Source organism: Onychomys torridus, chromosome 19 (assembly GCF_903995425.1).
Source record: "Onychomys torridus chromosome 19, mOncTor1.1, whole genome shotgun sequence".
NCBI lineage: Eukaryota > Metazoa > Chordata > Mammalia > Rodentia > Cricetidae > Onychomys > Onychomys torridus.
The window spans coordinates 31,260,215-31,332,303 of NC_050461.1; the positions used below are offsets into that span (position 1 = coordinate 31,260,215).

General features: G+C 41.5%; 3 protein-coding genes across 5 annotated transcripts in view; all 3 read right to left on the reverse strand.

Moving 5' to 3' along the window:
- Window positions 1–7,748: 7,748 nt before the first annotated feature.
- On the reverse strand, window positions 7,749–8,744 carry Taar1 (trace amine associated receptor 1). Its single transcript, XM_036168574.1, has one exon. It carries the CDS (start codon window positions 8,742–8,744, stop codon window positions 7,749–7,751), a length of 996 nt encoding a protein of 331 aa, XP_036024467.1.
- A 56-nt stretch (window positions 8,745–8,800) lies between these two features.
- LOC118570441 (pantetheinase) lies at window positions 8,801–42,880 on the reverse strand. 3 transcript variants are annotated; one of them, XR_004943191.1, is made up of 8 exons: window positions 42,212–42,880; window positions 40,156–40,286; window positions 34,436–34,628; window positions 33,651–33,942; window positions 32,065–32,423; window positions 29,098–29,268; window positions 27,920–28,160; window positions 8,801–8,861 (listed from the first exon to the last, which is right to left on the reverse strand). XR_004943191.1 is itself a non-coding variant. In XM_036168933.1 (7 exons), the coding sequence occupies exons 1-7, from the start codon at window positions 42,422–42,424 to the stop codon at window positions 27,981–27,983; spliced, it is 1,539 nt and encodes a 512-aa protein (XP_036024826.1). In that variant the 5' UTR covers window positions 42,425–42,880; the 3' UTR covers window positions 27,888–27,980. The 3 variants fall into 3 exon arrangements, 1 of the variants encoding a protein (XP_036024826.1); XR_004943190.1 differs by lacking the exon at window positions 8,801–8,861 and adding an exon at window positions 23,602–23,668; XM_036168933.1 differs by lacking the exon at window positions 8,801–8,861 and having other exon boundaries at window positions 27,888–28,160.
- A 19,258-nt stretch (window positions 42,881–62,138) lies between these two features.
- Window positions 62,139–72,089, reverse strand: part of LOC118570291 (vascular non-inflammatory molecule 3-like) — a 17,272-nt gene continuing 7,321 nt past the window's right edge. The window contains 5 exon segments of the mRNA XM_036168685.1: window positions 62,139–62,297; window positions 63,974–64,147; window positions 65,357–65,727; window positions 66,766–67,057; window positions 69,023–69,215. Coding sequence (XP_036024578.1) covers window positions 62,139–62,297; window positions 63,974–64,147; window positions 65,357–65,727; window positions 66,766–67,057; window positions 69,023–69,215 — 1,189 coding nt within the window.

Genomic DNA, 72,089 nt, shown 5'->3' on the forward strand with positions numbered 1-72,089 from the left:
AGAAATGTACTTGATGTCAACCCCTGGCTTGCACACATGTACACACACACACACACACACACACACACACACACGAGTACCTGCACACACGTGAGTACCTGCATACACATGCACACACACACACACACACATATGAGTACCTGCACACACGTGAGTACCTGCATACACATGCACACACACACATATGAGTACCTGCACACACGTGAGTAGCTGCATACACATGTGCACACACACACACACACACACACACACACACACACACACACACAAAGTGATAAGAGAGATACTATTGCGGTGTTTTGTTTCAGTTTTGCACTGTTTACTGTTCCTAGTCATATGAACCATGGAAGAAAACCCAGTTTACAATCTACATGTTTTTCCTCACTCACCAAACTTTCCACGATTTTCTGTACTCAGGAGAATAAACAGACAATTAAAAAAAAAAAACTTATGCAATTTAAAAAATGAAGCTATCATCACCTTTCAAGCTTATGATGTCATTATCTGGAAAACCTCCTGCTTGTTTAAACTCATCTAGAGAATTGCTAATAAGAATAATTAAATGTGTTGGTTGTCTATTTACCAATGCCCACTGCACTCTATTTGCAGGTTCACACTCTAAAGCTGCAGTTTAGCCCAAAGAGACGAGTCTAAGTGGCACTTCCTTCTCATTTGATAAACTTTCGAGTAAATAGAGACCAGAGGGTGTCATTAACAGTTCTGTTTGGTGGCATCTTCACGGAAAACATTCTCATCATCTAAGTCCCTGGGAGAGCAGTTGCCCTTAATGGAGATGGGAAAACATTTATTACAGAACTTCATTTGAGGAACTAAAGGCTTAGGGGAATTCTCAAGCTCCTAAGTGAAGTCCAGGTGTAAAAGTGAGAAAGAAAACTTTAGCTGATGCAAAGCCGTTACTGCCCCTGCTTGCCTTTTCTGATGCAAAGGTGCTCGCAGAGCTAGCATTGTGAAAAAAGTTAGGGTCACCCTTGTGGGTAATTTTAGAAGTCCGGAAAAACCACTCAGCTGACATCACTCACGCCTCAGTCCCAGTTAGCTGCCATAAGAAAACCCTCAACTAAATATTCACTTTGTTTGCTCATAAATAATTTCCATTTTAAAATGTATTATTAAATTGCACGCACTAAATGAAGTAAACTTTCCTTTCAAAAAGAGCATTGGTATGATACAGACAAGTTGTAGGAAAACTTTTGATTGTGTTTAGCTGTTGTCTTGGTCATATTCTTCTCGGGGAAGTCCCTAAGAATTTTTTTTTTTTAACCATTCTTTGTGACTTTATCTGTAAATTACATTGCTTCCAGGTATTTTTGTATTCACTTTTCATTCTATTAGGTAATTAACAGGCTAAACTAATAGACTGAGAGAATTCATAAAGTTTTTAATTGAAAGACAAACGGATCTGCCAAGTAAGATTATTTCATAAAAACCTTTCTTCTGGGGCTGGAGAGATGTGACCTTGGTTAAGAATACATATTGCTCTTCAGAGGATCTGAATTTGAACCACATCAAGTAGCTTACCACCATCTATAGTTCCAGCATCAGGGAGATTTGACCCTCTGGCTTCTGCAGGCAACTGTACTCAGATAAACACACATACATATAATTAAAAATGATGAAAATTTAAAAATTGAAAAGCTTTTTGCTTATTATCATGTTTTCATAAAAGAGAAGAACATTGTAATCCTGAAATTTAGTGGGACTACAATCTTAGACAAAGATTTATTTCACTGAATAATTTTCACAACATGGAAACGTCACTACATTATTTTAATTGTGTTATTCTATAATGAACTACAAAATGATTTTCACAGTCAACACAATCCTCAGTCTGGACCGAACAGGGAGTCCTGAGATAGACTGCCAAGGGACCATAGACTTCAGAAATTTTTGATATTTCAATAAATAACTTCAGAAATAATTTTTTTCTCATGCTAGTTTAGAGACATTACATTCTATTAAACTGTCATTCCCCTTTCCCTGGCTTGAGCAAATGTTCATGAGAAACTACTCAGAAGACTTTGCAGCAAGGGCCTTCCCACAGAGGGTCACAACCAAGTCTCTCAAGTTCATTTCCGAGTACATTGCAGACTTTACTATCTCATTGATATTTCACAATGCTACATACACTGAGTATTTTAGAATTCTTTCTCTTTCTCCCTCTGTCTTCCTCATCCCCACCCCAAATCTCACTAGGTAGTCCATCTAATGGTTCCAAACTGGCTTCATAGTTCAGGCTGACTGACAAGTTACAACCTTTCTGTTTTTACCTGTGGAGGATGGGAGTAAAATTCCTTCTGCTCAAATAAGCATGCCTGGCCTGTATGGTTCCTAGAAGAGATGTGTGCACATGCCCAAGGACTTTCATCCCTGGTTAAAACTGCAGATTTCTGAGCATCAACCCAATTATTCTAAATAATTTCACCACAAGTACAGCTTCAGACACAGACCTAGACAGCAGGCCACAGGCTAAAGCTAGTGAAGCTTCAGAATGCACGGGGGCTTTTTATGGTGCTGTGTATTAAATCCAGGGAGTCATACACGTTAAGTGGATGCTCTACCACTGAGCTGCATCCATAGCCCCAGAACATATGTTTTAATAACTTAACCTTTAAAGTTAAAAAAAAAATTCACATTATTACAAAAATCAAGCTCACATGGACACACCTTGCTAGGAATAAAGCTATGTGTTCCCTTTGATTTACCCCACTTTCTGAAAAAGGAAAGAGGGTGGGGTTCATAGCCTGGCACACTTGACCTCCTCTCTTGTTTCTAATGTTTATTAGCTGTGTCCCCTTCCACATCCTGTTACTCTCTACTTGTTCGTTACCTGAACAATGGGAGTCTAGTGACTTCTCTCTCAAGGCGAGGCAGGAAAATTGAGGAGGCAGTGAGGTCCAGAAGGCCAGAGGCAAAGCCTCAGAAAATGTACATGTAGGGAAAAGCAAGTTGGCAGAGAAGAAAGCTGGGACATGCCCCCAACACCCCTTGCTGAGGCAGACAAAAACTGGCTTCCACCAACGGAGCAGGTTCAGTCATGCCCTAGAGTTACTACTAGTAACTCTAGGGCTCATTACAATAGAAACTCCGCATTCCTGGGTAGAGACCGCAAGAGCCTCATGATGCACCTAGCTGCATGCAAAGCAGCATGTAACCGACAGCACACTCAGAATGCCAGCTATGCAAACAAGCCCACCCACAAGGTCTTGTGAAAGCCTTGACCTTTGAGCCACTGTGCCTTGGAACTGCTAAACTCTCTTTGCTCTGGTCCCCTTTCTCTCCTCACTTCAAAGTGTATCTTTTCGTGATGTACTCTCTTGTTCCTGCTGCAGCTGTGTGGTCCTGGTTGTGGTGGTTTAAATAAAAATTCCCTCTATAGGCTAGTATATTTCAGGGTCTGTTTGAGGGGCCCCTGGCAGTGTGGTCAGGATCTATCCCTTGTGGTGATATATTGTGTACCCTAATAAAATTTGCCTGAAGATCAGAGAACAGAACAAGCCACTAGATTAAATATAGAGATGAGGCAGTGGTGGCACACACCTTTAAGTCTAGCACTTGGGAGGTAGAGATTTGTCTGGATCTCTGTGAGTTCAAAGCCACCCTAGACTACATGAGATTGATGCAGTCTAGGAGAGAAACAGAGCCAGGCAGTGGTAGCACACACCTTTAGCCCCAGTATTTGGGAAGCACACACATCATTAATCCCAGCACTAGGAAGGAAGTGATGGCTGGGCAGAGAAAGGTATATAAGGCGTGAGGAGACAGGAACTGAGGCTCTTTCAGGCTGAGGAGTCCTAAAGGTAAGATGTGGCAGTGGCTTGTCCTTTGTCTCTCTGATCTTTCAACATTTACCTCAATATCTGGTTCTGGATTTTTTTATTAAAAGACCATTTTAAAATTTGTGTTACAATCCCTAGTGCACCAACTGGCTTCCTGAACCTCATTACCTATGGTCAGACACCTTACTCACCCTTGATGCAGCAGGGAGGGCGGCCTTGGTCCTGTGCTGTCCCCCCATGGGAGAACCTACCCTGTTGGAGGAGTGGATGAGGGGTGATTTGGAGAAGGGAGAGGTGGGGGGATGGGAGGAGGGATGAAGGGGGGAATCTGTGGTTGGTATGTGAAATGAAAAAAAAAATTGTTTTAAAAAAGAGAGAGAAGCCGGGCAGTGGTGGCACATGCCTGTAATCCCAGCACTCGGGAGGCAGAGGCAAGTCGATCTCTGTGAGTTCGAGGCCAGCCTGGTCTACAGAGCTAGTCCAGGACAGGCTCCAAAGCTACAAAGAAACCCTGTCTCAAAAAACCAAAGAGAGAGAGAAAGAGAGAGAGAGAGAGAGAGAGAGAGAGAGAGAGAGAGAGAGAGAGAAGCCCTGAAGTTCTCTATCCTCCACCTGTGCATCTGAGTGCCTCATGCATGAACACAGGCACCACACATCATGACACACACACATACACACAAAAATATTTTCAAAATACTTCTATAGACTCAACTATTTGTGATGGAGAGAGAGCTCAGTGCTTCAGAAAATGCAGCTCTTGCAGAGGACCCAGATTAAGTTCCTAGTCATCATTTTGGGCAACTCAAATCTGCCTGTAATTCTAGCTTCAGGGGATGGAAATCCATCTTCTGGCACCTGTAACTATGTGCACATGCACACACATACACACACACAGAGAGAGAGAGAGAGAGAGAGAGAGAGAGAGAGAGAGAGAGAGAGAGTTAGTTTTGATTTTTAAAATAAATTATAAAAACCACTGTTTGGGAAAAAAACAAATCATTCTTGACGCATCTTTTATATTTAGTATCCAAGCTCTTGGCTGATGACATACGCACAGTTAAACAGAACGTGTGACTTGTCAAAGCCCTCAGTGGGTCAGTTTGCCCAGTTTGTTCTACTTTCTGGCAAATATGTATGACTTTGCAAAGACTAGATGGTTGACTTCCAAATATGGTTTAAAATCATGATGGAACCTCCTACCTCACTCACCTCTTAAAACAGAGCCATTATTAGTGATCCATTTCCAACAAATGTTCTTGCTAACACATTGCTACCTGACCTGGAATGAAAATTTATATGAAGATTTTAGTGGAACATGGAAAATGAAATTTTTTTAATCAGAAATTGACTTAGAAAGAAATATCCATGCTGTTGTAATTGTTTTCTTGGAACAGTTATATTCTTCTACAATAAGCTTCTTCACCGCTGTATATAACTAAAAGTTTTTCATGGAAGCCTCTTGGGACTCACCGGTCCGAGAAAGGCTGCACAACTCATTTTGGAAACAGACAGATCAGGAAAAGTCTAACTATGACCTTACCACTTGCATGAACTGAAACTCCACATCGCTTTGGCTCTTTGCTGCTAATGATGATATGAAGGATCACTGCCTGCTCACATTTATAGAGATTCAAATTCTGGAGAAAACTCTTCTGAAAATTTTAACTGAGGCCATGCACTCATCTGTTTAGTTAAAAAGAGAAACCAGAGGCCAGGAGACCCAGAGCCCCATGGCAGTTAGAACAGATTCTGCCAGGTGAAATGGAAAATCTCCTGTAAGCTCACTGGTCTCCAGCTGGGGAGTGGACAACCAAAACACAAAAATGCCTTCTGCATGGAAAGATATGGGCTCAATAAAGCTGGGAATGTGGAAAGGCCAAAGCAGCCCTTTCCTCCTGTTTGCCTATCTCTTATGATTATTAAACTAGAGCCTACAAAGAAAGAGATGTGTTAATGGGATTGGTACTAAGTAAAAGTGTAGAATTATGTGAGTCGTGAACTTATTTGAAGAAAAACGAAGATTGATATAGATTTAATAAAAACCTGAGTAGTAATGATCCATCATTTTTCTATTCAATATTGTTCTAGAAATTCTGACTAAGAGCACAATAAGGAATATGTACTTAAAAACCTTAATAGCTGTATGCAGTGTATATAAAAATCTTAGGGTTGGGGATTTAGCTCAGTGGTAGAGCACTTGCCTAACAAGCGCAAGGCCCTGCGTTCGGTCCTCATGCTAAAAAAAAGAAAGAAAAAACCTTAATGGTTGGATGTAGTGGCATATACTTTAAATCCTAGCACTTACCAGGCAGAGGCAGACAGATCTTTGTGAGTTTGAGGCCAGCCTGGTCTACAAAGCAAGTTCTAGGCTAGTCAAACTATACAGTGAGACCATCTCAACAACAACAACAAAAATAGTAATTATTAAAAGTTAAAACAATATTAATGAAAATATGCTTGTCTACTATGAAAACTCAAACAAATCAAATGAAAATATATAAAAACTTTATTGTATACCAACAACAATGTCACAATAAAATGTATTTCTTCAATTTCATCCAGTTTATTACTATTAGATTATATCTTATTGTCTTCTAGTCACATGTCTACATGACTGCACATAAAGATTTATTCAATATCTAGAAATAATATTTGAGAAACATCTTGGAATAAATAAAGAAAACAATGGAAATTCACCATAAAGTGTACAGAATTCTTCAAAAATATTTGTTTCCTTTTTGAAATTTAATGAACTGGTCTCATAGGAAAGGGAATTCAAAGTAGTGTTTCAGACTGAAGAGAGGCAACTTGTATTATAATGTACTACCTTCAAAGGCCAGCCATACTGTTGTTAAAAGTGTGTTAGAGCTAAATCAATAAGACAAAATAATCCTAGAGTGCAGTGTAACAACAGATGGAAGGATTTTGTAGTTTGCAACTGGTTTGTTTGTTTTGAGACAGGGTCTTACTCTGTAACCCTGGAATTTGCTGTGTGTGCCAGCCAGGCTGGCCTTTAATATAAGGCAATCCTTCTGCCTCTTCCTCTCCGGTGCTGAGATTACAGATGTACGCCACTATGTCTGGACATAGAAGGATTTAATACATCCTTATGAGATCTTCAGAGTTATGAACAGACAGTGGAATGTACATGTTAGTTATTTTTTTAATTGGCTACCTTTCTTTAATTTGGTCATGAAAATGTCACTATTATTAAATAAATACAAATTTCTAGTGATGCCTAACTTGACACTAATTCCATAAAATCTATTTGAGAAATGCCTTAATTTCAAATCAATGTGTATAATTTATAATATTTTCTGACTTCCTATTAGATTATCTATGGGAAACCACTATTACTTTCCCTGTTTTCATATATATGTATGTATTTATGTGTGTATATCTGTGTGTGTATGTATATGGAAAATTCCTTCTAATTTGTAGCCTCCATTCAGTCTTGTGATTCAATTGCTGAATAAATAAATTACTACTGTCAATTCACAGAAAGTCTTCTAATGGCAAGGACAATTCTTTTACATGTAAGTTTTTAATACTGCATTTACCACAGTCAAGCCTGCATAACAAAAATGTCAAAGACCACATCTATTCTGTGCCAAATATCAGATCATATACAAACATCAAAGTTTAATTCATCATATACATTTTAACTCAAATAACTGATTTTAAAAGTCCATGAAGTTGCTGGGTAGCAGTGGCGCACGCCTTTAATCCCAGCACTTGGGAGGCAGAGCCAGACGGATCTCTGTGAGTTCGAGGCCAGCCTAGGCTACAGAGTGAGTTCCAGGATAGCCACCAAAACTACACAGAGTATCCCTGTCTGGAAAAAAAAAAATAGTTCATGAAGTTAATGCCTATGGCTGGTTCACTATTTGCATAAATATAACCACCAACTGTTTTACAAAACAGTAAAATATAATGGTTTCACAGACTGCACTACAAAAATAACTTAGACCTAGATGAATCTTTCCGGAAAATTTTGCCAAAGATAATCATCTTCAATGCTCTTCTGAACCAGGGATAGAAAAAGGCATAAACCATTGGGTTTAAGGCAGAATTCAGGTACCCAAGCCAACTCAGTGCATCATTCAAAGTAGGTGGGATAGGATAGCCCAGGAAAGGGTCCAGGACCATGCAGAAAAAGAATGGGCACCAGCATATGAGGAAAACACCCATCATAATCCCTAAGGTCTTGGCAGCTTTTGTTTCTTTGTTTTGTGGCATTCTGTGTTTCTCTTCCAATCCAATTTGAAGACTTGTGCCATTAATTGACCTTGCTTGTCCTTTAGCTATGAAATATATTCTATAGTAAACAATTAGCATGACAGATCCAGGTATATAGAAAGAAGTCATGAAGGCCAGCACCCCAGGTACTTTGCTAAAGAAGGCAGAACAGCCACCCAGGCAGTCAACCTGTTTGTGGTACAGTTCTTCAGCTCCCTTGAAGTTCAGCTCCAGGAAGATCATTCCAAAGGCAAAAACAGCAGAAACACTCCAACTAATGAGGATCATCACAAAAACAGTCAAGGTATTGATCTTGGCTTTGTATCTCAAGGGGTCGCACACAGCATAGTATCGGTCAATGGAAATGAAGGATAAGTGGAAAATGGATGCTGAGCTCAGCATAATATCGGTGCTGGTGTGAACTTTACAGAAAATTTCTCCAAAATACCAACAGTGCTCAACTGTTCTCACCATGCTGTAAGGCATCACCAGGCAGCCCAGCAGAAGGTCCACAGTGGCCATGGAATGAAGGAGCCAATTTGTGGGTGTATGAAGTTGCTTGAAATGGGATATAGAAATTATTACTATCAAATTGCCAACCAGAGTGGCCAGAATTATGAGTGACATTAAGCTATACAGGGAAGCACGGACATCCCTGGACCAGTTGCTGTTCATTTGGGAAATATTAATATCGTGGCAAAGATGCATCACTGTAAATAACTACACATAGGCTGGTTTTTCCCTTAGACTGCTGAGCAATCTTTCTCCAGAATCCATAGTTGGGTTAGAGTTCCATCTCTTTTCATTTTCTATGGGCATATATACCTGGGAGGAGTAAAAAGAAAAAAAGAAACAATTAAGTGATCAGTAACTAACTAATTCCTTTTATACCATATTTCCATGTTCTTGGTGAAGAATATCTGCTTTTGAAGTTTTATTTCCAAGGTTAGTTTAATACTTCAAAGTATATTTAATACCTGGTTGGAGCTGGACATTGTGCTAAAGTATAAAATTTGCAATGAAATAAAATCAGCACATCAAACCTCCATGTTTAAAAACCAGAGAAAATCAAATGATGATATTTGGAAACAGTCTTGGTCTGAAGAAAGACAGCGTTGGAAGGCCTATACTCTATGGGTCAGATTTAAGTTGGCTGAAGATAGATTCAAAATAGCTTTTGAGTATGCCCTGATAAGACATTTTCCATTGAGACTCCATCAAAGTTGTTCTTAGCCAACTTACTACTAGATTGCCGAACTTAGCGGTAGGTCTTTGGACCACATTTTGCCTGGTATCTTCATCACTCCTTCAACTAGATCCTTTCTGTGGTTCCCGGGTCACCAGCCCTTTCAAGTTTTGCAACCTGACAAGCTGCTCCTTTCTGTCACAGTTGCTTGTCCATCTCCTCTCACATGCCCCCTGTTCCCTTCAACAACTTCGTCCCAGTTTCTCATGATCTTGTGATTTTAAACTAATCTACAAGCCAACCAGTCTCAACACATACATCTACCCCAGTCTTCCCTCCTCAATTCTGGCTTAGGATTTCCTGCCTGCTGGAAGATATCATCTCTTGACATGTGCAGATCGAGCTCTCCGTCTCTTTTACATCATGTGCCTGAATCTTACTCGTTCTCTGCCCTGTATGTCTTGGAAACATGAGGTCTACTCTGAGAGTACTTGATCCAGGATAAATGGGTGAAGTGCTTGCCATGCCGGCCTGGTGACTGGAGTTTGATTCCATGTGGTAAAAGGAGAGAAAGACTTCCAAACATATCTTCTTAATTGTACATACTTGCCATCACACACATACAATTAATGATAATAATAATAATAATAATAATAATAATAATAATAACATTCCTGAATTCCAAAATCTTGATGTAATTCTTTTTTCTCAGGCTAAGCATACCTACCTGACAAAAAAATTTATCTTGGCTCTCCATGGAAAATATGACCCATACCACTTACTGGTAGCCATTTTAGTCTAAGCCATTATCTGCCAGACTATGCTAATGACAATTTCCCAAATGGTTTCCATGCTATTTCTTTCTGGTGTTCTTACAAGAGTAATTCTCAACCATGAAAACAACATTAATATGGAAGAACATGTATTTCAATGTATCTTTTCCTAGAATATTAATGTAATATAGAATAGTAATAACACAAAATATGGTCTCAGTGCCAATCCTATGACCCAAGCAGACATGGGATCCACTCAGGGATTAGAGGTTGAGGGAAGTTGTACCGTGATGTCCCATGCCTGCCCCTGTCTTGTATTAAGACCATGTTTCTGGTGAAATGAATCCCAGGAATTGATCTCATCTGTATGCACGTGTGTGCTGCATCCTACTGATTGGCAGCCCTTTGATAGAGTCACTGAGCCTCTCATTCTTCCAATTCTGAGTCCTATTTTCATGTGGCTGGGCTATCACATCTGTCCTGTCCTTGGAGAGAGGGTTACAAACAGACTTCTGTGATTTATACAAACTAGGTGACTTTTTCATCACTGGTCAAGGCATAGGTTTTGTGAAAATTAGGGAAGTTTTACAGCTTTCTGGGTGAAAACTAAGAAGCAGTCATAGATTTGTGGGATTTTTTTTTCACTAATCAAGGTATAAATAAAACTTTCAAAATCCAGGTGTCATCATTTTGGAAAAAACAACCCTGCTTGTCCTTGACACATCAAAGGCTAAAAGGGAAGCTTTCTCCAAAGCTGTATATTTTTCAAATAGAACTTGCTTTTGGTTTATTCTGGAGTCCTGACATGAGTGTTAGCATCTAAGCTAAGAAAGAAAGACTGGTTCCCTGTTCACTGTCCTTCATAAAAGGTAAAGTTTAGGAAGGAACTCTATAGAAGGCTTATGTGTGTTTAATAAATGATATGGAGCAGAGGAGAATGTTGCTGTTTTTGTTTTCAGGTGGAAAAATTCTTTATAAACTGCACCTGGGAGATAGCTCCATCCTTAAAGCACTGTCTGAAGTTGAGATCTCTGGAATGAACATAAATACCAGTGAGAAAGGTCTAGACAGGAGACCCCCAAAATAGGCTGCCTAGAAAGACTCGTCATATCATTGAGCTCTGTGTTTGACTGAGAGATTCTGCCTCATTGAACAAGGTGGAAGAGCTATTGAGGATGATTTCGAACATCAATCTTGGGCCTCTACAAGCATGTCTCAAATGTATCTCACACATCCATGAAAAATAGGAAATTAAAACCAGGCGGTAGTGGCGCACGCCTTTAATCCCAGCACTCGGGAGGCAGAGCCAGACGGATTCAAGGCTAGCCTGGTCTACCAAGTGAGTTCCAGGAAAGGTGCAAAGCTACACAGAGAAACCCTGTCTCGAAAAACAAAAAAAAAAAAAAAAAAAGAAAGAAAGAAAGAAAGAAAAATAGGAAATTAAATAATAAGAAGAATCTATCATAAGGCGAAAGGAAAGGGGCCCCAAGCTTCCCCAGAAAGAAACAATCATTGAGTCAAAGTCATGGGTGAAGTGTGTGGGGGGGGGGTGGTCAAAGATCAAATGCAGCTAGTGGTGTGCCCATTAGAACTAAGAACTACTGACAGTCAATTGAGTCTGATGAGCTTGTTGAGGACAACAAATCTGCGATATTCAAAGGAGACAAAAAAAGACAGATGAGAAAGTCATACACAGCTGATGTATTATATTCAAATATATTATATTATGTTATATTATATTATATTATAAATATATTATATTCAAATATATTATATTCAAATATATTATATTCAGATGTCAAATATTCCCAAATCATGCAAAATATTCATTCACAGATACCTGCTCCATAACGGTGGAACTTTGAGATGTTGTAAGATCACCTACAGGAGAGTGCTGCCAGCTGCGATGTGAACCCACCACATTCCAGGAGAAACACAGCAGCTGGACTCTCCTGAACTCTCCTTCTCTGTGTCTCTCTCACTTTCTCCCTTAAAGACATGTGCTGGACAGTTTAATGTCAACATGACACAAGCTAAAGTTCCCTCATCTGAGAGGAGGGAACCTCAGTCAAGTAAAAGCCTCCATCAGAACCAGCTGTAGGCAAGCCAGTAAAGCATTTTCTTAATTAGTAATTGATGGGGAAGGGCTCAGACCATCGTGGGTGGGGCCGTCCCTGGGCTGGTGGTCCTGGGATCTCTAAGAAAGCAGACTGAGCAAGCCATGATGAACAAGCCGCTGGATGTGATATGGGGTGGCTTTGAGTCAGCACAAAATGACTGACACCAGATATCTAGGAAACCCAAAAGAAAACAGTAGTATATCTGCTATGGAACTATCTCTTAGAGAATGCCACAAATGTGTAGGCTTTATCTGAACATGGCCTTGTAACAGGTCCCTAGACCTTAACAGGTCTCCACGCTCCATGATGAAAGTACCATTCAGGCTGCAAAACTCATCATGTAGGCAGTACCACCTGCCAAAATGAAAACAAAGACCATATGCATCAAAGTCTGGGAAAGTCTCTAAATGTACTGACCTTGATTCTTGGCTTCTGTGGTTCTGCTTCTGGCTAACTGTTCTTGTTAACTGAAGTGTGTCAACCCTGCACATGGGTTTTGTCCTTTAAAAACGGCTCAAAGAAAGGCTCCCGACTTCACTGGTGTCCCGAACATCCAGTGTAGCTGCTGGTGCACTAATAAAGACTTTCTCTCGGCTTAAACCTGTGTGTGAGCAGTCTTCTCTGCTGCATACCCCACAAGTCTTGAAGTCAGAGGTCCTAGCCTTTGTCTGCCCCTTTCCCCAGCCTACCTGGCAGCCTGTGTGCCTGGAAATGAAATGTCTTTATCTCCCTCCTAATGTGCACTTTCCAACCACCCAGCCTCCTGTGTCCTTCTCCTTTCCTAGTACTAGAGCTCAGGCCTCCCTTGAGTGACAGAGCCATCCACACTTGGGCCTTGGGAGGGAGGGTGCAGAAGGCAGGCAGGGAAGGGAAGTGGAGGATGGGGGAAACGAGAATGAGACTATCAAGCTGTGGCTAACACATCTACTCTTCTATCGTTTGGGAAGCCAAAGGTCAGGGAATCATTTTAAACTCTTAGAAAATGAAATGACAATTCAGCAGACCCATATTCAGCCATAATAATGTCTGGATGGATGGGGGGGGGAAACAATCACCTCCTAAAAATGTCTAGGAAAACGCAATATTTAAAAAAAAAACAAAGCATGGGTTGGGGATTTAGCTCAGTGGTAAAGCACTTGTCTAGCAAGCTCAAGGCCCTGGGTTCGGTTCTCAGCTCCCGGAAAAAAAAAAAAAAAAAAAAGCATTTCTATAGAAAACAAATTTTACAAAAGCATTTAAGTGTGAAGTCATGAAGCAACAGCCAAGAGTAATATTTTCTCAAACAGGTTTGATTTCAAATAAATAAGAGTTACTGTGTGGTTGCATACCTTCAATCAGAAAGTAGAGGCAGGTGAATCTCTGTGAGTTCAAGGCCAGACTGATCTATATCGCAAGCTCCAGGCCAGCCAAGACTACATAGTAAGACCATGTCTCAACAACAACAATAATAAAAATAAAAAGAATCACAAGACTGAAGAGAAGGCTCGGTGAGTAAAGTTCTTACCATGTTGACCTGAGTTCAACCTCTAGACCCACTTGAAGGTCTTGAAGGCCAAAGGAGAGAACAGATTCCACAGAACTGACCTCTGATCTCTGACCTCCACACTAGTACCATGCCACATACACACACAGACTACACTTTTTTTTTAATTGAAAAAGAATTATGTGTGCATAGCATAAGGATTTTTAAATGAAAATATTAACTTTGAAGCTATTGGTGTATTTCAGTGTTAGAGCACTTGCCTAGCATTTGAGAACTTCTGATTTCAATTCTGAACACCAAAAACTTAAAATTTAGCTACTTCTGTTAGTCTAGGGATGCTTGTGATTGAAGAGCTCAGGAAGTAAAAGCCAAAGGTTGGAGGTTAGCCTACATAGGGAATTTGAAGCCAACCTAGGCTACATGATACTTTTTCTCAATGAATGAAAGGATGAATAAGTCAATTAATTCAAGGAAACCTTAATATTTACCTGGCACTCACTTTTTGAACTACCTTGATACCTCCCGGAGAGGAAGAGGGGTAAGTGGGAGTAAAGAAAATAAAAGTGGGGTGCCACAAAGAGGGGGCCATGCACATGTTACCAGATTCAAGAACTCACAATTAAATTTTTCCACGATGGCATGTGAGATGCTATTTGTGACAGGTTTCACTGTGTCTAGTCTGGTCTTGAGTCTGCCGTTTTCCTGCTTTGACCTCCTAAGAATGTGGGCTGCAGGAACGCACCCAAACACCCGGTTTCAATTAGCATTCTGTTAAAGTTTAAAATGTTCAGATTGTAGACTCAGTAGATGTTCAGTGAAGTAGCTTTTTTAAAAAAGATTTATTTTATTTACTATGTATATAGAAGAGGCAGCCAGATCTCATTGCAGATGGTTGTGAGCCACCATGTGGTTGCTGGGAATTGAACTCAGGACCTCTGGAAGAACAATCAGTGCTCTTAACCTCTGAGCCATCTCTCCAGCCCCACAGTGTGATAGTTTTTATAAGAGTGAAAATAACTGAAATAGTCTGACTTCATTTCAGGTATGTATCATTAGATATATGATGTATATTCAATAAAGTATTAAGCATACTGGGCTGGCATAAAGGCATAGGAAGATGGAATATTATCTTTTAAGGTAAACAAAAAGCATTGCAACATGATTTTTCTCAGTGTTTGGTATTAGGGTATTTTAAAATCCCATATGCCAAGTTCATTTATAGTATTTTATATTTATATTTAATGTTTAATATTTAATAATATAATAAATATAAAGTATTCATATTTAACATATGTAACATATAAAATGTATTTGATATGCAATTACATAAGCATGAAAATAATTATTGAGTATTCCATACTGTTTTCCCAGGGATGGGGAAATTGAAATTGAACAAATAAATACATAATAAAAACAGAAACAATCACACCCAATTTAGCAATCAATTTCCCTAGGCAATCAGTTACTCTTTCTTCTTTGCCTATTCCATGATTCCTTCTATGACTGCCTTACTATCATACCCAGTGAAATATATCTAGTAATATAAATGTATTATCTATGGCTTGGTGAATAATTATTAACAAACTTAAGTCATTTGTTTCTTTTGCATCTATACTTCTTTTTGTGAAATGTTTATCCCTTTACCTTTATATTTAAATCACACTTTTGCTAAGTTTCTGATTTAAACTCAGGTCTTGTTTTCTACCATCCAAATTTGGAAATGAAATTCCTTATAAATTTAATAATAATTCTACTTTAAAATATTTTACAGCTCTGTGTCTCATCCTGTATCCTTTATTCAAATGCTGAAAGTATTTTTGACAAATTCTTATTTTTAAAGGAGGAAAGAGGTGTGGGGCTGGGGATGAAACCTTTCCAAATGCTGAAATCATCATGCTTGAGAAGGAACGTGACCAGAAGCCAATCATTCCCCTAATACAGGGCAGGACGAGTGGCAAAACCCACTAGTTTTGTTTGTTTGTTTGGGTTTTTTTTGACACATCAACACAGACAAACAAACAAAAATTAAAATGATCCCCCATAGGTTGTGATAAACAGGTTTCTGCTACTCTAGCCGGCGTGAGGTACATGAATGGAGTTTGCCTGATACTTTAGTGGGGAAAAGATTCTCAAGTTAGTCGACCTAATAAAGAGCATATATGCACACAGACACACACACACACACACACACACACACACACACACACACACACACACACTTACATGTGCATGCATGCATGCTCGAAGTAATTTGGAATATGCCAACATTTTCTCACAAAATAATATGAATATTATAAATACCTCAATTCATACTTTAATAATTTAGTATAGGGTGACAATAAGATACACTTTAATTTCAAAACTTCTGAAATAATCTATGACATTATCCTAATCAAGTCAAGCTAGTAACGCCTGTAACATGGAGCATATTGATTTCCAGAAGCTGCAAAACCAAGGGTTTCAATCTTCAGCTTTCCTAGCTTCCTGTAGATGAAATGTCGTGTGTGAAGCATATTGTCAAAAAATAATTTTTAAAGCATATTTCTTTTACTAAAGCAGCTGCTATGCAACTAAATTATAGAAACCTTGTTTATTGATACACTAGATAATTCTAAATTTTAGTTTCTGAGTAAGCACCAAGCAATTGATGGATCTCATTACCTTTGGCTTTCCCTCCAAATAAAAGACTGCTCCGCACCTCAAGAGGGTGGGTCTCTAGGGTCCGCTCCAGATGATGAGTGTCCACAGATCTATCTTCTCTGGAAAAAAGGAACAGAACCCATTCTGGAGCCCACAGCAGAAATCCTGCCTTTGGGGCCAGGCTGCTCTCAGCTGCCTCTTGTCCATCTGCTACTGCAGAGAGCCCACTACTGGTTTATGACGATGGATAGCCAGCACACACAGAATGGCACAAATATTAAAATATGAAACTGATAAGCTGATAATAAATCTTTCTGAAACAAGCTACCTGTGAGCTATCAATACAGCAGGAAGGTGCTTGAATGCCAAGCCGCCACCCGGAAGCTCGCTGTGAGCAAGCCAAATAGCCAGGGTAAATATTACCATGACTTTAAAAATAAACCCAGGGATGGGCCACCCATAATCACAGCCATCAGCATTAACAGAATATAAATGAAATCACATATCCATTTTACCTGCCATAATTGTTGATTGATCTGAAAGCAAAAGACTCCTCTATTAGACACACAACACAAAGGAAACAACTAGTACTTAAAAACTTATTCACTACAGAAGCAGATGTTAGATACCCACCAGGTGGATTTTTTTTTTTTTTTAGTTTGAATGTACTGAAACCTAAAATACTTTACAGTTAGAAAATGCTTTGCCTCAAAAAGTACGATTCTGATATAATAATTATAAATTAATAATAATAATAATAATAATAATAATAATAATAATAATTTGAATGGCTTTAAAGCTAAAAAGGAACTGTTTTATATTCTGACCCAGTACAGGTGAAGGTAAAAAGCAAAAAGCAAGGGGCAAAGACTTCCACTAGAGAAACATCCCTACCTTGTTTAATCCTCTCTGATATTTGCTATTTTATTCTCTCTTTTTAAGTAATGTTATAAGCCATATCTAGACAATAATCTATATATATACAATATAGTCACAAATATTTACCTATCACTTTATTTCCATTCCTACATATAAAATTTCTAAATCGATCCTTTTCTCACACAGAGAGCTCCTTGCCCGTAGCTAAATGAAGCGAGGCTTCCCATCCATTTGAGACCGTAACCTTACAATGGAATGCTGGGACGGACTGATTTTTACTCCCAGTTCTGTAGGCTCTTAACTGTCTCGACTTCATTGTGAGCAAAAGGTACATCCCTATCATTTAATTTAATTTTATTGTTTTATATATAAGGGAGGTTGTGTGCATGTATGTTTGTGTGCATGTATGTTTGTGCACCACATGCTTGCAGGGCCTGAGGAAGCCAGAAGAGGGCATTGGATCCCCTGACACTGAAGCTGCAAATAGCTGTGAGCCACTATGTGGGTGCTAGGAATCAAATGCAGTTTTCCCGGAAGAGCACAGATCTCTTAACTTCTGACTCCAGTGCTCTGAACCACTGAGCCAACTCTCCATTCCCCACGCCACCCTTTGAAATTGAGCTTTGCTGTTTTACTTGTTCTGGCCAAATGAATGTAAACAGAAATAAAGATTTTTTTTTTTCCATTTGAAACCTAGCCCGTAGGGATGCTCATGTGTTTCTGAATGTCTTCTGTGCCATCACCCCAGCTAACCCACTGTCCAAAGGGGATGGAGACCTGAAGAGATACAGTACACAGCGGAGCCTCCCTAGGAGCCCGCATGGATACATGTGTGTAAGTTGCTGCTTCTGGCGGTTTAAATGAGAATGGTCCCCATAGAACTATGTATTTGATTACTTGGTTCCCAGTTGATGGGACTATTTGGAAAGAATTAGGAGTTACGGCCTTCTTGGAGGAGGTGTGTCACTGGGAGGGGCTTTGTGGTTTCAAAAGCCTGTGCCATGTCCAGTTAACTCTCTCTCTGCCTCCTATTTCCCAATAAGGATGTAAGCTCTCAGCTACTTCTCCAGAATCATGTCCACCTACCTGCTGCCATGCTTCCCCTGCCATGACAGTCATGGAGTCCAATCTTCTGGAACTGTGAACCCCAAATGGAAGTGCTTTCTTTTACAAGTTGCCTTGGTTATGGTGTTTTGTCACAGCAATAGGAAAATAGCTAAGACACTGTTGTTTTGAGTTACTGGTTTTTGTGATAATTTATTAATAAGTATCATGGCAATAACTACTGGATTAATTATATTTCTGAAAGAGCATAATTTAAATGTGCTTAGAATACATCTGTGGAGAAAAAGGATGTAGGAATAAGAACAGAATTTGAAGACACTATTGCTACTTATAATGGATTTTAATTGTTCAGTATAAGTAGGAAGTTTTGAATGTATTTCTTTGTCATTGTTCCTAATGTACAAATTATAAGAAGTACTGGGAAACGTAAATGGCTTTTCCAATGTTGTATACCCATCCAATTATGAACTTAATCAAGAATCAAGCTACTGTTTGTTCAATGTCCAAACTTACATTGTTAAAGATAATTCTCTAGTTTCAGTGGACAACTTTTAAGGATGTTTAGTAGCAGAGAATTAGATAGACACTGTGGTATTTGTAGATGTAATTCAGAGGTAGAGTACCTGTCTGGCATGCAGGAATCTCTGAGCTCTAGAACCTCATAAAGGTCTCCATGGTTGTTCATATCTGTAGCCCATCACTTGGGAGGCAGAGGCGGGAAGATCAGAAATTCAAGTTCATTCTTGGCTACAAAGAGAATTTGAGGTTAGTCTAAGGCTCCATGAGTTCTCTGACTTCCAAACAAGTGGGGGAACAGTTATTTTAAAAAGAAGAAGAAAAGAAAGGTTATTGTGGTCTCATACACCCTCTTAAATAGTAGAAAACTTCAGTAAAATTGACTGAATAGGAGAGACAGTTAAATGAAGATGGCTATCCTCGGTAGCTTTATTTCATTTCATTCCGATTTTCTTCTATAAATGATCTTTAAGGAGAGTAAGAATGAGAATCTCTACTGCATGAGGTTGGACTGAGGTGCCTGATTTGTCAGAGGAATATGGAAAGCATTTAGTAATGTCAGGAGGTTTGTTTGGATGTCACCAAAGTGAAGTGCTGTGGCTGCCTAAGGGCCATGGCTGAAGGTTTCCGCTTCTCCTACCCTGTGTCCAATGGGATTGGAGAGGGGGAAAAAAGTAGTCAGGGTAAATAAAAATGTTTGGGCTCACGGCGGGAAAGGAAGGTGAGAAAGCAAGGATGAGAAGTCCAGGGTATAGAAAGAACAAAAGCAAGTCAAGAGAGAGAGACTCTTCAGGAAAATGCAAATTAGAACTACCTTGAGATTCCATCTTACCACAGTGAGGATGGTCAAGAGTAATAAAATGAATGACAGCACCTAGCTAGTCATCAAACAGGATTACGTTGAGGTGGTGCTCAACCCTACTAACTAGTGTTCATGGTGCTAGAAGATCCTTGGTATTGGAGGAGAAAGGTGGTAATCAATATAACCCAGCTACAAACCCTAGGATTTATAGCAGCAACCCACCTGCAGGATATCCTGGTGCAATAGTGGCACAAAGGTTATGGGAGTAACCAACCACTCTTTGATTGCCTTTTAGGCCCTCTCCCTAGCATGGGACACATACCTGCCACTGCAAATGTGACCAAGAACCTGAGATTAGACATTAGGGTCTGATGCACTATATGTGAAAATGCTAACTCCACACAAGAATGTGCAAATGCTATAAGCTATTTTAAAGGTGGTGAAAGCAAATGTACAGACCAGAGTGAACCTAGTACAGATAACTGCTATTTTCAGTGCAAGGGAAGGAAGTGCCATCCCCAGTCATCACTGCAAGCAAAATAAAATTCTTATGATAATGACAAAATGGACAACACATGAACACTGCAGTGTATGTGTGTGTTTACACTCACAGAGTTCTCGCCATAAACATTATGAGTTGGCAAATTGCTTCTATGAAGTTAAAATCTTAAGAATTTTGGCCCATAGGACTATGGCAACTACTCAACTTTGTCATTATAACACAAGGCAAGTCATAATCAATAGGAAATGAATAGATGTAGCAGAGCACCAATAAAACTTTATTTATAAAAAAAATAGTGTTTCCCTGTTGAAGTAGAGAATAGAATAAATACTGTGAGATAGTCTACCACCAATCAAAAGAAGAAGACTGGAACTCACAGCTAGTTTTTGCTGTAATTTCCTTTCCTCCAGTCTGCTAAGAATGTCAAAAATAAGTAGAGAGGAAACATCACTTGCAATGAGACAAAACACTAATTGATTGAAGCAAAAATAAAGAAATAGATACCAATCTCCACAACTGCACTTGACATTTACAAATGGGCTTAGCTGTTCTGCTGGCATAAAAAGCAAACAATTCATCTCCACAGAAACTGCATCCAAACCTCTTTGCAAGCTTGTCATGGGCAGCGTGATTAATTATTTCTTGGAAACTGTGCCGACATGTCTCAGGCTTCTGCAGAATTCCCCGTGTCAGAGACTCTTTTTTTGTTACTCATGTCCTAGCTTTGCCCAGTGCTGGATCTCTCCACCTGTCTTTCTCTATGGACTAAAGAAAGACACTTTAAGAGCTCTTCTTTTCCCACAAGGAGAACTCTACAGACTCTATGCTTTCACCAGCTTTCAAAAAAGGCTCTACACTTTCAACAGATAGATGAAGTTAACTATGCTCATAGGTATTTGCCATTAAAGAACATAAAGAAACCATCAGGTGTTCAATATATGAAGAAATGTCCCAGTGAGTATAGTTTGGGGCTGATGGGAAAAGGGTTTTGGTTAATGGATGTGATTTCAACTCTGTGATATTGCAGAGTGGAGCCTGCACTGTCCACAGCTGAATGCCTCCTCAAACAGGATATGCACATGTGGTTATTTCTAAACCTACTGTCAAGAAGGCCATTGTGGCCTTGGGGGGGGGGGATCCCATAAAAAGACAAAACTCTCTTTAATTTTTAAATTAGCTTAGCAAGTGGTAGATATGTTTTTATTAGGTTTTCAAGTAGCTTAATATCATGAAACTATCGCTGTCCAGAAATAGTATTCAGTTAGCATGGCAGTAAAATTGTTTATGGGTTTGCCTAGTGTGTGCCAAAACTTACCTATTGTAGAGTCACCTTTATCTTTATGCCAGTCCTGAGGTTCTGGAGACATTATTCACATTTTATGAGACTGGCGCTCACAGCAACTTAGAAATTGACTTCACCATCAAGTAGGTTAGGAATCAAAGGCAAACTCACTCTAAACTGCACATTTTTGTTGTCATTTTATTTCTCCCACTTGTAGAAATGACTAGAATCGTCTGGGTAGGTATCAGTCATCTCTGGTGAGTTCGGTGGAAAGAGCTCAGTCCCCAAACAGTGGAGGGACGAGAGAGAAATGGACTTTTCCACTTGGGTCATAGACTAAAAGAAACAGACCTCCTACTTAAGGCAATGCTGCAGCCTATCTGCTTCTTGACCAATCACAATAAACTGTATGTTTCCTTAAAGACTGAGCTATCGTGCAGTTCAACATAACTAACCATTTTGATTACTAGAATATTTAGGTATAGAACCTGACAGCCATGCTCTTTGCATTTGGGCCTAACCTTAAAAAAATATGTGGAGCCCTTGAGTCCATTCACTTTTTAGATATTTTATGTGGCTTCCTCACAGGGAGCAAAAATATTACATTATATGCAATTATATCTAATTGCCTGTCAAGAGTGTTTATGTCTAAATATCTTAGTATGTGTGTAATCTTTATATGTACAGAGCCTAACATAGCTCCTGGAATTTGTTAATGTCTTAGTAATATCTATGGGATATTAATAACAACATGGAGGCTGAAATACATGAAGATAATGTGTGTGTGTGTGTGTGTGTGTGTGTGTGTGTGTGTGTGTGTGTGTATTCAATTCAGAGCCCCAGAGATGTAACAAATGTTGACAGATCTTATAAATCTCCTAAAACTCTTTTCAGGAAATAGATTAGCTGACTAAAGTCATCATGATACTACTGAATCAGAGACTTTCCATGAACAATCCAGGGTGGGGCTTTAGAGTATTATCTGTCGATTCTTTGGTCATCATAAATAGGATAGCATGTCAAAGAGATGGTCCAGCAATTAAGAGCATGTACTGCTCTTGCAGAAGACCACCATTTGGTTCCCAGCATCTACCTGGCAGCTCACAATAATCTGTAACTTCTTCTGGCTTCCATAGACACCAAGCATGCATGCAGTACACATACATACATGCAGGCAAAACAAATAGATAAAAGTAAAACTAAATAACTCTAAAAAGAACAGCCAGACAGTGGTGGAATGCACCTTTAATCTGAGCACACAGGAGGCAGAGGCAGGTGGGTGTCTGTAAGTTCGAGGCTAGCTTGGTTGACAAAGCAAGTTCCAAGACAGCCAAAGCTATTACACCGAGAAACCCTGTCTCAAGAAGAAGGAGAAGAAATGTCTTAACATGCACTCTGCTTGCCTGTTTATTTTAGATGATGTGTTACCTCTTTCTGCACCACCCCAAAGAAATTACACCTTGAGGCTGTGTATGGTAGTGTACACCTGTTACCTCAGCACTTGAGCTCAAGATAGGAGGATGTTGAGTTCAAAGCTGGCCTGAGCTGCAAAGTAAGACTGTCTCAAAAAAAAAAAAAAAAAAGAAACTGCACCTTGGCCATTAATCTCTTTTTGTTGTCATTTTGTTGTTTATTATCTGTCTGCTTGAGACAGTGTCTCATATAGCCCAGGCTGGCCTTGAATTCATTAGCCAAGGATGACCCTAAAGCCTTCTTCCTCCCTCCACTTCCTGGATTCTGGAATTGCAGGCATGAACACCCACATTCAGCTGGAAGGTGGATTTACCCTAGCAGACTCTAATACAGTTATTCAGTTCATGCAGAGGGCAGCCTTCCACAGATTTTGGAAGCCTGGGGTTTTAAGTTGGGTTTCTTGACTCCAAAAGCCCAAAATGAAGTGACTCGGTAGGAACAGAGCTAGCCATTTTGCATTTTTTTTTCTCTGTGGGATGGAAAAGGATGAAAGAAATTAACAAGTAGGGTAAGTTTCCCACAGTGTGTCATCCTCATCTCTTTCTTGCATCTTAGAAACTCCTGAACGCTGAGCATGGGCAGACTGCCTGTGGCAGCAACAGCCTGGGCAGCTGCAGCCATTAACAATGCAGAGAAGGAGCTGGAAGGAGGAGGAAACAATCAAGAGAGGAGGAGGAATTGTGGGAAACCAGAGACACAGAGAAGAGAACCATGAAGCCACTTTTGTTGACCCTCTACTCATTCCTGAGCCAAGAACACGAAGTCCCAGGTGTATTCCCAAAACTTTAAATAATCTCACCATTTATTTACAAAGCAAAGAACCATGTATCTGATAAATTATTACAATGGGTGAGTAAAGGAATTTTTTTCTGGATTTTTCTGATTTCCAATTTCCAGCTCCTAGCCACCATCTAGAATTTGGAAAAAAAAAAATGTCAAATAAAAGATTCAACCTTTTCTATAGTTTTTTTTTCCTCCCAGATCCTCCAAACACCTGAATAAAGAAACAAATATTACTGCATTCACAAGAACTTGACTCCACAGCCATCTATTGATAGGTGAGTAGGAGAATCCCTCCACCTTCCCACGCAAGCACAAACAGAAGTCCCATAAAAGCACAAAGTCAGAAACCATAGTACATATAAGAAAAAAAAAAATCTGTAAGGTTAAAAAAAAAAAGTTTAGACAAAGCATTATGAAACAAAACCCCTCCAAAAATACCACTGAGCTCGCATTTTGTTGGCCATCTACTGCTGGGCTTGGCACCTACCCTTAAGTGTGGTTTGGACTCCCTTGGAGAAAACTAATTTTTCCTTTGCAAGCAGTTGTCAGTTGGAGCTAGCTTCCGGGTTAGGGAAGGAGAATTGTGTTCCCTTCCCCTCAGCACTGGAATCACATCTGATACAGACCTATGCCGGCCCTTTGAATGCTGCCATGGTCTCTGCGAGCTCATGTATGTTGGTCCTGCTGTGTTTCAAAGATTTTTTGTTGTTGTCTGCCATGCCCTCTTGCTCTTACAATCTCTTTGTCTCCTCTTCTTCTTCTTCAGAGTTCTTTGAGCCCTGAGAGGAGCGATTGGATGGCGACACCACCACCACCACCACCCACCCACCCCCACCCCACCCCCGCTTTATTTAGTACTGAGTGTTCCAAGGTCTCTCACTCTCTTCCCATTGTCCAGGTAGGGGTTTCTGTGTGTGTTTGAGTAGGAAAGTCTTATTAAGGAGAAGTTAATGGCTGATGAGATAAAAATGGTAATTATAGTTTTCAAGCATTTCCAAATACTTAAAATTATCCTCATCACTAAAAGTATTGTATATATTAGTTGCAATCTCTGAAGGCAATTTTCACGTCTTTCTGTTAAGTTACATGTATGCTTGGGAAGCTAATTCCAGGCTATCAGATTTTATTTTCTTACTACAATGTTTTTATAATTAATTTTTACAATATCTACTTTCCTACCTCTAAGTATTTATAATTAATTTTTACAATATCTACTTTCCTACCTCTAAGTACACATAACAGCAGGCTCTTTGATTTATTTTCACTCACATTGTAATGGCAAATAAACCCTCATTTAATTGTTTTGGTAAAACAAGATAAAGCTTTACTATATATAGAAAGAAGTCAGCTGGTTTACCACAAATTTCATTAAATTAACACCATAATTGGTGATACTAATATCTCCACAACTCCGTTGAAAGTTTATCCAATTAACATGTCTACAATGCACTTGCCAAAACATTAGCTATTTATCACATAAATTACCACCATAGTGACATGTGGACCCTCTTTGCTTTGGCAGGATGTCAAAGTTTGCAGAACGTATTGATATCTAAATAGCTGCTCTAGATGATAAGAGTGTTTCCTATCTCTGTGGTCCTTTCACCAGAAAGAGCAACTTCAAAACAAAATGAAAAGAATGCACTCTTATAGTTGGGGAGATGGCTCTGTCAATGAGCAGCTTGCTGCTTAAGTATGAGGACCTGAGCTCAGATACATGATACTCACATGAAAAGCCAGGCATGGCAGTGCACACCTATAATCCCACCACTGAAGAGGCAGACAAGCAAAACCCCAAGGTTTGCTATCCAGCCAGGCTAACGGATTTGGCAAGCTGCTTGCTAAAAGGATAGCTTGTCTCAAAAAAACAAGGTGGAGCCAGGCGGTGGTGGCGCACACCTTTAATCCCAGCACTCGGGAGGCAGAGCCAGGTGGATCTCTGTGAGTTCCAGGCCAGCCTGGGCTACCAAGTGAGTTCCAGGAAAGGTGCAAAGCTACACAGGGAAACCCTGTCTCGGGTGGGGGGGGTGGGGGGAAGGTGGGGATGAAGATGACACTTAATGATTTCTGACCTGCACTTAAGCATGCATATGTGCACTGGACACACACACACACTCAGGCTCACTCTGTTCACTCTTTTGATCTCTGATTGCTCATTTATCATCATAAACTTATCTTTCAGACCTGAGACATTTCTGTTCTTCATGTTAAGATTTTTTTTTCTCAGTATCTCAATAGTTTATTCTCTGTGACACATCAACAGACATGTTCAACTCACTTTGATCTTTATTCCCAGACATAGGCATATGTCAATATTAATCATGTGCTTTCTCCTTAGCCTTTAGTCTGCCTTTTCTCATACTCTAGCTACAAAACTAATGATGAGAAATGTAGCTTGTCTCTCTTATAAAGGTAAAGATACAATTGTGACATGGTGTTAATCACCATTGAGCAAGAAATCAGTATCTTTCAGTGGGGAGATGGCTCGGAGGATAAAGCACCTGCTATGCAAGCCTGATGACCTATATTCAGAATTCCAGAACTCACATAAAAGCCAGAAACTGTATCATGTGTGCGGTAATACCAATTCTCCTCTGGCTAGATGGGGGTGGAGACAGAGAGTCTCTAGAAGCTTGGTGGCTAGCCAGGCTTGCATAGCAACAATGAATTACCAGCATAACACTGTCTCAAACAAGGTGGAAGGTAAGGATGACCACCCAAGGTTGTCCTATGACCTCTTACACATATACCCGTACTCAAAAACAAGAGCAGGCACACACATATGTTCTCTTGCATATTATACACATTCTCTCTCTCTCTCTCTCTCTCTCTCTCTCTCTCTCTCTCTCTCTCTCTCTCTCTCTCTCTCTCTCACACACACACACACACACACACACACACACACACACACACACAGCAACACCATACTGGATCACTGCTATGATTTTCTGCTCTCTTTTTCAGAAGCACATTTTGTACTAGAAAATACCGATAATAAAATAGTGCTGTATCCTCCACTCAGAGATTTTATTTTTAATTTAAAAGCTGCCCTTTGCTTCCTAACTGGTATAATATCTAAATATTTTGCTGTTACAAAAGAGAACATTTAGTGTTATATTAAACGTATTTTCAAAAATGGGACTTGGTGGTTTCCTAGTTCTAGAAGCTGTTCAATGATCTGGTGGCTGTACCATCAACACATAAACCACCTTCTCTGGGAGTCTGTTGGGAGTCATGGGGAGAGGGCCTCGCTGGACACTCTTACTAAGTACACCATTTTGTCCAAACCTTTAGATTTGAAACTGGGGCCAGGGAGAGAACTTTGCTGGGTTTGTTCTTGTTCCTTTGCACTGCTGTGATGGAGAGCCAAAGACTGGAGCACTTAGAGGGAAATGTTGTCCCGTGATTCTGGGGGCCTGGAAGTTCAACACATTAACGGTTCGCTTTCTCCTGTGGCCCCTTTCCTTGTTGTAGATGGCCATCTTTTTCTGTGTTCCCACAGACTTCACGCCATGCTTGTCATTGTCTTAAATCTCTTCTGAGGACACTAGCTATACTGGATTAAAGTCCATGCTAATGACGTTATGCTACCTCTTTTAAGTACCCCATTTCCCCCAAACAGTCACACTCTGAGGTCATAGAAATTGGGACTTGAATTTAAGAATTAAAGGGACTGCAGGGCAGTGGTGGCACACGCCTTTAATCCCAGCACTCAGGAGACAGAAGCAAGTGGATCTCTGTGAGTCTGAGGCCAGCCTGGTCTACAGAGTGAGTTCCAGGACAGCCAAGGCTACACAGAGAATCCCTGTCTCAAAATGTGTAATAATAATAATAATAATAATAATAATAATAATAATAATAATGGACAGGATTTGGCCCATAAGAGAATGGAAATGTATTGTTTAGATAAATACTTAACAGCACAAATGAACAAACTCACTAGAAATCTTAAGCTTAACTGAGTAAGGTGTCTATCATAATGAGGTGGTAATAGATTCAAACCTCTTATAAAATATGTTTTGATTTTTGTTTTGTTTTGTTTGTTTTTTGAGACAGGGTTTCTCTTTGTAACTTTGTGCCTTTCCTGGAACTCACTTTGTAGACCAGGCTGGCCTCGAACTCACAGAGATCTGCCTGCCTCTGCCTCCCCAGTTCTGGGATTAAAGGCATGTGCCACCACTGCCCGGAGTTATGTTTTGATTTTTTGACATGCCTTTTAACTGTGTAATTTTTATGTCTTCTGAATAAAACATGTGTGACTCGCTTGGTCCAACAGCTGAGTTCCAAGACAGATCAATGTCCAAAGTTCTATTAATTTTCGTGGAATGTATCTGGGGTGCACATACCTCGCTAAAGAAAAAGGCACTTTATTTACTTACATCAGAGGCCACCGTTGGCAAACAGATCATTTCTTCATAGATAGAGAAGGTAAAAGTTCTGTTAACATAAGTAATGTATAATAGGTGTTGCAATCAGCATTATTATCATCAGCGAGTGTGTTATGAGGTCTGAGGAAGCATTTGAAGTCCCGTCCTTCCCGTACAACCTCCCAAACAGAGTGACTGTCAACACGGGTCCAGATGTCGGCTTCAGGCTAAACAAACGCCCATCACTTGATACCTGATCAAAACACGGGAAAGTAGACAAGGTCTATTGAAGGTACAAAAAAAAAATCCCACAGGACTTTTAATTCATAAAAGAAATAGCTTAAAATGATGGCCCGATTTTGTTCTTCAAATATTTAAAATGTTGCAGGGCATAAGAAAATTTGAAGTGAGAACTGACACCGGTTCATTTATTACTTAATGCGTATAAATGATGCCTGGTGATGTACTTGTCTGAGGAAGCACGCCATGAATTAACATGAAAAATCAAAGGGAGTGGTTTCTAATCCCGCCCTTCCAGACCCATGAAGACATGGCAAACAGAAGCAGTGGGCCAAGGTAGGGTTTGGACTGCATCTTACTGTCACTCCCTACAGCCCCTAGCCTCCCACAGTGCACCCTCACCCCTGCAATCACTCCGGGAAGGAGACCTGCACAATCAGAGAAGAATGTGGCTCGGAGGACATACGGGGTTATGAAGCAAGCCATTAGTTCTGGGCTTTGGAGGTTTTTCCTTCTTGCGAACAACTACTGTTGAATTTTCTCTCTTTTAGCTTTTCTCTCCCTCCTTTTTCCCAGTAATCTTACCAGGCATTAAGCCCTATCCCATCACTAATCTGAGATCCTAAGGGGCTTCTCTCTATTGAGATGGGTCCTGTCAACTATCATTGAATCGTTTTCCTACCCAACAGACATGGAACAGCTGAGCCTCCTCCATAGAGTGCCCTCAATGAGCTTTCTTTCTTTCTTTTCAGGGGTAAAAAGGACATGTAGATTATATTAATCTTCATGTAAGAAATACAGTCTGCTCAGAGTCTTTCCTGATCCTCCAAGACAATGTCACCCTTTTCAAATGGGGATATTTATATTTGGAAGAATTTGGGTTAAGATTTGATGTCAAAATGCCTCCTCTTCTCCTAAATTTATTGGCTACATCAATCAAAGATTGTTACCTGAAATTCCCCAGGAGCAAGCTTGACTTCACTCAGCAACACCTCGGGGAAGACATACTGGGTTCCAAAGGTACCACTGAGGGAGAACATTTCAAACCTGGTGGAAGCCGTGTCCACTGAACTACCACAGGTGCGTAAATTGGTGGTTTTACATTTTAGCAGAGTACAAATCTAGAAATTAAAACAGAGATGTCAGTGTCAAGATGAATATGTAATTAGCTTCATCTAGTCACTCTACAATGTAGCCATGTATCAAAGTGCCATGCTGTATGCCGTGATATGTTCACTTCTTAATTTACCTTAAAGCTGTGTGAAGATGTTTTCATTCATTTAATTTGAAGCTATCTACTTTTTTACAAATTGAAGTCATCAGATAGGCTTGATATGGTGACATATGCCTGTAATCTTAGCTCTCTGGAAACTGAGGCAGAACAAAGTGTTTACGACTAATCTGAACTGCATAGTCAGGAACACATAAGAGGAACCCATTTTTCTAACAATAATAAAAGGAAGAGAAAGAAAGAAAGAAAGAAAGAAAGAAAGAAAGAAAGAAAGAAAGAAAGAAAGAAAGAAAGAGAAGGGGGAGAGAGGGAGGAAGGGAGGGAGGGAGGGAGGAAGATGAAAAGGAAGTCGGTTGAAATGCCTTTTTCAGAAAACTGCTTCTGCATCTTTAGCTGGTAAAATGTTTCTTCCTCATTAGAGTCATCTGGCTTATTGCTGAACAACCAATGTCCTTAATTATATTAGTCCTCAGTGCTTCCTGTAATGCACTGCCAAAGGAATCGACCATAGGTATTTAGGTCTATGAAGGATGCCTCCATACTCCCTTTCTTCTCACAAGCAGCAGCTCTAGAAATTTCCCTGAATCTGCAAATTAGATTAAATTCAGGAACGTGAAACTCTTCCAGCCAAATGGACACACCACGCTCTATCACATGTCAGCCCCTGAGGAGCTCTGTACTCACATGGCTTTCTACTCCACTAGGAACTGTATTTCTCAAGTGGATGGTTGACACTCACTTTTACATCATCGACACTGTTATGCATCTAGTACATGCTTAGTACTCAAAATGTTTGTGGAGATGAACAGGCGTGGCTGCAGTGTTTACACATTAAGCAAAATGTCACCCAGAAGGCACAGTTCTAGCATTCCAGGACTGTCAGTCTCAAGTGTGTGAATAATGTAGCATGTTGTGACTTTGATGAAGCCAAACAGAGGATGTTCTGGAACATATAAATGAGGTTAATAACCTAGCTGAGACGTAGCAGAGGTCCTGTAGATGGGGTGAGCATCCTTTATGGCAAAGATAACTGAAAAGTGCTATGAAAGGTGAGCAGGTGGGAGCCACCATCGATAAAGGAATAAAATTTTAGAAAAGTGTAGAGAGCCTATAGATGCTGGAAATTTGGGGTACATGCTAGAAGCATCTCAATATACAGAATCCCAGAGCATGTATAAGTAGAGGCTACAGGGACCATATAACAAGACTTCCTGGGTCTCCTATATTCAAGCATTTGATTTGTCAGTTACTAGTTCAGTGAGGAATTTTCAGCAAGGAGATCATATAATCAGAAAAAAACACTGTAATTTATTCTGCAATACTACAAGGAATAGATTAGAGCAGAAACTGTCAACAAGTAGCCCTATTAGGAGAGCACTGCAATACTCTGAGTGAGATAGGCTGAAAGCCAGACCAAGGAATCAAAGCACAGACTGTATCTGAGCATGCTGTAAGGGCTGGGAGATGCCGGCAACTTTCCTGTTAAGAACTGGGAGATACTGGCACCCTTCCTGCTAAGGACTGGGGGATGTCTGCATCCTTCCTGCTAAGGCCTGGGAGATACCTGAACCCTTTCTGCTAAGGACTGGGAGATACCTGCACCCTTCCTGCTAAGGGATGGAAGATACCTGCACCCTTTCTGCTAAGGATTGGGAGATGCCTGCATCCTTCCTGCTAAGGACTGGGAGATGCCTGCATCCTTTCTACTAAAGACCAGAAGATACTTGCACCCTTCCTGATAAGGACTGGAAGATGCCTGCATCCTTCCTGCTAAGGACTGGGAGATACCTACATCTCAACAGTAAACCACTCTGGAAACAATCTTAGGGGCAACTCCATCTATACTAATCACTGAGTGCATACTTGGTGTTAAGCTCTTTATAAAGCAAGGCAGGCATGGATGAGCATATAGAAGATGCCTAAATGTGTGCATGCAGGATATATATCCGAAGTGCTACATTATCCTTTAGCTGTAATTTGGATGGTTTTAAAATTAGTGGTGCCACTTCCCCCGCTGCCTCTGTATCAGCTTCTCTCTCCAGGTTCCAACCTGGACTTTTTTAGATGATGAACACTGATGTGGAAGTGTAAGCAAAATAAACTTTTCCTCCTTGTGGCGGTTTGAATAGGAATGGCCCCCATAGGCCCACGGTTCTGAATGCTTGGTCACCAGAGAGTGACGCTATTTGAAAGAATTAGGAGACATGGCCTTTTCGGAGGAAGTATGTCACTGGGGGAGGGCTTTGAGGTTTCAAAAACCCAAACCCGGCCCAGTGTCTCTCTTTTCCTGCTGCCTTCAGATCTGGATGTAGAACTCTGAGCTACTCCTCCAGCACCATGACTGAACTCGGACCGAAACTCTCCCAACCGATAAGACAATGGACTAAACCTCTGAAACTGTAGGCAAGACCCAATGAAATGCTTTCTTTTGTAAGAGTTGCCTTAGTCATGAGTGTCTTCACAGCAATAGAACACTGACCAAGACACTTCTCAATTTGCTTTTGATAATGGCATTTCATCTTCTTAATAGAAACCCTCACTAAAGTATTTCCCGAACTGAGATGTATTTATTTTCTGAAGCGAGATGTATTTACACCATACTAAAACAATCTTCCATTGATTATCTGACATCCAGGTTTTCCCAGCTGTGCATTTGATTTAGAAACTTTTCCGACGCCGACATTACCTGCAGATGATACTGCCCTTCCACGGTGTGCAACCCATCAAATGCCCCAAGGGCGTAAACTTCATCAGCTCGCTTCTCAGACATCTGGTAGCTTAGATGACAGCAGAGGTCATTCTGGCAAACGGTGTAATTTCCTGTGATTCCTTTGAGCTCCACAAAGGTAAACTCATCAAAGAAAGCAATGCTCTGAAATTCCTGGTTTCCTGTCGAGGGTGCTTCTATACTGCTGGCGTAAGATGTCCAGTTCACCACAGAGTGGTGTGGGTGGGAATCCAACTGTGAAAGGAGGAGTCTTCCCTCCTGGGTTTTCCTGTCGTAGTGAAAGGCCCTTGGAGAATCTGGTGCATAGATGCCACTTCCTGCGAATAAAGTCGGGAACCGGAAAATAAAGAGATTTTTGTGTTTGCCACTTCTATCAAAGACTCATCATCCTGCCCCCTCTAAGCAATATATTTCACTAATTTCTGTAATATAGGCTGACCGGGGACAAAGACAAGAGGAAATCCATACATGGAACACGACAGTAAAGACATTTCAAAAGAAGAAGTTCACATGAACTGAATTTTGAAAAGAAGAAAAGGTGCACATTGACTAATACTAAATAAATTCAAGTTGAATAAGATTAAATAAATATTCAAGATGAATAATATTAAATAAATATGCCAAATGGAGTTATGGGGTTTTGGGGGCGTTTTTTTGGTTTTGGTTTTTCGAGACAGGATTTCTCTGTGTAGCTTTGGTGCCTGTCCTGGAACTCGCTCTGTAGCCCAGGCTGGCCTCGAACTCACAGAGATCCACCTGCCTCTGCCTCCCAAGTGCTGGGATTAAAGGTGTAAGCCACCACCGCCCAGCTGGAGGTGTTTTATTTTGGTGTTTATAATTTTATTTCCTTTGGGGTTTTTGTTGTTGTTATTTTTGTTTGTCTTAAGATAAGGTTCTCTCTATGTAGTCCATGCTAGCTGTGAACTCAGGATTTTCCAGCCTTAGTCTCCCCAGATTATAGCAGTGTACCACCACACCCAGCTATATTTCAATAAAAAATGAATGGATAGCATATCACCAACTTAATATTCAAAATTAGGAGTTAGGCTGGAGAGATTGCTCAGTGGTTAGGGCACTGGATGCCCTTCCACAGGACCAGGGTTCAATTCCCAGCACCCATATGGTGACACACAACTGTTTGCAACTCCAGTACCAGGGGATCTGATGGCCTCCAAGGGTAATGCACACATATGCTGCATGGACATATATGTATGCGAATACCTATATATACAATGAATAAATAAATCTTTAATAAGCACTTTCTATAGAACAGATAGACTATATTACCTTTAAAAAGTAGGAATTGAAAAATAAAAGACGTACAAACTATTTTTTTTGTTTGTTTTTTGTTTTTGTTTTTCGAGACAGGGTTTCTCTGTGTAGCTTTGCGCCTTTCCTGGAACTCGCTTTGGAGACCAGGCTGGCCTCGAACCCACAGAGATCCACCTGCCTCTGCCTCCTGAGTGTTGGGATTAAAGGCGTGTGCCACTGCATTTTTTAAAATGCTCTTTCTAACTAAAGTTTAAAGACCACATATTACCTACCTGTCATTCTCCTTGAGGGATAGTGTATATTGGCTGCAAGGAAATTGACCCCCATTCCCATAGCCCAAGCTGAGTGGAATTCAATGGCTGCCAGATGTGGCAGAACATCCATCCAGGCGGTTGGGAACAGTATAGTGTCCACCCGGTACTCTGTCACCAGGGTGATAGCAGGATCATGGAAGAGTATATCAAAGCATGTGAAGATGCCAAACTTTCCAAACGGGGTATTGAAAGTCACAAACTCAGGCTCCACGGGTGCATTGAATTGTTCTTCACCCATGAAAAGGTTTTGCTGTAATAAATAAGCAATGCAGAGGAATAAAATTCTAGGAAGCTTCCCAGGACGTTACTCTACATGTCAAATGTGTTCATTCAACAGTGCACATTTCATCTGTGACTACTGTCTCTATGGAACAGAAAATCAGAGCCACTTCAATAGAACAGTAGAAATGAGATCATTTAAGTTAGAAAAGCTGGCTAGAAACACGCCAAACTAAGGCTGGGCAGTCATAAGTAAGAATAAGTCTTTATCTGAGAGCTGGGTGGTGGGACCCCAAAGAGTAAAAAAAACAAAAACCAACTACACTCACCTACCCCAAATGATACACTCCTGAGTTGCTGAATGCACTGGGAATGCCTTGGGTCTCCTTGTAGGAACTGTTTATATATAAATACTACTTCCCAAACTGTCACTACTCCCCCTCTAAAAGGGGTTTATTGTTGTAAATAATAATTGTTCTCCTCGCTTTTATCCCATAGTCAATTAACTAATTAGTTAATCTTACCTTATGGTATCGTGCAACCAGTTTGCCCAGGGAATCGAACACCACGTTGGTGTTGTACTGGAAACGGCCGTCAGGAGGACACTGAGGGTCACTAGTGTTGCATGGCTTCTTGTCTCCCATGTTGGCCACGACATAGATCGAATTGTTCTTGGCCAAGCAGCTGAGTCTTTCCTGTACCGGAGTGTAGCCAAATCTGGTATGTGTCCATGGGGAGAGAATTTTTTAAAAACTCTGGATTAGCTTTTAACAAAGAATCTATGGCTTGGTATAAACAATGATTCTAACTAATGGGTGGGGAAAAAAAAGGATTAAAACAAGAGACCTCAAAAGACACCAATAGTGGAAAGTTAGCAGCAGAAAAATATTCTGGGATTAAGAGTCCAGTTTAAAAAAAAAAAAAGAGTCCAGTCATACTTACTTTTGAATCATAATATGTATCAACTCTATACATGCAGTGGTATATTCACTTTTCTCTGGTTTTGTTTTTTGGTTTTTTTGGGTTTTGGGGTTTTTTTGTTTTTTGTTTTTTGTTTGAGACAGGGTTTCCCTGTGTAACTTTGGACTTTTCCTGGATCTCACTCTGTAGACCAGGCTGGCCTTGAATTCACAGAGATCCGCCTGGCTCTGCCTCCAGAGTGCTGGGATTAAAGACGTACGCCACCACTGCCCAGCGGTATATTCATTTTAAAATGTCTGCAGCATACTCTGGACATTATAAAGCAAAACCTTCCACATTCTGTTGATGAAACCAGGCTAACAGAAGAAGCACTAGGCCTGAAGCAAAACTTAGAACCAAAAGAATGCTGGAATAGCAGAACAGAGAACACTCTGGAACCTGACTCCCTACCGAGACAGAATCTGTCCTACCTTTTTGGAATTCTATAGTCAATGCGTTCGAAGGCCCAGAAGGTAGATGGTAATTAATTTCGTCAATTCTGTTCTAATTAGCAGTGGCTATCCATCTCCCAACCCTAGCCTTGCAGCAGGAAGCTGTCCTCTCTTGGTGTAGTTTGCAGACAGCTTGGGAAGCAAACTGGGCAACAAGGACTCTGGATGCTAAATATCAGGGTCCTTGTCTAAATACCTGCTTCTGAGCATGGAGATACAGACAAAGAGAAAGTAATTTTTGTATGTATGCTCCATTATTTAAAAACCTGCTCTTGCTGGTAGAATTGACTACCCGGGTATAAGAGACCACCTTCCTCCCCCATTTTGAAGAGGAGATACAGCAAACCTTGGGGGAAATAAGAATCTTAAGACTTAAATATTTAACCACCAACAAAGAAACAGCAAATATAAGAAAATGGCACTAGATGTGGTAATATGTCATTAATCCCAGAATCAGCAGTTATAGTAGTTATTACAAATTTGAGAGCAAGTACAGAAATACTGTTCCTGAAAATGGCAGAGTAGGGGCAAGCTGCACTCTCTTGTCCCCATAAGTCTGAAAAGTTTCAATTTGCCTTGAGAAAGAGAGACAGACAGACAGACAGAGAGAGACAGACATTGACAGAGAGATGAGGGTTAGGCATGTATCTCAATTGGTAGAGTGCTTGCCTAGCATGATTGAAATACAGGATTCTATCCCCAGCACTGAATACACTGAGTATGGTGACATGCGCTGTAATTCCTGTGATTCCTGCACTAGGACAGTCAAGGCAGGAGACAGAAGTTCAAGGTCATTCTCAGCCACATAATAAACTCAGAGCCACTTCAGAACTCATGAAATTCTGTCTTTAAAAAAAAAAAAAGGTTGACTGGCCCAGAGGTGGTGCATGACTATGACTATGCCAGCACCTGGAGGCAGAGTTCAAGGCCATTCTACAGAGTGGGATCCAGACAGCCAGGGCTACACAGAGAAACCCTGTCTCAGATAGATAGATAGATAGATAGATAGATAGATAGATAGATAGATAGATAGATAGATAGATAGTTCAGACAGGGATGGTGGCATACAACTTTAATTCCAGCACTGGGGAGGCGGAGGCAGTCAGAACTCTCTGAGTTCAAAGCCAGCCTGGTCTATATAATGAGATCCAGAGCCAGGGCTACCCAGTCTCAAAAACAAACAAAAAGTTGAGAAATATGGGAGGACTGAGGGAATGTCTTTTTGTATGCTGTGAATATATGTTGTTCCCATTGGTTAATAAATAAGCTGTCTTGACCTATGGCAAGGCAGCTTAGAGGCGGGCAGGAAATCCAAAGGGAGAGACAGGAAAGAGAAAGGCAGAGCAGTAAAGATGCCAGACTGCCATCTTAGGAACAACATGTAATGGGACGCAGGTAAAGCCACAGAACATGTGGCAATACATAGATTAATAGTAATGGGTTGAGTTAAACTATGAGAGCTAGCTAGCAAGAAGCCTGCCATAGGCCACATAGTTGGTAAATAATATTAAGCCTATGAGTGGTTATTTTATAAGTGGCTGAGGTACCTCAGGGGCCAAGAGGACTGCAGGGGCCAGGTGGGACTGGAGAAACTTACCACTACACACAAGGGGTAGTGATCACAATGAGCAGCAGAAGAGATAAGATAAAATCAAGAAATAGTACATGTGCTGGGTGGTGGTGGCACAGGCTTTTAATCCCAGCACTCAGAGGCAGAGGCAAGCAAATCTCTGGGAGTTTGAGGACAGCCTGCTACAAGTTCCAACAAGTCCAGACCAGCCAGAGGTGAGACCTTAAAGAATGTTAGATGTATCAAGAAAATAAGAGTTTACCCTAAAACACTGACCAAAAGTAGTGAATGAAAACCCTCTCTATCCCCTACTCTGATAAACAGATGGAAAATAAGATGATCAGAAGCAAAAGCTGAAAATTTTGAATGATATACCAACAAACTGTGAAAGCAGACACTGAGAAATTAATACCCACTATCTGAGACTCAACAAATTATGGTCAGGAGACAGCAGACCTGAGAGAAATTCTACAATCAGCCAATTGATTGGAAAAGTAGAAAATACACATATCCAAACTCCAAAACCCAGTTTCCCACTGAGAGATGGTATCTGGAGAAGAGAATCGTATAAACTGAAATTCAGTGGGGTAGGCACACCTAGATGATGGTGGTTGCAGGTACCCTGAGCTCAGATAAGAGAAAAAAAATTCCAATTGCAAAGCAGGCCTTGCCTTCAGTTGAGGTTGTTTCTGGGGTTGATAATCTGCTCTTGGAGTAGTGTTGGGAAATGTGCCTGGTGCCCTGAGCATAGAGGCTGAAGGTTTAGGCATTAAACCGCACACCCACTGGGCAGTGAGAGCACAGGCCCTCGATCCCAGTACTTAGGAGGCAGAGGCAGGTGGATCTCTGAATTTGAGGCCAGCCTGGTCTACAGAGTGAGTTCCCAGACAGCCAGGGCAACACAGAAAAATCCTGTCTTGAAAAACCAAAACAGTATTAAGAAAGAGAGACAGAGACAGAGGGGGGAGGGAGGGAAGGAGGGATGGAGAGAGAGAGAGAGAGAGAGAGAGAGAGAGAGAGAGAGAAACCATACACCCTAACCCCAGGCCAGAGGGGAGAGATCCGGCACCTCAACTCTATTACAATCAGTCACTCTTGGATTCTACAAACACTTCACTTGAAACAACAAGGGAGCATTTGTGTTTATTTTGTTTTGTTGGTTTGATTTTTAATCCAACAACTTAATCCTAGTTCCACAGATGCCAAATGGAAAATACAGGATGCAGGAAAAGCCAAGGAACATGACTCCTGAAAATCACCAACCCCACAGAAATGGCCTCCAAGGAGAAAGACCAGACAATGGACATAGGGGCGTGATTCCAAGGGCGTTGGAGAGAATTAAAGCCACAGGCTCCTGAATGACGTCAGAGAACGGAATTCCAGAGGACACAGACCCCTGAGGGAGGACAGAGACTCCGAATAGCTGAATGACATCAGGAAGGCACTACAAGGTATGAAAGAGGAGACGACGGAACCAAGTGGAAGAGGATCAGGCTTGAAAACAGGAGGATGACTGAAGACACCCAGACAAACAAGACAAAAATAAGAAGAAAGAAAACACAAGCAGAACATGCAGTATCTCAGGGACACCATTAAAAGGCCAAATTTATGCTTGGGCACAGGAGTAAAAATACATGTTAAGCTGGGTGGTGGTGGCGCACGCCTTTAATCCCAGCACTCGGGAGGCAGAGCCAGGTGGACCTTTGTGAGTTCGAGGCCAGCCTGGGCTACAGAGCAAGATCCAGGAAAGGGACAAAGCTACACAGAAAAACTCTCTCAAAAAAACAAAGAAAGAAAGAAAGAAAGAAAGAAAGAAAGAAAGAAAGAAAGAAAGAAAGAAAGAAAGAAAAGAAAAATAAGACCCATCTATATGATACCTCCAAGAAATACACCTCAGATAGCTGTGGTGGTCCTAACTTTGAATCCTAACACTTGAGAGGCAGTGGCAGGTGGGTCTCTGAGTTCAAGACAGCCTGTTCTATATATCATACTCTAGATCAGCCAAGGTTACATAATGAGACCCTGCCTCAAAAAAAAAAAAAAAGAAAAGAAGAGGAGGTGGAGGAGAAGAAGGAGGAGGGGGAGGAGGAGGAGAAAAATTAGCTGAATAGGGGCATTCATCACTCTCTGCTTCCTGGCTACAGGTGCAATGTGGCCACGGCCTCACACTCCTTACCATGGGGTCTTTCCTGCCATGATAAACTGTACCCACTCTGACTGCAATCCAGAATAAGCTACTCATTCCTTCCTGAAATTGCTCCTTACTGGATATTTTGTTGGAGCAATGAGAAAAATAGCTGATTCTGAAGGGGAAAGGCAAATGTAGGCATGCTAATATCTTGGGTCATGTTCCTCCTGCTAACCACCTCTAAGACCTTAAGCAAGTTATCTACTATCATCCCTCCAGACTGGATGTGATTCCCTTTGGTACTAGGAAATAGAAATAAATGTTAGAGCATTGATTGGTGATCTCATAACTTATGTTCATTTTCCTGATAAATGTATTCACAGGGATGAAAATTAAACCAAACTTGGCAGATTGTGGGTCTGTGTTGAAGGCTTGGTCCCCAGCCCCAGGTAGTACTTAAAGACAGTGAAACTTTTAAGAAGTTAAAGCTAAGAGAAGAAAGATGTGTCATTGGGGTGTATTGCTGAATAGGTATTAGAACCCTGGCCTCGTCCTCTTTTTTTTTTTTTTTTCCTTTCTGACTACCCTGAAGTGAATTAAGACTGCTCTGCCACACCTTGCCACCATGATGCATGATATTACCATAGGCCTAAAGAAACTGGGCCATGTGACCGTAGATTAAAACCTCTGAAACTGAGTCTCCTTTGAAGTTGGTTGTCTCCGATATTTTGTGATAGACAGCAGCAGCAATCTGACTACACAGGACCTGCTCCATGTTTTCAACAACCCTTTTCCAGTTTAAAAAAAAAAAAAAGTAGAGGTTCATAATTGAATTTTTCATTTTTTGTGAGTGTGTATTTGAGAATTTCTTTTCTATCTTTTTTCTTTGAGGGACAGGGTTTTTCTGTGTAGTTTTGGTGCCTACAGCTCACTATGTAGACCAGGCTGGCCTTGAACTCACAGAAATCCACCTGGCTCTGACTCCTGAGGGATGGGATTAAAGGCCACTGCTGCCTGGCTTGAGAATTTCTTATATGTATACAGTAAAATCTGATCATGTCTCGCCTCCCCCTCCCTCCAACTCCCCTCTAGGTCTCCCCCAACCCACTCCCTTCCATGGACTGTTTTCTTCACCTGTTTGCGTTATCACAGGGAATCCAGTTCACTTGAGGGTCTGGGATATCCTCCAAGTACGGGTAGATAGCATCCCTGGTGAAACGCATTCCATAGATACCGTCTTCCGGAGTCACAATAATGTGTGCACCCTGTCAGAAACGGGCAGACAATCAGAGGTGGGCCGCTGCCAGAAGAACGAGAATCGGAGTGGCAAGCTGGGCATGGGAGAGGAACTCAATGAGTGGAGGCCAGCCTATGCTACATGGAGAGTTCTAGGACAGTCAGAACTACATAGAGAGAAGCCATCTCAGAGAGAGAGAGAGAGAGAGGGAGAGAGAGTGTCAAAGTGTCAAATAACTATTTGGGCACTTTTTATCTTATTCTTCTGTTTTCTCTATTTTGCTTTTTCCAAGCTTGTTTGTTTGTTTGTTTTGTTTTGAGACAGGATCCCAAGTAGCCCAGCCGGGCCTCAAACTCACTGTATACTTTAGAATAACCTTAAACTCCTGAGCCTCCTGCCTCCATCCCCCGGCACTCAGATTACAAGTATACATCTGATTTTCCCGAGCGCTTTAATTTTCTATGCCTGCCATTGTCACTAACAATGGACACTGACAGCTGTCTAAGCCATTCACAGCTCTGTAACCCCCTGCTCCCATTAATTATACACCTATTTCTTCCCTCCACATCAAGCCCTCTTGAAACTTTTTATAGTCAGTTGTGCCTGGCTGAATCTGGATTGACTCATAACCCAAACCCTGTTTTTGCCCCACAGCACCCACAAATGTGATTCCTGCTCCGTGGGAGGGAGAGCCTCATACACACACAGGTGGGCTACACTATCCCTTGCCTAGAGTAATCTCAGCTAAGGTGGATTGGAGAGTCACCTTAAAGGTTGCCATGACCTTTAAAGAAACAGTTGGACTAAGGATGAAATACAGTGCCCAACATGTAATAATCTTTTAAATTTATATATATATATATATATATATATATATTCTGGTTGGTGATTGCGTCTCACTGTGTACATAGCCCTGGTTGGCCTGAGATTCACAGGGATCTACCTGCCTCTGCTTTAGGTGCACTGGGATTAAAAGCGTGTGCCACGACACCCACCACACTGGCATGTTTGTATTTATTACTGTAGTCGTACTTTACCTGTCCCTGGTCTACAACTGACCTATGAGTATCTTACTTAAACCTGGCTAGCTAAACCACACTTGCATTGTAAAGTTTGCGTTAAACTTCACATTTCATCCAACTCAGTGACACTGACAGACACTTTGATAGTGAAACTAAAATGAATTGATGGCTATGTTACTTAGTGTACGGGGTTTATAACTGGTTTGATTGTTTCAGACTGTAAGCGGCAAGTCTGTGGCCATTCACTCCGAACACGCCAGATCTTGTCAGATTGTAAACTTATCTGAACTCTACAAAGCAGAGCACAAAGATGTACTGAAGCTGGTATCTTCTGAAATAGCAACTGGAGGGGGCGTGCCTGGAGAGATGGTTCTAGGCTAAGGACACTGGCTGCTCTTCCAGAGGACCCAGGTTCAAGTCCCAGCACCCACATGGCTGCTCAAAACTGCCCAGAACTCTAGTTCCAGAAGACCCAATGCCTTCTTTGACCCTCTGTGGGGACTGGGTACACACCTGGTGAACACAGGTACGCACAGGCAAAACACTCATACACATAAAGAAATCCTTTTTCACATTGGAAGAATAGCAACTGGTCCCAGTCCTGGTTATACTTTACCCTCCATGTTTAGCAGAAAGCGAAAACAAAAATGTTTAATATATAGCCAGTTCCTCAAAGTCCTGCTTAAAAATGAGCAAAATGTTATTTTCAAACTTTTCTCCCTCCCTGTGTTAGGGATATGTAATAGTGCATTTAATGATTTTGAGGTGAAAAGAATCTAATAAAACGAAGCATCTTGCTATGCTAATATTGTAAGTGTAACCGACTTGGACAGTATCCCAGGTCCCTAAGAACCACCCTCACCCCTCCCACGCATTCCCCCGCCCCCATCCTTCTCAGGACCTGGCACTCTAGAGAGATGGGCGCCTGTACCTGCTTGGCTGCCGATATGATGGCTCCCTCCAGAAGATCCAGATTCTGATTCATTAATGCCAGTGCCTCACTGGGAGACACCGGTAACAGGGTGTTACTAGGCAGGATCACCGCATGCTCGTAAACAGCAGCAACAAAAGTGTCCAGAGAGCTGATTTTTAAGACACAGAAGACAGAAAACGCAGCACAAGCCAGCCACCGAGACGCACTCATGCTGAAGTCCAAAGATTGCTGAAAAACCAAAGCGTGGCTTGTGGCTTGCTGTTTATGTAAAGAAAGCACGGATCACGTGTTTCCCAGACTTTGGAATCTTCAAAATAGACTGAAAAGGTTAACTTTAAGAAAAGTTTGTCCCTGAAAGCAGCAGTTCCAGAAATGTTTTTGGTTCTCTAGTCAGGAATGCCAGAAGGAAACCGGTTACTTATCTTCTTCTGAGTGAGCCCCACCCATTGCCTGGAAGTCACACATGAGGGTGGCTGAGACTGGAGCTCCAGGCCCCGTGGTTAGTCCCTTTTGTATCTAAATTTTGTATCTAAATTTGCAGGGTAAACGTGAGTTATATCCATCTCTCAATTTCAGCCCGTCTCCAAAATAGCTTTAGGATTATCCCTTCAGAGGGGGATGTCTAGGTACCTTTGATCAGAACTCTGTGGAAGCTTGTTAGGGAAAGCTGTTTCTTTGACTGTGTGAATACCTAACATTCCAAGCAACCTAAGAGTTAATCCAACTGGGTGTGTCCATCGCTAGCCAAAGAACCACCCCTCAGGAAGGCGGATTCACTTTAAGCCAAGCTAAAGAGACAGAAAGAATAACCGTCCCTTCAAGAAATAAAGTGCTGAGTGTCCCCTAGGGCAGTTGCTCCGAAGCCACCTGGAAGTTCCGCTCACCAAGCCTGTCTTTCTGACTCAAAAAGGTGTGGCTTTCTTTTCTCTCTCTCTCTCTCTTTCTCCCTCCCTCTCTCTTTCTCCCTTTCTTTTCTTTTCTTTCTTTCTTTTTTTCTTCCTTCCTTCCTTTCCTTCTTCTTTCTGCTCTTTCTTCCAAATGCTGGCCAGAGCCAAGGCTGCTTGCTCAACTTGTGGACAACCTCCAAGCCTAACTCAAACAGCCTAACTTTGATTCTTCCTGCCCTGGGCATTTACAGTTTGCCTGCCCTAGGTTTTTCTTAACTCTCAAATACAAGTGTCTTCAATTTGTTGTTTGGGGGCAAAGGTAAAGAAAACATTATCAAGCCAAGTGTAGTGACACACACCTTTAATCCCAGCACTCAGTAGGCAGAGGTAGAGAGCTCAAGACCAGGCTGGTCTACATAGTGAGTTCCAGGAAAGCCAGAGCTACATAGTGAGATTCTGTCTACAAAAACAAGAGCAAAAGTAAACATTGCACCCTCACATTACTCTAAGAGAATAAAAGACCTTCTCTCTCAGACAGCATGTGAGGAACAAGTAAGGGATCGATCATGGGGACGTTACATAGGACTGCCACCTGGCAACATACCCAAAGCTGAGCAGTGTGAATAACAGGTGTATTGTCTCCTGGTAGCAAGGTTGACCTCTACTCAAGGCCATGCATGAGGAGGGACATGCTCCTGTCTCTCCTTGGCATGGACTTGACTGTCTTCTTCCCGAGCAAGTGTGGCAAGCATGGGTGCGTCCAGTCCAAATTTCTTCTTTTCATAAGAGCACCAAATAGTAGATGTGGTGCCTACTCCATTCCAGTATGACCTCGTCTGAACTAATGACATCTTAAACCCTGTTTCTAAATAGAGCAACGTCACATCCAGGAGGAACTGGATTTTAAACACAGGGCTTTTTGGAACTCCTACATTGTAGAATGTCAACCTGTCTAAGTAGCACCAAGAGCCCCTCGCTTGACAATTTGGAAGTTATTAAACCATTTCCATGTGACCACTTGGCTTTCAGTGACACAGTTAAGTCTCAGTTCAGTCAGACTAGCGTTGGCCTCCCGTGGGGTGTCCCTGGCCAAGTGGGTAGGGAACTATATATTTTGCAAGGAGAGAGGGAAAATGGCAAGTACCTGCTGTAGTCACGACCACTCCTGAGAGGTCCTGAGAGCCAGCAGCAGGTGGAAAACAGCACAAGAATTGCAAGTAGTCGTTACGGAACAGTTTGTGAATGGGCACTCTGAGGTAAAAGTTGCAACCAGAATGAGTAACCAAAGAGTCGTTCTGAGACCCAATAAAGTTCAAAATATTTATTTTTTAAAGCAGGTGTTTGCCGCGCCCGCCTCGACCAGCAAGGAAGATGCGACACCAGGCTCTTCTTTCAGCAGTTTATTCAGGATCTTTGAACAATCTTCTGACTTCTGACCCCAGGGAAACCCGCTCACAGCCTTAAGTAATCACTGGGTAGCCAACCCTGATACGCCACATAGGCACTACCAATAGGTCCAGGTGTGTGGAAGCAAGCCAGATTCTCAGCCTGAGCCAATTAAGGAGTTGTTTATCACAGTGAGTGCTCACCATCGGGAAGGCGGAGGGCGGAAGCCGGTGCCATCTTTAAGGCGAGGCTGCATGCAGCTCTCTACAGGTGTTACCACGTAGCAAGCTTTGGCTGGCCTGGAATTCAGGGAGATCCACCTGCCTCTGCCTGCCTCCCAAGTGCTGGGATCAAAGGTGTGCACCACCACACCTGGCTCAACGTATTTTAAAAACAATCTCCTACTGAGGTCTCTGTTCAAAATGTATGACGGTTAGCAAGGATCTCCCCACAAGAAAAAAAAAAAAAAAAACTGATTCGTCAGGAACTCCCTAATGCCTTGAGAATTAGGTCATGGAACAGTCCGGAGCCCTCTGAATTGGAGAGAAAGGCAAGGGAAACAAAAGCTTTTAGGAGCAGAGCCTGGTGCTGGAGCCAAACCTTTAGGAACCACACTGCCTGAGGTAGGTGAATAGACAAAAGTGTGGTACTCCCTCTTGAGGGAGAAAATTCTGAAGGAAGTGAAGGGCTCTCAATCTTTTGTCAGGGTGAGTTCTGTCTGCAGGAGCCCTACCAAGTTTTCACAACAAATGGGACAAATTCCCCTAGAGCTTCCTGCGATGCGGAGCTGAGAAGAGGATTGTGTTGTGAGCTCATCTTCCGAAAGGCCCAGAACCTTCCATTTTTATTCTCCTTAATAAAACATCAAGTGTGGTGGTGCACACCTTTAATCCCAGCACTTGGGAGGCAAAGGCAGGTGGCTCTCTGAGTTCCAAGGCTGCATAGAGAGACCCTGTCTCCAAAACAAAAACAAAAACCTTCAAGGAAAAAAGTTTCACTAGATCCTAATCTACCTGGAGAAGGGCAAACAACTCCAGCTTCTGTAACCTCCCACAGGAGGAAGTGCTAGTCCCTGCCTCCTCTCCCTGGCCCTTGCCCCAAGGAGCCACAGAAGGAAAATGAATGGGGTCTCTTAGAAAACCAAGCAGATTGAGGAGAGACTTTGTGAAAGGTTGAGGCTGCACCACAGGACAAGAGAATGCTTCCACGGCCCTGTGTGCCCCAGTGTATCAATCTGACATTCCTGGCCTATAACATAACCAGACTTCAAAGGTGACACTGATGATCTTGGGTGTCATGAGCCAGACCTGGATTCGAGATCTGCCAGCAGCTTCTAAGCTTCTATTCTGCTTCTCTGCTGGGTTTTCAGATCCCCATTTTCTGTGATATCCCAGTGATCAGGTCTCACACAGACTGCCAAACTGCTCCACACACATAGCCCGTCTGCTCACAGAGACTGTCTCTAGCATAAAGGCTATAAATGCAGAGCCTTGGGAGAAACCTCCAGGCTTCAACAGACTGAACTACAAAATACATTCTCCTTCTTCTTCTTCTTCTTCTTCTTCTTCTTCTTCTTCTTCTTCTTCTTCTTCTTCTTCTTCTTCTTCTTCTTCTTCCTCCTCCTCCTCCTCCTCCTCCTCCTCCTCCTCCTCCTCCTCCTCCTTTTTTCTCCTTCTGCACAATGGTGTTTTGTCTGCATGTGTATGTTTATGAGGGTGTCAGGTACCCTGGAATTGGAGTTACAGACAGTTGTGAGCTGCCATGTGGGTGCTGAGAATTGTACTGGGTCCCCTGTAAGAACAGCCAGAGCTCTTAACCATTGACCCACCTCTCCAGCCCTAGCACATTATTTCTTGAAGAGAAAATAGACATCACTCCTTAGAACAGGGACAAGATCCCACTAGGCTGGGAGTGGTACCCCACACCAATCATCCAGGTACTTGATAGGCATAGGCAGGAGGTTCACAAGTTTGAGAACAACCTAAACTACATGGTAATGGATTTAACTCCATTTAAAAAGAAAGAAAGGGGGAGAGAGAGAGAGAGAGAGAGGCAGGCTTATATTCATCCGGTTTTTGCTGAGAGAACAGTGATGTAATTAACTCAGACAGCAGGTCCCAAAAGGATCTCAGAAACTATTCCTAACCATGTAAGCAAACAGAACCATAAACTAGGGAAAAGAAATCTAGAACAAGAACTGAGTGGGGTTAACACTGCCATCTGCACTCTGAACCTGCAGAGCAACGTGTACAGGTGTGGACATGTTTGTGACGTAATAAGACCAGAGATAGGCCTCTGTCTCCTTGCTAAGCATATATAGATGCTAGTCATAACTTCAAAACAATTCTCTGATTAACTTCAGTGTGGTCCATAGCGTTGTCTGTAGTGTAAGAATAGACTTGTGACTTTTATAACGGTGCTGGGGATCAGACCCAGAGCTTCACACAGGTCCACCATTGTACTCCAATTTTCAGGGTTGCCGCTAAGAGTTATATGTTCTTATCAAAGGACAAAATGACAGTTTGTTTTAAGGTCTTTGTTGATTTTATTTTCAGTTCTGGAATCAACCAATGCTTCATCCCATGAAAATTAGCTTTTTATGGACTGAGCAAGAACACTTGTGGGAGTTGAGGCTAGGAAGCTAATAAAGATGGGGTGGGTAGTATTTGTTTTTTCCATTTTTTTCTTTTCTTTTCTTTTCTTTCCTTTTTTTCTTTTTGAGCTGAGGATCAAACCCAGGGCCTTTCGCTTGCTAGGCAAGTGATCTACCACTGAGCTAATTCCCCAACCCCCATTTTTTTTCCAAGACAAGGTTTCTCTGTGTAACCCAGGCTGTCCTGGAACTTACTCTACAGACCAGGCTGACCTCTAACTCAGAGATCGACCTGCCTTTGCCTTCCTAGCACTGGGATTAAAGGCGTGAGCCACCAGGCCTGGCTTTAATAAAGATGATTTAACATAGATTTAAGCATGAGGATTAAGATAGAAAGGCACTCAGAAGAAAGTAACATATCCTAAAGAATGGGTGAGAGTCTTCGGCAAAATCCTGGTTCTCTAAACAAGGGGAGGCTGCTGGCAGCTGGAACAGAACAGAAAGCAGGTCTTTCCAAGTCACTTTCCTCATCAGGTGTGGGCAGGCACACAGAAGTATGGAGGAGAAAGGGCTTGGCTAGCATCAGATTGTTCCAGATGACTTCTTTAGTCACTGCCAAGAATGCTAACAAAAGCTGGCCTATTGGGTCTTTGTGGAGTCACCTTCATAATCTCGATTTCTCAGGGGATAAAATAAGCAATATAGTTTTGGCTTGATTGGTGTGGAAGATTTTACTTAGATTTTCAGTCTAGTTTTGTTGGAGGACAGAGCAGGACCTGAGTCCAAAACAGTAACGCCCTACATTTTTCATTTAACAGCCTGAATTAGTTCTTATGAGGAAAAAAAAAAAAAAAAAAAAAACAACTTCTAGCTAGTAAGTTATACTCGGCAATATCAGAAATATTTGATGAAGCCATGAATGGTTCTGTTCTCCACTGGATGAGAGAGGCACAACTGTGGGAGCACAATCGTGCAAGGCTTGTCATTTGTGTACAAACTAAGGACATGACTGCTCCATGGTGTGGTTAAGTGGGAGGTTTTCATTGTAGAGATGAGGGAGGGAACAGCCAGGGCATCTGGAAGGGTCCAGAGCAGAGAGAGAAACAAGTAGACTGAACCAGTCCCTGCAAAGCTCATCATTTGTGAGTCATGGTAAATAAAGTGAAAAGCATGGCTGGTGGGGTGGGGTGGGGGTGGAGTGTAGAAGTAAAAGAATATTAAAAGCATGCATAGTAAAGAAAAAGGGCAAGGTGGTTTCAAGGAGATTTCAGTTCATTGTTTCGTCATTATGAGTAAGAGCTGAGAAATGAGGCAAAGCAGAGCAGTGCACGCCTTTAATCCCAGCACGTGGGAGGCAGAGGCAGGCTGGTTTCTGTGAGTTCAAGGCCAGGCTGGTCTATGTGGTAAGTTCTATATAGCCAGGGCTTTATAGTGAGACTCTGTTTCTAAAACAACCAACCAACCACAAGAGCTGAGAAGCAATGGTGAGATCTGAGTTCGAAGCCCTCTTTGACAAAAAGCTTGCAGAAGTCTGCCTACATTATTGTGTATGTAACAAGGCGCAGGATATTGAGGATGCTGAGGTCACCATGACAGCCTCCAGACAGCTGTCTAGGGGGTCTAAGAAGTAGTTTAGACGGAACTCATATGAGACCACAAGAAAGGAAAATGATCATGATTCACATGGACAAAGAAATCCAAGCCTTGGTTTCCTGTCATCTTTGGAGCTGAGGATCATATAGCCCCTGCAGAAAGAACCTAAGCAAGACGGGACCAGGGAGTCCAAAAGCATTTTCTAGTGCCCAGATTGTTACTTGTAGTATAAATCTTAAAAGTTCTTATTAATAATATCAAACCCAAGGCCAGTTATTGGGGTGAACGCTGGAAGATCAGAGAGACAGAACAAGCCACAGCTTCCTCACCTCACCAGTTCCTCGGCTGGTCTTGTTTCCTCAGACTGGATGCCTCTGAGTCCTCATCCAGAATGGATCTCAGCTGAACTGTGCTGCTCCAAAGCCTGAATACTTAACCAGCCAAATGCTTCTAGTTTCTGGTCTTCACGCCTTATATATCTTTCTACTTTCTGCCGTCACTCCCTGGGATTAAAGGCTGGATTTCTGGGATTAAACGCATGTATCACCATGCCTGGCTGTTTCTAATGTGGCCTTGAACTCAGAGATCCAGAGGTATTTCTGTCTCTGGAAGGCTAGGATTAAAGGCGTGTGCTACCACTGCCTATCCTCATGTTTAATATTGTGGCCATCCTGCTCTCTGACCCCAGATAAGTTTATTTCGGGGGAACACACAATATTTCAGGGAACACAATACCTACCACACTTCCCCTGTTTTTGTCTAAAATTTAAAAAAAGCTTATTACTAATACAAGAAAAATAATATCCAATAAGTATATACAATATACATAGTCAAGATTACATTAACCATGTCTAGTCCATTAACATTGACGGATTCAGACAAAAAACTCCATTATATATTTTGACAATGTCCAGTCCAGTAACATTTGATAAACTCAGACAAAAAATTTTTCATTACTTATCCTATCTTTTTTCTTTTCCTAATAGATTCAGTAGTCTATCTTTTGTCATTTTTATATCTTCCCCTTTTTCTTTTTACAGTAGATTCAGTGATCTACCCATTTATCCTATTGTTCTTTATCTTTTTTCTCAGAGTAGATTCATATCTTATCTACCTCATATTTATATTCTCTTTTTTCTTTTTTTTTTTTAAACAAAAACTCTGAATCTAATCTCCTTGTTCAGCTTTTCTCTTGACCATTAATAATTAACAACTTGTAACCAACCATTGTAAACAATGGCAATATCTAAAACTCATTAAACGACCAAAAACCTCCCATCCCACCTCTTGGGAATGTGGGGTCATTTTCTTAAAATTACTTCCATCTTTAAGAGATCCTGAAAAGAAAAATTTGGGGTTGTCAAGTCTTGTATCATTTGTCCAGCCGCTGCATGAGAAAGTGCAGAGCTTTTTTCAAGTCCTTGTTTGAGTAGTCTGTCAGGCTAGATCATCTCAGCTAGTCATCTCGAAATTGTCCTGACCAGTTTGTAGTCCAAAGTCGATCTTTCCATGGTGTTAATCAGCTTAATGGCTTTATCATAATCCATGTGGAATCATGGTTCCCTGCAGATTTTTTTTTCCTCCTCTGTGGTTTGGAGCAATCACAGTCTGATAAATGTCTGTCTCTCAGAACCATAAACGTTCTTCCCTAGAAGAGAATATCTTCACAGCAATTTCTTCCCACCATTTGTTTTGCCAAATGTTTCCAAACTGACCTTTACTGATGCTCTCTTGTGCTGTGGATATTGCTCTGTGTAAATAAAATTCTGATTGGCCAGTGGCCAGGCAGGAAGTATAGGCGCGACAAGAGAAAAGAGAATTCTGGGAGGTAAAAGGCTGGAGAGAGATTCTGCCAGCCTTGACCATGACAAGGAAGATGTAAGGTAATGCTAAGCATGAGCCATGTGGCAAAGTATAGATTAATAGAAATGGGTTGATTTAAGATAGAAGAAGTAGATAACAAGAAGCCTGCCACGCCATACAGTTTGTAAACAATATAAGTTTCTGTGTGTTTACTTGGTTGGGTCTGAGCGTCTATGGGCCTGGCGGGTGAGAGAGGTTTGTCCTGACTGTGGGCCAGGCAGGAAAACTCTAACTACACTCTTGTCACACGATGGTCCAGGCAATTCTTCTCTGAACAAGCAGTAGTAAACTCTTTGTCCCAGGTAGCAGCATCACCAGTCACCAACACAATGAGAAGAAACCTGCAACTCGGAGCAGCAGCTGCTGCCTCCAATGGTCCCACTGCTGTTTGTGTCTGGGCCCCGGCCGAAGCTTCTCCTTAGCAAGCCTCCTAGGCTGCCAGCCTCAACTCGGGATCCCCCTGCCTCTGCCTTCTTCAGTAAATCCAACCGACGTGTGCCACCACAACTGGCTGAGTGTAGCTCGGGTCTGAGCAGGGGCCTGCAAGGCCACAGGCAGGCAGCTTTTTCCCAAATTCGTACCACGAATGTTGGGTGCCAGATGTAGTATGAATCTTAAAGGTTCTTATTAATAAAATCAGTTTCTGACTTCCTGATACTAAAGTAGGTTATAGTGGGTAGAAAGAAACATGCAAAAAAGTCTAGAAATGCAGTGTCAATTTTTGTGGGGTAAGAGGTGTCACTGAACTTAGTGACCCTCAACTGTCATTGCACAACCCAAATAACTGACGTGCTCTCAGGTGAGCAGAGACCCATAATTCTTCCCAAAGTTAATCAATGACCAACCTGGATATGGACTCCCAGGACCAGGAAAAATGGGCCAAAGGTTTTTAGGGAAAAGGTAAGGTGGCCCTCAGGAAGTTCTGGGCAAGCACAGGCCACAATAAATCCCTGAGTACTACAAGGCAGTTGAATGAGGACTGAGTGAATTTAGACTACAGTCGATTCAGGAAATGAAAGGGTTCTGAAGGGGATTGTTTGTTTATTGTTTCATTTCAAGTATCTAACTTATAGACTCCAGTAACAATACAATGGAACCATTTGCATGGCCACAAAGCTTTCATAGTTACTTGATTTATGCTCTTGTTCTTTAATATCAATTGCTTTTTGTATATACAAAACTCACCCTGTATATTTATAAATGATGGATGTTAGGATTCGTGATCACGAGGGAAGGAAGGATGAATAATAAATCAAAAAGGAAGTATGGAAGAAAGAGAAAGGGAAAGGGAAGGAGATTAATTAAAAATAGTGGCTCACACAGTTAAGGCAACTGACGAGGGTGCTATCTAAAAGCTGGAGAGGATGAAGGCCAAAGGCATTGTTTGAGGGCCTAACAACTGGAATGTTCATGGTGTTGACTTAAATCTAGATCTGAAGACCTGAGCAGCAGACAGTAGATCTTGTGCCCCAGCTCACAGAAGTGGAAAGCCCTGTTTTCAATACCTCTGCGTTTTTGTTCTATTCAGGCATTCCAGAGGCTGGGTGACATCTACTGATGTGGTGATTTTACTGTGCCTGTGACCAGGTGTATTTGTGCTCATTATTTGAGGCTATAGTCCATCCAAGCTGGGAAGACACGGTGATGGAACCAGCCCCTGTCAGAGGCCATGATGCCACTTGTTCACATTTCATCAGACAGGAAAGCATGGTTTGTTCAGGCTAGAAGTAGAGTGGGTCTATAACCCTCAAGGCTCACCCATTCCCAGTCCCCTATCCCTGTGACCCACTCAGCCATGTCCTGTCTCCTAATGGTGACACAACCACCCAAAATATCACCATCTGCTGAGAACTGAGTTAAAACACCTAAGTTGAGGTGCAGTGCACTTTACACCCAAACCACAGCATCTGTCTACAGTGGGGTTGAACCATTTACTTTACCAATTCCTTTGTTGGTGTTGTTTTTTGTTTTGTTTTGTTTTGAGCTGAGGATTGAACCCAGGGCCTTGGGTTTGCTAGGCAACCGCTCTACCACTGAGCTAAATCCCCAACCCCTGCTGGTGTATTTGAGACAATCTTATGTAGCCCAGGCTAGCCTTACTCTATGTAGCCAAGAATGTCCTTGAGTTCTTTTTTTTTTTTTTGGGGGGGGGGGGGGTTCGAGACAGGCTTTCTCTGTAGCTTTGAAGGCTGTCCTGGAACTCGCTTTGTAGACCAGGCTGGCCTCGAACTCACAGATCCATCTATTTTCCTGCAAATGCCATAATTTCATTTTACTTTATGGCTGCATAAAGCATAAATAGAACAGTTACAAAGATGAATCTCTGAGATATGCATCCTTAGGCACATACTCAAAGGTAATGTAGGTGGGTCTTAACTTATCTCAACTGATTGGTTGCCCAACAAGCCCCAGCAACCCTTCACTTCCCCAGCAAGAACAAAAACCTTGACCACTATTCCTTCAAAATATTTTTAGTCTATATTTCCCTGATGGATGAAGATGTTCAATAAACTTTCAAGTATGTATTAGCTATCTGTGTTTTCTTCTTTTGAGAACTGTCTGTTCAAATCATGAGCCCATTTATTGATTAGATAATTTGGAGGGTTTTGGTGTTTAATTTTCGTAATTCTTTTCATATCCTTGATATTTCTTCCCTGTCAAATGCAAAGAGTTTTCTCTCCATTCTTTTGTAAGTTGTTTTATTCACCCTAGTGATTGTTTCCTCTGTTATGTAGAATAGAAGTCTTATAACTTCGGATGGTCCCATTTGTCCATTATTAGGATAGTTTCTTGGGCTATTATTGGAGTCTAATTGAGAATATTCTTGTTTATGTATATACCAATACAGCTAGACTAGCTGGCCAGTGAGCTTCTAGGATCTGTCTGTCTCTGCCCATCCCCCACCCCCAAAGCACTAAGCACTGCCATGCCTGGCCTTTACATTCTCATTGGGAGTCTGAACAAAGGTCCTGTGCTTTCACAGCAAGCATTTTGCCCATTGAGCATCTCTCTAGCCCCAAGTTACTTATTTTTGGGTATTGATTTTGTATCCCACTACTTTACTGGAAGTATTTATCGGGTCTATGAGTTTTCTGGTGAGTCCTTATGCTCATTTACATAGAGGGCCATTCCATCTGCAAATAGGCATAATTTAATTTCTCCCTTAGCTATTTGTGTCCTTTTTATTTCTTTCTCTGATATTATTAATCCAGATTAGACTTGAGCGCTATATTGAATAATTAGAGAAGGGGCACTTGTCTTGTTCCAGATTTTAGAAGAAATTCTGTTTTATTCCCATTTAATATAATGCTGGCTATGAATTTGTCATAAACAGCCTTTATTATGTTCAGATATGTTCTTTCTATCCCTAGTTTCTTTAAGATTTTTACCAGGAATTGAAGTTGAACTTTGTCAAAGGCCTTTGCTCTCTGATTGGCAGATGATTGTGTGATTTCTGTTGTTAAGTATATTTATGTACTGAATTACACACTTCAGTGACCATTTATACGAGTTGAACCAACATCATTTTCCTGAATGAGATACTTGGTCATTACAATATGAGTTTCTTGATGTGTTCTCAAATTCAATTTCTAAGAATTTTAATTGAGAACATTTACATGTGTTCATCAGAGAAAATGGTCCATAGTTTTCTGTTATGTCCTTTTTTGGTTTTAATATCACAAGTCAGCCCCCATAGAATGGGTCTTTCTGTTTCTATGCTTTGAGAAGCATTGGCAGGGAATCCATCTGGACCTGGGCTTTTCTTTGTTGTGAGATGTTTTATTACTGCATCTACCTCATTGTTTATGATGCATCTGCTTAGGTTCTTTATATCTCTTTATTTACTTTAATAATTTTCATATATATCTAGAAAATTATACACTTTATATTTTCCAGCACTTTTTAAGTACCTCCTGATAATTCTCTATATTTCACTGGATTCTGTAGTAATCTCTCCTCTTTCATCTCTCACTGTATGAATTTGGATCTTCTCTCTGTTTCCTTTGGTTACTTTGGCCAGGGATTGATTAATTTTGTTCTCGCAAAAAAAAAAAAAAAAAAAAAAAAAAAAAAAAATATGGTCTTTGGCCAATTTTGTGGTGATTTGAATAGGAATGACCCCCCATAGTGAATGCTTGGCCCAGAGGGAGTGGCCTTGTTGGAGTACGTGAGACTTTGTTGGAGATAGTATGTCATTGGGGGTCGACTTAGAGATCTCAGATGCTTAAGCCATGCCCACTGTGGCAGTCTCTTCCTGCTGCCTGCAGATCTAGATATAGAACTCTTAGCTTTTTCTCCAGCACCATGTCTGCCTGCACACCACTATGCACCCCACCATGATAATGAACTAAATCTCTAAACTATGAGCTAGCCCAGGGCTAGCTTATAGTTAAATGTTTTCCTTTATAAGAGATACCATGGTCATGGTGTCTCTTCATAGCAATAGAAACCCTAATTAAGAAAATATTGCTCCTTAAGTCTTTATTTCATTCATTTTTGCACCCATCTTTACTATTTCTTGCCCATCTTCTACTTTAAGGATTAGATTGCTCTTGTTTTTCTAGCCCTTAGTGCAGTGATATTTATATGAGATTTTTGTGACTGTTTGTTTTGAGACAGGGATTCTCTGTATAGCTCTGGCTGTCTTGGATCTCGCTCTGTAGAGCAGGCAGGCCTCAAACTCATAGAGATCTGCCTTCCCCTTCCTCTGGAGCTTAAAGGTATGTGCCACTACCACCTAATGTGACTGTTTTAATGTAAGCATCCATAGCTATAACCTCTCCTCTTCACACTGCTTAACTGTACTCCAACAGTTCTGGTAGGTTGTGCTTTCATTTAATTCTTGCTTGAGACTCAGAAGTTTTAAATCTGCTCCCTGATATGTTCAGTGGCCATTCAAGAGTTTATTGTTCATGGACTAGAGAGATGGCTCAGCAGTTAAGAACACTTGCTGCTCTTGCAGAGGATCCAGGTTCAGTTCCCAGCAGCCACATGGTGGCTTACAACCATCCCTAACTCTAGTTCCAAGTGTCTGAGGCCTTCAAAGGCACCAGGCATACACAGGGCACACATATACACATGCAGAGAAAACATTCAAGCATGTCAAAAAATCTTTTGTAAAGGTCTATTGTTCACTTTCTATGTGCTAGTGTAGTTTCTATTGTTTTACTGATAATTTCTAGTTCTATTGCACTGTGATTTGATAAGACACAAGAGATTGTTTCCATTCCTTTGTATCTGGTAATACTTGAATTGTCCCTTCAAATATGCTCCTTTTTTAGAGAAGGCTTTATGGGTCTGTATCTGTTGGAAGGAATAGCCTATAACAAACAGTCTGTGTATATTCTGTAATATTCCATAACTATCTGTTAATTCGCCATGCAGTGTACTTTAGCTCTAAGGATTCTTTGCACATCTATCTAGAGTTGGGAGTAGGATATTAAAATAGCCCACTATTATTACTGTATGTAGATCTGACATTTCATGTTCATTAGTGTTTATTTTATGAAAATTGATACTTCCAATTTACAATTGTTACAACCCTTTATGTACATGTAGTGGTTTTCCTAATCTCTTCTAAGTAGTTTTGACTTTCTGTCTACTTAGTCATACCCATAAGAGCCATGCCAGCTTGTTTTCGATTTCTGTTCACTTGAAAGGTTGCTTTGTGTCCTTTGACTCTTAGTCCATAGGTATCCTCTACATGGAGACTAGAATACGTTAAATATAATCTTTTTTGTTTCTTAAAATGATTCTCCTATTGTTTACTGTTAGAGAACTCCATGCATTTATATAATGCGTTTTGACCAAATCTACACCCCTCCACCCCCTACCACCATCCCCTGTCCTCCAATTCCTCCTCTATCCTCTCCATCACTTTCCCTCCTGATTTCATGTGCTTTGTTATTAAACCCCCTGAGTTCGCTTAGTGTCACCATTATGTACAAGAGAGTAGAACCATCAACTGGACCATGGGTAGTCTCTTCAGGATCACACCCCTGTAAAAAATGGACTCTTGCTCTGCCAGGAGTCATCAATTTCTTAGTTAGGGGTGGGTTTCACTGAAGTAGGGCCTGCCCTACTTCAATGCTAGAAGTTTGGTTGATCTGATCTTGCACAAGTATGTAGATGCAGCTGCTATGTATTCAAGTGTGTGATGGCCCTGCCATATCCTGCAATACTCTGTTGCTACAGAAGCCCACTACTTTTGGCTCTTACAGTCTTCCCTCCTGATGTATGATGATCCCTGAGCTTGGTGGTGAGGGTTATAGCTATGATATTGCATGATGATCTCTGAGCCTTAGTGATGAGGATTATAGATGTCCCATTTAGAGTTGAGAGCTCCAAATTTCCTTATCCTCTACACATTGGCCAGTTGTGGATCTCTGTATTAATTGTCATCTAATGCAAAAAGAAACATCTTGTGTCTCCTCCTTGGTATGCTGAAGCATGTAAAAGGTTATCAAAGAGAGACAATTACTAACTCTTGTAATTTTGTTGGTTGGTTGTTGTTTACTTTCCCCCATTAATATTCTAGGTTTGATGGTTTAGTGTGTTGAACATGGTAGATTTTCCCCTAGATTTCTTTTTCTTCGTCTACCATTCTGAAATGTATTCTTCCCATGCTTTCATTAAGTGAGACTGTTTATTCTTTCTGTGATTAGTATTCCTTTAAGTGGCTTATAGTTCTTACTTGCTGGTCACGATCTGCCTTAGTTTGCGTTCATTATGATAGTCCTTTCTATCAATTTTAGGATAAGTTTTCTGTATATTGGTTGGCAGTTATCTACTTACAGAGCTTGAAGTACATCAGCCCATGTTTTTCTGGCTTTAAGAGTTGCTGATGAAAGATCCTATGTTATTCGGATATTTCAGCCTTGGAAGTGAGTTGGAGTATTTCTCTCTTACAGTTTTTAACAGTTTTCTGTTGCCTTGACATGTCATAAAAATGTTCTCTAGCCACTTCTATTTGGGATCCTAAATGTTTCTTGTATCTGAATGTCTTAGATTAAGGAAGTTTCTACCATAAATTATTAACTAACTTCTCTATACCTTTAGTAGTGGTATCTCTCAGCTCCTCTTATTCAAGAATGTGTGTGTGTGTGTGTGTGTGTGTGTGTGTGTGTGTGTGTATGCATGTGTATGGTATGTATGTATGTATGTACATATGTATGTACATATGTGCATGCAGAGGCAGGGGAGCAGGGTCTAATGTTCTTCTTTATCACTCTCTGCCTTATTCCTGTGAGGCAGGGTCTCTCCCGGAACTTGGAGTTCTAGATTTTAGGCTAGACTAGTAGGCAAGTTCCGAAATTCCTCTGGTCTGAAGCCTCCACCATGCTGGGTTTGCAGGAGCACACAAAACCACATCCAGCTTATTATGTGGACTTCAGTTTGAAGTTCCAGAACCCAGGCTGTCTTAGTTAGGGTTACTATTGCTGTGAAGAGACACCATGACTACAATAACTCTTATAAGAAAAACATTTAATTGGAGGGGATTAGAGCTTCAGAGGCTCAGTGCATTATCATCATGGCCAAGAGCATGATGGCATGCTGGCAGATGTGGTGAGAGAGAGGTAGCTGAGAGTCTACATCTTGCAGGCAACAGGAAGTCAGCTGAGACACTGGGCAGAATTCTGAGTACAGGAAACCTGTAGTAGAAGTGTTAGAAGTTCTTATTAATAAAATCAAATCTGTGGCCAGTTATTGGGGTGAATGCTGGAAGATCAGAGAAGCAGAACAAGCCACAGTTTCCTCACCTTGCTAGTTCCTCAGCTGGTCTTGTTTCCTCAGACTGAAAGCTTCTGTGTCCTCATCCCAAAGGCTCTCAGCTGAACTGTGCTGCTCCAAAGCCTAAAAGCTTAACCAGTCAAATGCTTAACTAACTTAGTTCCTGGTCCTCAGGCCTTATATACCTTTCTGCTTTCTGCTATCACTCCCTGGGATTAAAGGCTGAATTTCTGGGATGAAAGGTTGTGTCACCATGCCTAGCTGTTTCGAAAGTGGCCTTGAACTCAGAGATCCGGCTTGCTCTGCCTCCCAAGTGCTGGGATTAAAGGCATGCTCCACCACCGCCCAACTTCTGCTATGACATGCTCTGACCCATTTTCTAGCCACTGCTTTTGGGCTCTGTATCTAGTGGCTGTCTGTTCTCTGACCCCAGATAAATTTATTAGGGTGCACAATATATTGGGGAACACAATACCACCACAGAAACCTCAAGCCTTGCCCCCAACAGTGACACATTTCCTCCAACAAGGCCATACCCACTTCAACAAAGCCCACATCTCCTAGATAATGCCACTCCCTATGGATTATGGGGGCCAATTACATTCAAACTACCACACAAGTGAAAGCCAAGGATGATCACATGCATTTCTGTAGCCCCAGCCTTTTAGAAATAAGAGACAAGGATCTCTGGGGCTTGCAGACCTCTAGCCTGGTTTCAGGATCAATGGGAGACCATGTCTCAAGTGAATAAGTGGAGTGACAGAGCAGGACACCCAATGTCATTCTCTGGCTTCTCCATGTGTACCTATAACATGCACATAACCCTTCGTGTGTGTGGGGGGGGGGTGTGTGTGTACAAAGACAGAAAGGGGGGGGTATTTATTAGAATAGCTTACAGGCTGTGGCCCAGCTAGTCCAAAAATGTCTGTCTACTAACAGAAGTTTCAAGAATCCATTAGCTGTTCAGTCCATGAGGCTAGACGTCTCAGCTGGTCTTCAGTATATGCTGGAATCCCAAAGAGTTAGGCTTTAATGACAGTGAACAAATGAACTTGCTAGCCAGAGTGGAAGCAAGTAGGCAAAGAGAGAAAGCTTCCTTCTTCCACACCTGATATAGGCTTCCCACAGAAGGTATGGTCCTGGTTAAGGGTGGGTCTTTCACTTCAAAAGATCTGAATTAAAGGTGGATTTTTTTTTCCCCACCTCAAAGATCCAGATTAGAAGTGGGTCTTCCTGCTTCAAATGATTTAATTAAGAAAAATGAAAATCCTTCACAGGTGTAACCAGTCATTTGTGTTTTAGTTAATTCCAAATGTAATCAATTTAACAGCCAAGAACAGTCATCACTCCTGCCTTCTTTATTTATTTGTTGAGACAAACCTCACTATGTAGTCTTGTCTGGCCTAGAACTTTGTATATAGACCAGGCTAACCTCAAACTCAGAGATCTACCCACCTCTCCTTTGATAATGCTGGGGTTAAAGATATACACCAGGCCAGGCAGTGGTGGTGCATGCCTGTAATCCCAGCACTTGGGAGGCAGAGGCAGTCGGATCTCTGTGAGTTCGAGGCCAGCCTGTTCTCCAAAGCGAGTTCCAGGAAAGGTACAAAGCTACACAGAGACACCCTGTCTCAAAAAAAAAAAAAAAAAAAAAAGATATACACCAACTGTGGTGGATAGCCCCCATAGACTCATAGGGAGTGGCACTATTAGGAGGTGTGATATTGTTCGAGGAAGTGTGTGACAGGGGTGGGCTTTGACGTCTCAGAAGCTCAAGCCAGGCCTAGCGGCTCACTGTCTCTTCTTCCTGCTGCCAGCAGGTCCAGATATCCAGATGTAGAACTCTCAACTACTCTGCAGCACCATGTCTGCCTGCATGCCACCATGCTTCCCACTATGATGACAATGAGCTAAACCTCTGAACTGTAAGCCAGCCCCAAGGAAATGCTTTCCTTTATCAGAGTTGCCATGATCTCTCTTCACAGCAATAGAAATCCTAAGACAGCCACCATGCCCAGCTATGAGAGTCTCTTTTAAGAAACCAATAAAATAAAGCCAAGATACTATTAAATGTAGGGATAGAAGACAAAAGGAAACAAGGGGGAAAAATAGCTACAGCTGAGGCAAAGAAAAAAATACTGCCCAATCAATAGTGGAAAAATATATAGACAAAATTATGTGACTGTATGAAGGAAAATAACAAAAACATAAAGCATTTAAAAGGAAAAAAAAAAAACAAAACACAAAAAACGGCAATCCGGTAGAAATCCTGGTAACCCTGTAGAGAGTTGAAGTGAGACACGATGAGAGCAAGAAAAGATGAGGTGCTGATGGAGCTTCTTCCTGGCTCTTTGAAAGTTGGGGACGCCAGTCACAGGCACAGAGGCCGGGCAGGCTCCGCTGAACATGCGCACTCCTGTTCTTCCTTCTTCCTTTGGTTTATGCTGCTGCAGGGTCTGTGTGGAGCCAATGGCTAACGTCTGCTAGAATCCTTTTCCTGGCAGCTGCTTTCCCTCTTTGCAAATCAGGGGCCTCTGCTGGCCACATTTGGTTTTGCATTCTATGGAGTAAGAAGATTGTCTTAGCCTCCAGAACAGAGCCCCCGCCCCCAGAAGGATTGTTTTATTTAGGGGCGCCGCCCAAGGGTGCTGTGAGAGTGGAAAGCAACCGTAGCAGTACCCTCAGCTCAGGCAGAAATCTGTCTTCGTACTTTCAAGGCCTTCTGAGTGCTAACGAACCAGGTGGAAGGACAGAGCTGTGAGTATAACGCATGCGCTTGGAACCTCAGCATCCTCGACCTCTAAAGTAGTAAGTAACTGACAGATAGCTCCAGAATTTGATCCATCTGCCAGCTTCGGGCTCAGACCAGCAATCTCCAGGTTTATTCTCAGCTGGTGAGATCTATCCCCAGACACCAAAGGTGGGGCTCTCAGGCATTTTGAAGCCTGAGCCAGCTTCACAGAACTTGTAGCCTTTGGCCCATTAGTGTGTGTTCCTCATGTTGTCCGTGTCTGCTTACTTGGGCCTTTCCTCACCCAGGGTCAGCCCACCAATTGTAATCTGTCAGAAATAGCCCCATCACATACTCAGAACATTTTAATCAGCCAACTGAGCATCCATGTCTAGTTGAGTTAATACATGAAATTAACCTTCACCTGATGGAATCATTGTTTGGATTCAACAGAGCAGTTCCTGCAAAACAAGCCCTGATCTCCCTTAAATACACATTCTACATTACATATTTACGAATGTGTGGACACATTCATGAAAGCTGGATGCAGCTCCAATTAACACATTTATGCTATCCCAAGTATGTGTATACCCTATCTATAGCAGCTCGTTTTCATTTGCTAACAGCACAATATTGTATATTGGGTAGACTATAAAGAAAATGGATTGACATTGGCTCACAGTTCTAGTTCGAAGACAAGGGCCCTCATCTGGTAATACTCTTTTTAGTAACAGAGTCTCAAAGTAGTGGAAGACATCACATGATAGGAAACATGCTGTGTGCTACACACACACACACACACACACACACACCTACACATTTATAAAGCCACAATATTCAACCATGGGTGTCCATCCTAGTTATTTACATGATCCTCATCTTTTCCTAAAAGCTCACTTCTAAAAACCGTGGCTGAATGAAGTGGTCCACTCTCTTAATACTTCCCGATAGAAATGAAATTTGATAGTGCATTTTGGAGGGAACGAATCGTATCCAGGCCATAGCACACCAATTGCTTTTTATTTGATTGTTTTGTTTCTCCATTTGGTTTGCCCTTTCAACAGCTCACATTGTATCTTCTAATCAAATATTACAGATGCTTGCTCCCTCTCTCATTTGTTCCCCCCTCTCTTTGCCAAGCTATTCCTGACAGTCCCCAGTGAAGGGGTTCCTTTGTAACTTCCCAGGTCCCTGCCCTAAGTGTGGAGGGTCCTTCTCAAACACTCTTCCATACAGGGCCATCACTAAGACAGGCAAAGGGACTCCACCTCGGCTTCTGAGACGTCCATCTCTTGAAACCTGAGTAAAGATAGCAAAGGATTAACTCCAACACAAAGCTCAGTTTCTACCAACATCTCCTTCTAGAAACATCTTTCCAAAAGCAATAATGGGTGGTATAAAGCACACACGATTTGGAGACAGAAGACTCAGCTTTCTGACTTTGGTCTAATTATAGAGGGATGGGGTAGCAAATAATCTCTTTTAGAACTCATGAACCTTGGGCTGGAGAGATGGCTCAGAGGTTAAGAGCACTGGCTGCTCTTCCACAGGTCCTGAGTTCAATATCCAGCAACCTCATGGTGGCTCACAACCATCTATAATGAGATCTGGTGCCCTCTTCTGGGCTGCAGGTATACATGCAGGCAGAACACTGTATGCGAAATAAATAAATAAATCTTTAAAACGCATGAACCCCTACATAACTATTGCTGGCACGAAGACAACTTCTCAGCACTCCCATGAAGGAAGCTCCAAAAGCAGTGTTCCTAATCGTACTGGTCACTGAACTCAGGGTATTGTGCATGCTAGACAAAGCTTCTAACTGTGATCTATATTCCAACCTCTTTAAAACACACTATTACTTTTTCAACTCACGTATTAGTCTTTTGTGTGAGTGTTTGACCAGCATGTATGTCTGCTCACTATGTGCATGCTTGGTGCCTGTGGAGGTCAGAAGAGAGTGTTGGACACAGATCCCTTAGAATTGGAGTTACTGATTAGCATGAGCCACCATGTGGATATTAAGAAACAAACCCAGGTTCTCTGTAAGAGCAACAAGTGCTCTAAACCACTTAACTCATATTTCCAGCTTAATTTTTATTTTATGTGTATGAATGTTTTGCCTGCTTATATATATATTTGCACCATGTGCATGCAATATCTGAGAAGGTCAGAAGAGGGCATCAGAGTCCCTAGAAAAGGAGTTACTGACAGTGTTGTAACTGGTCATGGGCATGCTGAGCATTAATCCTGGTCCTCTGCAAGATCTACCTGCCTCTGCCTCTGGGGTGCTGGGATTAAATTTATATATTTTTATTTTGAGACTAAGTACCACAAAATTATCATTTCAGAATGGCCTTGGACTCACTTCGTAGCCTTGAACTTGTGACCATCTTATCTCAGTCTCCTAAGTAGTTTAGAACAAAGGCTGCCCCACCAGGCCCAGCTAGCTGCACTATTTAATGAACTATGCTTAACTTGAATCTTCTATGTTATACAAAGGGTTATTAGCAATCTGCATTCTAATTTTAATTCCCTCACGACTTCACATTTTTACAGAACAATGCACCCCCAACTTGTCTATCACAGGATAAATACAATCTGCAACTACAGCTTGCTCTGTTTCACAGTATCTCTCATAGACCGCAGAGGGCAATATGTCAGTACTGCGCCTTGCCCCTTTTTTTCTCCCTCCCTCCCTTCCTCTCTCTCTTTCTCTCTTCTTTCCTTCCTTTCTTTTCCATTTTTTTTTGTTTGTTTTGTTTCGTTTTTTGAAACAGGGTATTTCTGTGTAGCCCTGGCTGTCCTAGAACTCACTCTGTAGACCACACTGGCCCCTTTGGTCTGCCTCTGCCTCCTGAGTGCTGGAATTAAAGGCATGAACCACCACTGCCCAGCCCTTTATTTCAAAGATTATGATTATGTTCCTCTGCTTCATCTACTCAAAGAAATGTGTCCACTTGGGGGCTTCCTACTTCATAATATCCTTCCAGAGCAAGCTGACTGCCACTTAGGACAAGCTGAGGGAAAACGTAGTTCGTCCCAAAGGTGCCACTGAGAGAGAATTCTTCAAACTTGGTGAAAGCTGACCCCACAGGTTCCCCACAAGTTCTCAAGTTGGTGGTCTGACACTTCAGCAATGTGCATATCTGTGTAAAGGGGGGAAGGAAAAAAAATAGTCATAATTCAGTTTCAAAGAATAGAGTTTCCATTTGAACTGTCACAACTTGTTAAATCTTATGTCAAATTTAGTGGGACATGATTATTACTCTTTTTTGTTTGTTTGTTTGTTTGGTTGGTTTTTTGGTTTTTGTTTTTTGAGACAGGTTCTCTGTGTAGCCATGGTTGTCCTGGAATTCACTCTGTGGACCAGGCTAGCTTCAAACTCAGAGATTTACCTGCCTCTGACTCCAAAGTGATGGAATTAAAGATGCTGGCCACCACCACCCTGCAATTATTACACTTTTAATAAAGGCAAATGTGATTGAATTTTAAAGATCAGTGCTCTGGATAATTCTAATTTGGATTATTTTCTAAGTCATTAGCTTTGGTTAAATTTTCTTTGAACTCAGTCATGCAGCCAGGTGCTACACTGGGTCACAAATTAATTTAGACCCCAGTTGAAGACAGTTTGCAAAACATTTCTCTAAAGTAACAAGAGGATGCATAGATATTGCAGCCTTTTGAACCTGAACTTGCCTGCAGAGAACTCCTCAATCTGCTTTATGCCTTTCACCTTGTAGCCAAGAAAAAGAATTTGTTCTGGCAAAAAAAAAAGGAACAAATTAAATGTTCTGTGGCTGCAAATAAATCTGATAAATGAGACATTACATATTTACATGTCTGAATACAAACTAACTGAATTTAATTCAATTTTGAAGGAAAAGCTGTGATACCTGTGCTGATTATTTTATATTTAATTATTTGTGGACTTGACCCAGCTAGGGTCATCTGGAAAGAGGAACTTCCACTGAGGAAATGCCTCCATCGGATTGTCTGTAGGGCAAGTCTGAGGGGCATTTTCTCCATTAATGATTATTTACGTGGGAGGGCCAGGCCCACTATGGGTGGTGCCACCCCTGGGCGGGTGCTCTTGAGTTGTATGAGAAAACAGGCTGAGCAAGCCCACAGGGAACAAGCCAGTAAGCAACATTCCTCTGTGGTCTCTGTTTTAGTTCCTGCCTGGGAGTTCCTGCCCTGACTTCCTCAGTGATGGACTTGGTGATCTCCACAGTAAGACAATTAAGTCTTTCTCCTTTAAGTTACTTTTATTCATGGTCTAAACCACAGTAATAAAAACCAACGACTTAGAATAAAACATAGTCATCAGGTCATCCTAACACATTCAAGCATTCTACCTGTAAGTAATATTGGCCTTCCACTGTGTGCAGTCCATCAAAGACACCCAGGACATAGGCCTCATCCATTCGATTCTCTGACATCTTGTAAGTCAGGTAACAACACAGGTCCTTTTGGCAAACTGTGACATTCCTGGTGCTTCCAGAAAGCTTGGTGAAGCTGAATTCATCAAAATAAAGCATCCCTGGGAAGTCTGCCTGCTCTGATGAGAATGGCTTGATACTTCTGGCATAAGCACTCCAGTCAACTTCTGCGGGGGAGGTGGACCGGCGGGGCCAAGACTTCAATTCCGATAACAGTAGCTGGCCGCTGTTTGTCTCCATGTCATAGTGGTACACACCGACAGCTTCTGGGCTGTAGATCCCACTCCCTGAGGCCAACATAAAGAAACACAAGTATTGCTTCCAAACTTTTGATGATGACAAAGAGAACATTCCCATGAGAAATTAAATTTAATGTTATTAAAGCACAGTGCATTTTTAGAAGACTGTATTAGAAATTCAGTCTGACTCTGCTTTCTGTATAAGGTACTAAAATGATCATTTAAAGATTTTACTTTTTTAAATCTTTTAAATAATGTTTCTCCTTTAAACTAATTTAACAAGAAAATAAAAAATTCCCTGAAACATGAAGAATAATTTCAGCTCTCTGGTGACCTAATAAATTATTTGATTTGAAATTTACCATTTGCCATAGTGAAAACCAGTCAAGAGGGAGTCAAGAGTCAAGTATTACTCTTAGTGAGGATACTACCAAGATTAAACTCTAAAACTGATTAAGCTTAGTTATTCTGTCATTTCAAGATTTAGTTCAATACTACTAATAAGTGGTTGGCTGGGACTTACCTTAGGTCTAGTATTGATCTGTTTTTTTTTTTTTTCTTTTAGTAACTTTGGTTGTGAGCCTAAACTATATTGGCTGAGCCATCTCTCCAGCCACCACCACCTTTTTTTTTTTTTTACATGACTTGACTGCCTTATAACTCCTATTTTTCCTCTTGAAGATCAAGATAATATTTGCTTCCTTTCCTTACCATATTAAAGCTCCTTAAGCAGAAGCCTATGCTACTAGCCAGGCATGGCAGCAAATGTTTGTAATCCCAGCAATCAGGAGGCTGAAGCAGAAGGATCATAAACTCTACACCTGCCTGGGCTGGATAGCAAGATCCAGTCTCAAAAATAAAACAAATGATTTCCTGTCCTCAGAAAATAAACAAGTAAGTAAGTAAATAAATAAGTAAATAAACAAACAAACAAATAAATAAATAAAATCTTAAGCAGAAATCCATAGTACTATTAATTTTATGATAAGTGAAGTTAGCCATCAAAGAAAAGTTTGGCTTGAAAACTCAATGAGGAGTCCTTCCCCAAGACTGTCATTGCCACATGATGGATGACTGGCCAGTTACCTGTCATGTGCATGGAGGTGTTGTGGGTGTTGGCAGCAAGCAGGTTGACTCCCATGGCTCTGGCCCAAGCTGAATGGAACGGGACGGCAGAAAGGAGAGGCAGAGTGTTGTACCATGCCGTAGGGTAGAGAACGCTGTCAACTTGCAAGTCCTTCACCACCACCACAGCGGGGTCATAAGAAAAAATGTCAAAGCAAGTGAAGATGCCAAACCTCCCGAAGGGAGTGTCAAAGGTCACCAACTCTGAATCTTTGGGGAAATCAAACTGAATCTCTGGTTCGAACAGATTGTACTGTCAAAAACAAGCAGAGAAGGGCAAACTAGTAAAGAACGAGTTTGCCAATAGAGGTGGTCAATAGCCACAAAATCTTTTCTTCCACGTGTGTTGATGATGTGCGTATGGTTTGCAAAGATTTGCAAACATCCGTGCCAGTTATACCATCTATCTGTGAGTTTCTACACTGTGACACTAATCAAAACACATTATTTTTAAGCATCAGGGAACAAATGAAATCAAATGACACCTGAGATGTGAATATTTCTACCTTTAAAACTGCAGAATGAAACCAGGTGGTAGTGGCGCAAGCCTTTAATCCCAACACTCAGGAGGCAGAGGCAGGCAGATCTCTGTGAGTTCAAGGCCAGCCTGGTCTACAAAGCGAGTTCCAGGAAAGGCACAAAGCTACACAGAGACACCCTGTCTCGAAAAAACAAAAACAAAAACAAAACAAAAGCCTGCAGAATAAAAATTTTTCACATTGTTTTTAATTATATGGCAGGATCTATGCGAAAGTATGTGCATGTGAGTGTGGGTACCAATGGGCCAGAAGAGGGTTTCGGGTCCTCTGGAGCTGAAGTGACAAGCAGTTGTGGGTTTACCAAGATGGATGCTGGGAATTGAACTAAGGACCTCTGTAAAAGGAGTGTGTATTCTTGAGCTGAACCATCTATCTAGCCCACAGACAGGATGAACTGTTGAGGCTCATAAACAGTTTTAAAACTGTTTCCGCTGTGTTCTTTAAACATGACAAGCAAGTACTCCCCGTGCAAGGTGTAGCATGTGTGAACACAACAAACTTCATCACGTTTACTGTGGCATTTATAGCAATTAAATGAAGCTGACTTAAAGTTATTTTCTACTTTGGAGTTGCTAAGTCTTGATACTTACTACGCTATTAGTCATCTTATTATTATTTTTTTCTGTCTGATTGTTGATTCCAAAGTGTAAGTATTATATTGATGGCAGTCATCAGGGGATATACTGAAGTTTCACAGCTCTTGTTCCCGGCATTTGTCATATCATCATTATTCTTGTCGGGCACCCCAATGGAATGTGTCTTCCATTAGTATGGTCTCCCCTGAACACTGACTAGTTAACTCCAGCTCAGGAGCAGATCACTTATCCAGCTTCACTTGTTCTGATGCATGCCTTAGTGCAGTCTGGCATCAGCTACCCCACATCCCGGTGTTCCTGAGGCTCTCTTGCTCCTTGACCCACCCCCTTAGTGGTATTGCATCCTGCATAGAACCGTCAATGGGTCAGGACAGGCCTGTGACCTAGCTGGATTGAAAGAGTGGGAGACCATTGCTGAGTGTCTATGTAACAGAAATGCATGTTTCTGTGGACTTTGTTCACAAAGATGAAAATGTTGTGTTGTGCTGTTGTGGCCACGTGGCTTCTACAAGGACAATTATCCTGAGCAAAAGCTGTTAGTAAGACCTAGAGGGGTGGATCATATCTCTGAGAAATGCACTGACTGCTCCTGGAATGAGACCTACCTTTTCTGTGATAAGTATTCTTTTCAATTATACAAACCAGTTTCTGTTGGAGTTTTTGTTGCATAGCAGTTATGGTGAAATAAATAGTAACTTAGTATTAAATAATAACAAATTATGTACCCCCAAACCCTCTGATACTAGCTCAAAGATGAAACAGGATTTCTCCTTCTTTCTCAAAAGATATTCAATCTTTATGAGTCTATTATCACATCTGTTTTGACATTTTGCTATATTCTACTTTATGATTAATTCACACAGAGAATCCTTACTTGGTATACAAGTAAATGAAATTGTCTTTTCAACTAGAAATGATAATGATGATGAGATGTTTCTGTACCAATTACATCTCCAAGTCTTTAAAAAACATATATATATATATATATATATATATATATATATATATATATATGTATGTATGTATGTATATCACAGACAACAGAAATAAACTAAGTTTAGCAAAGGCATAGGTAGTTCTTACCTTATGGTATCGGGCTGTTAGCCTACCTTCAGAATCAAATACCACATTGGTGTTGTATTGGTAACGGCCATCCAGAGGACATTGAGGGTCAGTAGCATTACATGGTTTCTTGTCCCCAATATTTGCCACAATATAGATAGAGTTATCCTTGGCCAGGCAGCTGAGTCTCTCCTGCACTGGTGTGTAGCCAAACCTAATCCAACAAAATATCAAAGTGATACTATCTGTTTCCATTTCCTACAGAACCTGTGTAAATGCCAGGCACAGCATCATATATATACCTGTAATCTTAGCAATAGAGGGATGGGAGATGGAGACAGACAGACCTGTGGGAGCTTAGGAGCCAGGTCGTCTGCCCTATGAGGGCAGACCAATAAGAGACCCTATCTCCAACAGTAGTAGACAGTAACTGCACACCACCTACATCCAACATTGTCCTCTGTCCTCACATGTGCACACACGCACAGATGATTTACCCACATGTATATACATAGGCACAAAAGAAAAATAAAAATTGTTATGTGAAACATAGTGTTTGTCTTTATGATTACTAGTGTCCTCTAATGTTCCAGGCAGCCCATGATGGAAGCCTAGAGAAGACTGAAGGGAAAATAATACTCTTTCTTAGAAGGGGAAGAGAAGCTGTGCATGGGTTTGAAATGCAGCAAACCCTCTATGAGAAGCGCCTCGTCTGTAACCCCAGCTAGAATATTACAGATTTGTGGCTGTAAACCATTGGTCAAAAACAAAGTACCAAGGGGCAGAAAATAGTTGGTCCCATGCAGGTCTCTTCTACGAGACGCAAATGCAGCATTGTGCGGTGGGGATATAAACAAATAGCACATGGGCTTGGCTCGATTTTCTCATCCAACAAATCAGCTTCCTTTCTGTCTTAGAAGGTTCTCAAGGAGAAAAGTACACATCATGGAATTGTCTTTATGTTTATCCTAGACATAGGAAGGGAATGTGGTGAGGTGACATATGGATTCAAGTATTCGAATGTCTCTCGTGTGAGGGATATATGCTGTGAATAAAAATGTACTCCACAAGACAGATCAGAGGCCGAAGTCATAAGGAGGAGGGTTTCACAGACTACCTTTCCTGAATAAATATATTTGTTAGTCGTTATAATTTTCAGTATAATGTAGGATGCTGACAAATCTATTAAGCTGCCATGGCTTAATGCAAATGGCTATGTGGTATGTATATATGCATTTGTTCATGTGTTTGGGTGTAGGTGCACTTGTGGGTATGGGTGCACATATGTACATGTGTGGAATCAGAAGACCACCCTGGATGCCATTCTGTAGCACAAATCTTAAAGGTCTTATTAATAAAAACAAACCCGGAGCCAGGTATTGAGGTGAATGCTGGAAGATCAGAGAAACAGAACCAGCCACAGCTAACCTCATCTCGCCAACTTCTCTGCTTATCCTGTTTCCTCAAACTGGAAGCCTCTGAGTCCCCATCCAAATGTATCTCAGCTGAACTGCTGCTAGAAGCCTAAAAGTTTAACCAAGCTCTAGTTCCTAGTTCTCACACCTTATATATCTTTCTGCCATCACTTCCTAGGATTAAAGGCATGAGTCACCATGCCTGGCTGTTTCCAGGGTGGCTTTGAACTTGCAGAGATCCAGATGGATCTCTACTTCCTGAATGCTAGGATTAAAGGTGTGTGTGCCACCATTTTCTGACCTCTATATCTAGTGGCTGTTCTGTTCTCTGACCCCAGATAAATTTATTAGGATGCACAATAGGGGAACACAATATTACCACACCATTTCTCAGTCACTTTGCCCCTCCCTGCCCCTTCTCACACAGTGTCTCTCACTGGCCCAGGATTTCACCAAGTAAGAAAGCTAGGCTGGTGGGCCAGCAAACTCTAGGGATTTGAATGTCTCTGCTTCCCAACTTGCCATTGCCAAAATTTCAAGTGTGTATTACTGTTCCCAGGTTTTAAAAATAGATTCTGGGGATCAAACTCAGGCCTTCACACTATCTTGGCATGCACTTTACAGGCTGAGCCCACTCCCCAGCCTGCAAATGGCTTATCTTTAATTCTACTTAACCTAATTGCTAATTATGCACCCTTCACTCTCCCTTTCTTTTCATAGTTAATATGCAGATAGTGAAACCTACTGTCACGAGTGTGTAGGGCCCTGGAACTCCCAAGTTGGGTAACTGCCGCCCTGCTTGCCAACCTTGACCTTGATGTCCTCCCTATGCTGATTCCCTGCTGGTCTCCACCCTCCTGAATGCTTAAGGGAACTTCCTTGTTTGTGTGTCCTGCATTTGGGCATTAACAGCTTAGATGTAAGAATGTAGAACATTGGGTAGTGAACTTCTGTCCTCAGGGGTTCTTCCATTGTGCTACAAGTCTGTATTTAAGGTTTCCTCCCTTCTTCAATAAATGGCATTCGGCATCCTGCTGACAGGAATGACCCACTGTCTCTTGTCTCTGTTTTTCAATCCACAAGGAATGACCCACTGTCTCTTGTCTCTGTTTTTCAATCCACAGCCCCTCGCTCACTCGCTCGCTCGCTCGCTCAGACATGGTGAATGAGTGGTGGTAGCGCTGGTGCTACTGCAACAGAGTGAAAGATTTAATATGCATAGCACACCAGATACAGCTCTCGGAATTCAGGAAAAGCACAATGCGTGGTCAACGCCTCTTACAGATTTCTGTAATTGTGGGATGACCCGTGGGACAGTGCATGTGCATGTGCACGTGTATGTGTGCATGTGTGCTCCATTGTGTATAAGTGCACACATGCGGGAAGATGCGTGTGCGTTATGTGTGGGCGTCCAGGTGGGTGTCTAAAATCAATATTGTATGTCTTCTCTGACCCTTCTCACAGAATCTCCAGCAAACACAGTTTGTCAGTCCCTACAAGTGTAACTAGCTAAGGTTTCCTGGGATTCCCCCATCACTGCCTCCCAAGTATTAGACTACAGGTGCACAGGTGGCCTCATGTCTGCCTGGATTTCGCATAGGTTCTGGGGATCCAGTTCTCACATTTAATTGGTAAGTAAGTACTTTATCCACTGAGCCATCTCCCCAATTGTT

Excerpts from the sequence above, each read along its gene's own strand:
- Taar1 (XM_036168574.1), bottom strand. The coding sequence starts at position 8,744 with ATGCATCTTTGCCACGATATTAATATTTCCCAAATGAACAGCAACTGG.
- LOC118570441 (XM_036168933.1), bottom strand. The coding sequence starts at position 42,424 with ATGAGTGCGTCTCGGTGGCTGGCTTGTGCTGCGTTTTCTGTCTTCTGT. Across the intron at positions 33,943-34,435 it reads TGGTTGCACGATACCATAAG|CAAAACCTTTTCATGGGTGA; the intron begins GTAAGATTAACT and ends TATTTATTACAG. Across the intron at positions 32,424-33,650 it reads TCCCTCAAGGAGAATGACAG|GAAGTGGCATCTATGCACCA; the intron begins GTAGGTAATATG and ends CTTTATTCGCAG.